Genomic DNA, 70,031 nt, shown 5'->3' with positions numbered 1-70,031 from the left:
TAGGCCTAGTTATCAAGTTCAAGTGCCAAAGGGTTTAATGAGAAATTTCAAATATTTTATGGGTTTAGTGAAAGTTATAAAATTTTGGGAGGGTTAATAAGATTTTTTTAAAATATTTGTAGGGTCTAATTAAAATCTTCAAAACTTTTGAAAGGCCTAACTAGAATTTTTTTAAATTTTAAGGGGTCCTAATTAAAAACATAAAATTGTTTGTCAAATGTATTTTAATTATTTTTTTCGTATTATACTAATTTAGGATAAAAAGATCTCTCCAGTTTCTCTTAATTTCAAATTAGTCCCTCTCAAGAAAATTGGAGCAATTTAATCCCTTTCAATTTTAAAAGTTAGCAATTAAGGACAATTAATCACGATGTTAATGTCTTTTGTCAATTGTGCATTATTTTGATTGATGTAATAACAAATTTAACCCTCGATGTTTACATATATTGTTAATTTGGTCTTGACTCTAAAAAATTCAACAGATTTAGCCTCAATATTTTCACATTTACAAAAAATATACTGGGCTAAATTTGTTAAATCATGACCAAATTAATAAAATGTGTAAATTATGAGAGCTAATTTTATAATTATACTAGTCAAATTTATGTGAAATTGACAAAAAAAACATTAACGCTGTGATTGATTGTCTTTAGTTGCTCACTTTTGAAATTAACAGAGATTAAATTGCTCTGATTTTTTTTAGAGGGACCAATTTACTCATCATCAAAATTGAGAAGGATTAGAAAGGTCTTTCTACCATTAATTTAGTTTGTCAAATAAAGTTCAGCACCATATACAGGCATTGCCGGCCACAAATTGTCCTTCCACATAAGTCAAAAGACAATTTTCATGGTTAACTTTTATAATCCTATTAGGACATAAATTTATAATTTATCCTCGTCTGAAAAACTTTTTTATGTAAATATTTATGTTTAATTTTTTTAATTTTTATATTATTTTATTTGTTCATTGCTTATACGAATTTAATCCAAATAAAATTGATTCAACTAATTTATAACTCTTTTTTTTCAACAAAATTTTTAATAAAAAACTCTCGAGAAAAAAGGTGCCTACAAAATGTAGCATCACAATGAGTAGCCCCACTAGATTTATAGATTGGTGGATCACTATATCCAGCATACTATATATATATATATGTGTGTGTCCATTGACAAGCTTGTTTGAATCTTCCATGTATCCCATGGGACTATTTTTACATCCGACATCGACCACATTTGTGTTGAGCCACTAATGGTAATGATCTGATGGACACACAGCTTCCAAATCCTTGGTGGGTGCAGTCCACCATCCACCAACCAATGAGGCACCCACTGGTTTAATCCGTACAGGCACCTTTGTGCCCATGGTTTAGGTTCATCAATGACTTAGTTGTGGTTGATATTGAAAGGAAGGTATATAATCGGTTAATTTAATCAATTCAAGTGTTTGAAAAATTCACTTGATAATTTTTTTTTAAAAAACAAAAAAATAGATAATTAAATTGAGTTAAATGTAATTTTTAAAAATCGAATTAGTGGTGTCGATTGAATTTTAACTCGATTGGCATTCCTATTGTTGCCAATGTAGGAGGACGTGGGTTCAAGTCTGCTCAAGTACATTATTCTCCTATTTATAGGTTGGGGAGGGGATATGGGTAGTTTTAAGTTAAAAAAAACTTATATGATCAGAATTTGTATTGAGATTATTCAAAAAAAATCGAACTAGTGGTTCAACATGTTATTATAATTTGAGTTTGGAATTTTAGTTGGCTTTTGAGTTTTAAATAATGGAAATATTTATTTGGGTTTAGAGATTAATCTAATGATTTGGGTTCAGGAAATATATTTTAGGATAAATTACTTTTAACGTTATAAAATTATCAGTAAGTTTATATTTTGGTCATTTAATTTTAAAAAGTTATTGGTATGGTCTTTTTCATTTGCACCATCTTCAATAATCGAAAGCTCTTCTTCTCATTCTTTTCTATAGTTCAATTTGTTTTTTTATGAAACAACTTTGAAAGTCATAAACGTGCAAAGTAAAATCCAAACAATTTTCTTTTTTGATCTCTGACACTAACTGTCTGATCAATTTAGATCTAAGGTATATTTTTTTACTCATCGATGTGTAGTGATCCATCGTACCAATTGTTAAATTGTTGCTTGGAACACGCTTGCCAAATTAAAAAAAATCTCAATTACTCAAATAAAAACTTCTCAATAGTTTAATGACTTAAATGAAAACCTTTAAATAGTTCATTGTTCATTTTGTAACTTTTTGAAGTTAAGTAACTAAAATGTAAACTTACTAATAATTTAATGACCTTAAATGTAATTTACACTATATTTAAAAGTACATAAATTTTAATATATTTTATAAACTTATATAAAAATTGATAATTCGTCGACTTAATATGTTCTACTATGCGTGCAATTGTAGATTTGATTCATATTTTCCAATTAGATCATTCTAAATCCCTAAACGTTTTGAATTTTGAAGTTTCAGTCTTGTCGCAAGCCACGATCGCTAATCCATTAATTGGAATTTTAGTGTGTAATATGTGAAACAACAATAAGTTGACATAATGTGTAATATATGTTTTGTGCATCAAATTTTAGAAAACAATAGAACCTAACTTAATGAATTTAATAGTTATTAATCGGTAAGGATTGAAATTTTAAAATTGAAAAAATACAGAAAGTACAAATAACCAAATAAAGTACGAGAATTAAATCCCGAGATTTTACAAAGTATAGAAACTAGTAATAAGATTTAACCTTAAAGAACACATTTCCAATATTCCGAAAACATCAATGCATGACAATACTTTTGAAGTCAATGTTATTCCTTTTCTTGCAATTACAACTAATCAATTATTATAGATACTGAACCGAAAGAGTCGATATCTTAAAATTTCAAACTTATAACACTATCAATACTTAATAATGGGACTTTTTTTTTATTTACTTTCTTTCATACGAATATAGCATCACAATTCTTAATCTTTATTTTTTGATACAATACTTAGAATTACCCATAGCCCTTTCCCTAAGCTTGTTTTTGACAGTTTTGGCCCATAGGCGAAACAATAAATTAGGGCCCTTTTAAAAAATTTATAAAATGTAATACAATAAAATAAAAAACATATACTAATAATTTCATTAAAATAATATGTTTTTATTACATTAAGCCAATAAGATATTTTCCAACAAAGTTTAAAAAAAATATTTTTCAAAATAAATTAGGCCTATTCCAGCCTTGGGTCTTGGGCGGTCGCACTCTCAGACTACCCCCAGGGCCGGATCTACCCTTCTCAACCTTTAAATAAAAAGATAATGCACTTCAACGCACTCAAACTCATGTCCTTCTGCAATAACAACAATACTTATGCTAACCGAATTAAAACTCAATCAATAATTTTAAATATATTATTCAAATGAAATTTCAATATAAATATCAACAAGATATTTCAATATCCACTTTAATTTAGATAAGAGATGCCATATTGAATGGAGGGGTTATTAAATACATATTATAAAGATGGTATTTCAATATCCACATGCCTTTAAAAAAGTTCATTTTGTCTCCATCAATATTTATATATTTACTATTTTGTCTTCACTTTCATTGTTCTTTTTAAATAGTTAATTTAAGTTTTTATATTCTTTTTTTTTCTAATAATTTAGTTTTTATATTTTTTATATTTAAAATTTGGGTCCGATTATTAATACAATTAATTTATTTTTCTTCTTTTTTTTAAATCTGTTGGAGTGACATTTTGAAATATATATACATATAACTTCACTCGGTAGCCATGTAACTAAAAAATGACGTTGTAATGAACTTGAATCTAACAAAATAATTTTAATAGTGTTAACAGTTCAATCAAAATTTTGAAATCTAAAAAATAGAGAAACTAAATTCCAATTTTACGAATAGTACCTAGATTTATGGCATATTTTTAAAAAAAATATTTGATTTAAACAATATCGAAATATATTTTATCTATTTAATTATTTTTTCCCTATAATTTTCAATCTTGGTACCAAATAAGGGTGTCATTGAATCGAGTCTTAATATCGTCAAGCTCAACTTTAATCGAATATCTGTTTTTAAGCTCAAACTTGACTCAAGATTTAATCAAGCTACTCAAACTCGAGCTAGATTAAGCTCATTTATCAATTTTTGTACTCAAGCTCAGCTCAATAATTAAGTTTAGGGTTACTAATATTTATATATTAAGGGCAATAATATAATTTAATAATATAAAAATATGAAAAGCTCGATTAGGCTTATGAATTATTCGAATCAAGTTTAATAAACTCGAATTTAACTCAATCGAAAGCTCAAACTCGACTCAATAATTACTTAATCGAGTTCAATTTTTTTTAACTGAAACTAGAATATTTTACGAGGACCAACATCTTATATAAACCCTATCATCTAACCGAAGAGTCACCAACCAAGTTAAAGAATAAAAACCATCGACAAACAGAATCATAAAACATGGGCTGAGTATATATGTATGTATAGGATATGATATGATAATTAAAGTGAATAATTTTGAAAATCAGCACCATAAATATTAAAAAATAAAAGAATAAACCTTTTCTTAATTGATTTTGGGATAATATAAAATTTACCTCTAAACTTGGCAATTAGGTCAGTCCATATTGGTATCTATATTTTTTTTGGGTCCATTTTAGTCATTGAACTTAGCAATTAGACCCTTTTTGGTCCCTGATCTATTAAGATTTGATGATGTGAATAGTGTTATTGGAATAAGACTCAGTTGAATGGATTAAGAATTGATCAATATAATGGTCTGAACAAAAAGGTTGAATCGATTAACTCGAAAACCGCTTGAATTTGATAAAAATAGAAAATCGAGATAAAAATCAATAGTTGGATAAGTTGAAATGGTTTAATAAATTTTTATTTTTAATTATTTTACAATTTTTACAATTATTTATTTAATTATTGTTGGTCTGGTAGTCAAACAAATCAAACTAGTTGAATCAATAACCGATGATTTGACTGGTTCAACCATCGGTTAACACTCTGATATTGTACTATATTGATTTTTAAGTGATTATGTGGCACAACCTCATAGTGCCATATTATTAAACTTTTATAATTTTCAAGTTCAGGGACTAAATTGGACCTAGTTATTAAATTCAAATGCCAAAGTGGACAATAAAAGTACAAGTACCAAAAAGAACCTAGTTGCCAAGATTAGGGCCGATTATCTCAATAAAAAAACAAAGCCTGAAACAACAAAAATGAAGATGCCACGAAGCTTAATTAAAATTTTCAAAAAAAAATTTGAGGGTCTAATTAAAATGTTAAAAATTTTAAGGGTTTAATGAGAATTTTCAAATATTTTATAGGGTTTAGTGAAAGTTATAAAATTTTGAGAGGATTGATAAGATTCTTTTTAAATATTTGTAGGGTCTAATTAAAATCTTCAAAACTTTTGAAAGGCTTAATTAGAATTTTTAAAAAATTAAAGTTCCTAATTAAAAACATAAAACTGTTTGTCAAATATACTTTAATTATTTTTTCGTATTATATTAATTTAGGATAAAAAGATCTCTACAATCTATCTTAATTTCGAATTAATCCCACTAAAAAAAGTTAGAGCAATTTAATCCTTTAAAATTTAAAAGTTAGCATTAAGGACAATTAATCATGCTGGTAATTTCTTTCGTCAATTGTGCATAATTTCAATTGATATGAAAATAAATTTAACCCTCGATGTTTACATATATCATTCATTTGGTCTTGACTCTAAAAAATTCAACAGATTTAGCCTCAATATTTACAAATTTACAAAAAAAATATAGTGGGCTAAATTTGTTAAATCATGACCAAATTGATAGAATGCGTAAATTATGAGAGCTAAATTTGTTATTGTACTAGTCAAATTTATGTAAAATTGAAAAAAAAATATTAACATTGTGATTGATTGTCCTGAGCTGCTCACTTTCGAAATTAACAGTGATTAAATTGCTCCGATTTTTTTTGAGAGGGACCAATTTGCTCAATATCAAAATTGAGAGGGATTGAAAAGTTGTTTCTACAATTAATTTAGTTTGTCAAATAAAGTTCAGCACCATATACAGGCATTGCCGGCCACAAAATGTCCTTCCACACAAGTCAAAAGACAATTTTCATGGGTAATTTTTATAATTTATCCGATCAGGACATAAATATATATATATATATTGATACAAGTAGGTGATGGGGTTAATATTAAAAAAAAGCTTAAAATTGACTAAATATTTTGTATTTTTTTTAAATTAAAAAGAAGTGATGAATTAATTAATCAAACTGTAGTAATTATAAAGTATTTGCATTTTTCCCCTCTAATAAAAAATTGAGTAAATTAGCCCCTATACTTTAGATCATTCTATTAAAAATTTTATTTATTTCTATAATTAAAAATCAGTCCATGTATGTTAACCATGTGACAATCCACATGTAACTATATGGTTATTTCGTCAGTCGCACTAATTTTTATCAATATAAATGGATAAAAAAATTTAACAGAAAAGATAAGTTTACTTTTTGATCTAATATATAGAGACTAATTTGTTTATTTTTTAGTAAAAAGAACAAAACACAATTTAACTCTTACCTTGTTTAGCTCGACATTTTATGGTATGTCGTGAACGTATTCTTTTCTTTTTTACCATAAATGGTGTTTTAGATTTTGGTCAAATTTACTATCAGTCCATGTCCTATGAGAATGTTATAGATTTAATCCATGTGTTTTAATTTAATTATTTTAATCCTATAATTTAAAATTTTTGAAATTTTAGTGTTGACTTTAAATCACAAAGATGCCAACAAAACCTACCTACCACATTTGCAAAAGATTAAATTCTGATATTAGTACCTATATTTTGCGAAAATTATGGATTTAGTCCATATATTTTAATTTGATCATTTTTTATTTTTGTAAATTTTCATATTTTAAAATTTAGTCGTCACCAAACGATAATTGTTGAATTCATCAAGTTCTACTAATTTCAAATTTTGATTCACCAAAAATATTATCAAGTTCTACTAATTTCAAAATTTGATGCACCAAAGATTATATATAGGTTAGAGTACTTGGGAGGTCCCTCTATTATAGGGACTGGATCAACTTATTTCATATACTATTAAAAAAATTAAATAAGTCTAAATTATAATAGTTAATATTTATTTGTATAACAAATGTCTTGAAAATTATTTTCCAAACAAAATATTTCATTCATAGATCTATAAAAAAATTAAAAAAATTAACTTTATTAAACAATAATGATATTTTTTTAAAAGTAAATATTAACTAAATTCTAATTTGGCCGTATTTAATTTTTTAAATAATACATGGATTAAATTGATCCACGAGACTAATTTAATCAAGTGTCTATAAAAGAGGGATCTATAAGGAAAATTCACCATTATATATACATGATTTTTATACTCTTCAACCAAAAAAATACAACTAAATATAATTATTCATTTCAATATAAATATTTAAGTTTTTTCAACATATTTTCAAAGCCTTTCATTTACAATCCCAATTTCCACCATGGGAGAAGAGCTTCATTTCCTTTTAATACCATTAATGTCCCCCGGCCACCTTTTACCGATGGTCGATATGGCTCGTCTCTTAGCAACTCACGGCGTCACCGTTTCAATCATCACCACACCTCTCAACGCCCTCCGTTTCACTTCCGTCGTCGATCGCGCCGTTGCGTCCGGGCTCCGCATCCAAGTGCATCACCTCCCTTTCCCGGCGAAAGAGTTCGGCTTACCGGAAAATTGCGAGAACATGGACCAACTCCCTTCTCGAGACTTGATCATGAACTTCTTAATGGCAGCTAACGAGTTACAACAAAGATTCGAAGAGCTTTTTAACAAGTTGAAACCCAAACCAAGTTGTATGGTCTCTGGCAAGAACTTGCCGTGGACGGTGAAAACGGCGAAATTCAATGTTCCCCGAATTGTTTTTGACGGCATGGGTTGTTTTTCGTTCGTATGTACACATAAAATAGAGCTTTCAAAGGTTCATGAAATGGTATCCGAGTTTGAATCTTTTAAAATTCCTGGTTTACTCCATGAAATTGAGCTTAAAAAAGCTCAATTGCCGGAAAATTTGAATCCAGTTTCAAATGATTTGATTAATATTCGAGATATTCGACAAGCAGAGCTTGTTTGTGATGGGATCGTCGTTAATACATTCGAAGAACTGGAAAAAGAGTATGTTAAAGAGTTTAAAACCGTTAAAGGCAGTGATAAAGTATGGTGTATCGGCCTGCTCTCCGCCATCAACAAGCTGAGCTCCGATAAAGCCGAGAGAGGACAAAAACAGTGTCATTTCGAAACCTTGCAGCCATGGCTCGACTCGAAAGAACCTGGCTCAGTGATTTACGCTTGTCTCGGTAGTATATCAGGGTTAACAAAATGGCAACTTATAGAGCTTGGCTTAGGTTTAGAATCATCTGGAAAACCATTTATTTGGGTTATCAGAGAAAACCCAAAATCAAATGAAATAGAAAAATGGATTTTGGATGAAAAATTTGAAGATCGTGTTAAAGATCGAGGGATTATAATCCATGGTTGGTCACCACAGTTATGGGTTTTATCTCATCCTGCCATTGGAGCTTTTTTAACTCATTGTGGATGGAACTCAACGATGGAAGCTGTTTCCGCCGGTGTGCCAGTGATAACGTGTCCTCTGTTTGCCGAACAGTTTATTAATGAGAAACTCGTCGTCGACGTGCTTGGGATCGGCGTTAGTGCCGGCGTAGAATCGGCGGTGACGTGGGGATTGGAAGATAAATTCGGGTTGTTGATGAAACGGGAACGGGTTAAAAACGCCATTGATGAAGTGATGGAGAAAAGTGAAGCTGGTGAAGAACGAAGAAGAAAGGCTAAACAAATTGGGGAAACTGCAAATAAGGCCATTGAAAAAGGTGGATCTTCGCATCAGGAGATGGAGATGTTGATTCAGTTTGTTCTTCAACGAACTAAAGAGGTAGCTCAAACTAGTTCTTAATGGGTAAATTTCTGATATTAGTCTCTGTAATATGTGCGAATTTTGGATTTAATCCATGTACTATAATTTGGTCGATTTCAGTAGGTTAAAATGTGCCTCAGGTTCCTATACTCCTTCTAAATTTGAAATTTAGTTCCTGTATTTTTTTTTCAGGAATTCAATCCCTCTACTTTCTAAATTTTGAAATTGAAGTCCAATTGTTAATATTGTTATTTTTTTTGTTAAATTTGTTGGTGTGGCAATTTGAAATGAAAAAAAAACACACTTGGTAGTAATGTAACTAAAAAAATATGTTGTAATAAGTCTAAATTTAACAAAAATAGAGGGACTAAATTTCTAAAAATAAAAGTACATGGACTAAATTTCAAATTTACAATAAATATAGAGACTTTATTTATTTTAAAGTACAAGGGGTATACTTTTTGAATTTTGAAATTTCAATAATTACCAAATTTGTAATAGTTAAATCAGATAAATCAAATTTTCCTAAAAGTTTCGTACTATATTTAAGTTATAGATTTAGTCCCTCTTTTGCGATTTGATAATTTTTAATTCATATAATTTTTGAATTTTTGGAATTTCAATTTGAACTTAAACAATAATTGCTAAATTTATTAACTAAAATGACATGAATCTTTGTGCTGGAAATGTCGATTTAGTTTGTTCTTCAACGAACTTAAGAGGTAGCCAAAAATAGTTAAATTCTACTATTAGTTCTTATATTATGTGTAAAATGTGGATTTAGCCCATATACCATAATTTAGTCAATTTTAATTTTTATATTTTTTAAAATTTAAAATTTCAATCCTAACTCAAACCATAGCAATTAATTCCGTTAAGTTGAATTTTGCTATTAGTTTCACATTGTGCTTAAGTTATAGATTTAGTCCCTATTATCTAATTCAATTGTTTTTTAGTCCTTATATTTTTGGATTTTAAATTTTCAATCCAAACTCAAACAATGGTTTTTAAGTCCATTAACTAAAATCATTTGAATTTTTCTGCAAGTATTATGTGAAAATAGTAAGTTGACACGACATTACACAGGATAATACAATTGTCACATAAGATTTTGGAAGTAGGATTACTGTTTGATTTAAGACTGAAATTTCAAATTTTAAAAAATACAGACTAAAAATATAAATTAAAGTATAATAATTAAATCTGTAACTTACGAATACTAAAAAGACTAACGATAGAATTTTACCTTCTTAATTCAGTAGAAAAATATAAAAATAAAAATAAAAATTCAAGTTGAAGTTGAAGTTGAAGTTGTTTATAAATGCTATAGAAAAGTTAAATTTTACTATTAGTCCATTTATTATCCGTAAGTTATAAATTTAGTCATTGTATTTTAAAACGATTTTTTAATTTCTTTATTTTTAAAATTTTAAAATTTTAATCTTATCTAGAAGGTAACTATTAATACTTTTAAGTTAAACTCCGTTATTTTTAAAATTTTATATGGCAAATATATTATCAAATTTTTAATCACATGTCAGCTTGTAAATTTACAAATTTGCTTACAAAGGAGACGGGTTCATGGATTGAACCGAAATCCATTTCTAAAAAACTTTCAAGTCTAAACCCAAAAAAGTATAAACCCAAAATACCTCAACTTGAAATAATTAAAAAAAAATCCAAATTTATCTAATTCTGACTTACCCAATCTAAAATATCCTTAACAATTTACGATTCTAATTAAAACTACTTGTTTTACTGTTTAAAAAATAAATATTTGATTTTATTTAAATTTAAATAGAAAAACACAAATATTAATATAATATTAGTTTTATATATTATTATTTATAAACATTAAAACAAAACCAATTCAAAATTAAGAAGGGTCAAGTTAGGGTTTAGGAAAGCTTTATTTCATTTTTTTTAGGATTGGGCTTGAACCCACAAGGTTTTTTTTTTTTTAGGTTTTGATTGGGATATTTTCGTAAGCCTGTTTCCTTATTTGCTTCCTTATGTTTTTACCGGGCTTGGACTAAATTTTAATAAAAATCCTGTCAAAAAAAATTAGGAAGGGTAAATTATACCTAAGGCTACTAAATTATTAATAAGTTTACGTTTTGACTACTCAACTTCAAAAAATTACAAAATAGTTATCAAACTACTCGTAAGTTTTCATTTAAGTCATTGGGTTGTTAAAATCATTCTTTTATGGCCTTCTTTGTTCGCAACGCCTGCAACAATAAAAGGTTACCTTTCATCTTATCTTTTATAGTTCAGTTTTCTTTTCATGAAAAAACTTTAAATATTACGAATTTGTTAACTAAGTTTCAAACAACTTTCTTCTTTAATCTCCAACACTGACAATCAAATTAACTTGTATCTAAGATAGGTTATTTTACTCATCAATGGATATTGATCCACCTTACTAATCACTGAATTGTTACTTAAAGCTCACTAGCTGAACTTTAAAAAAAAACTTAACAACCTAGTGACTTAAAATGAAAAGTTTCGAATAATTCAATGAACATTTTGTAATTTTTTGAAGTCAAATAATTAAAATATAAACTTATTGATAAAAACTTTTGTAACACCCCTAATTCGAGCTCTTACTTAAACCCGAGCAAGGAATGCTACAATTAAGGGTAAACACATTACTCTAGAGCCCATTTTGTTTTTCAAATTTTACTCATCTTTTATGCCTTTTAATGGTCATTTAATTGTACCAATTCTAGGCTTTCTCTGAAGTCTTATTGCATTTAGGGTTCGTTTGAGTCTCTTTCGGATAAAAAATAACAAGGTAGAGGAAAACAAGATGAATGTCACGACATCATGGGACCAATATCACGACACTAAATTCTCCGATACTCATGTTGTGACATCTTGAGGCTAGTGTCGCAACCCTGAATCCTCTTATGGTAAACAAGTCAAAACTTCTATATATTAGTATTAAGATCAATACCACATAATCCAGTACATGTACCAATCAATTTAAACTCATACAATACTTCAATTTATCAACAAATGCTTCTTAATTTATCAGATAATAATTATTCACTTAATATCCTAACAATTTCATTTAAATTTCTTTTACGTATTAGCAATTCCATCACTTATATCAACTTATTAGCATACAACTCTTTTATTATTATTTTTTCCTCTTTTCCATTTCACATCCTATATGTACATGTATGTATATATATATAAGAATCTTTGGCTTTTAGTATAATAGCCTATATGTAATATTAATTATTCTTTCACTCATTACACATATACTCTTAACAATGTTGTCTACTTAAGTAGTTGTCATTAAATTATTTATATCTTGGCCTACATAATTTGAAATTAAAATCAGCTTGTTGTTTGCAAAACTAGACTTAATGAAATTTTTACCATATAAATTTCTGAATTTTCACATAAGTCGATTAGTATAGTTTGTTTCTTCATTTCTTCCATTGTTCTGCTGCTAGGCAACACCATTTCTTCTATACGAAACTAGATTCAATAGGCTTTAATTTCATATTTGGTTTAACCTATAACTCAGTTTTTACGATTTTTGGTTAATTTGTAAAGTTGAGCTACTGTTGCTGTCTAGAAACTGTTTTAGTGGAAATATTTACTTTTCCAAGATTCTTTGCATTAACTTTCAATTGGATGTATATAATCATTATAATTTTTATTATTATTCAATTTAGTCCTATGCATTCATATGTTATTAACATATTCATTTATTTATCTTAACATTTCTCATGATACAAATCATATCTCTTTTTCTAGTAAAAACTTAATGTCTTCATATATCATTCATTCTAAAAATACTTTCCATCTTTACTATTTTGATTAAATTTACACATCATACATTCCAATCACGACATATCTAACTCAATTATTTGAAATACATCTAAAGTTAACACGAAAACTTATCTCTTTTATCAACAATTTCCTCCCCTTTGCTTCTCTTCCCTTTTCTTAACTTTATGACTTTCCTTCTCTTTTCTTTTAATTTTCTTCACTTCCATCTACTAGTTTCTTGCTTTTAACTTGATGGACATACTCTCTAGAGCCTCTACTTCATTTCTCCTCTTTAGTGCCTATGAAAATTTCCAAGAAATTTAGTAGAAATAGGGAGATTACATGATAAGGGACCAAATTGTAACAAAATAAAAATCTCCTCTTCTTATATAATATAGTAACGTGAGAAGCATGGAAAGATGAAAGAAATTTCTAAATTTTTCCATGAAAATATCTCATTAATTTAATAAATTAAAATATTAAAATATTTTATAATAAAATAACATTAAAATAATAGTAAAATATTTATTGATTCATCGATCTTATACCTTATTTCACTAAGAATCTATCACATACTATTTACGACTAAGGGGTTTTTGGGATGTTACAACTTTCGAACAATTAAATGACTTAAATGAAAATTTTTGAATAATTCAATAATCATTTTGTAACTTTTTGAAATCGAGTAACCAAAACTTAAATATACTAATAGTTTAGTGACTTTGGGTGCAATTCTCCCTTACAAATAGAAATTTGAGTTTCCTTTTTAAAATTCTTAGCTGTTATATCGGATATGTTTTTTTTTTTTTTAACCACAAACCAGACATCCTCATTATTGAACCAAAAAAAAAAAAAACAGACACCTTCATTTCTGTTAGTTAGCAGCCATGGCGAAGGACACTGAAACCAGACACAACTGAACTTCGACAACAATTCATCCTAAGAAAAAAAACACATTTTAAAAAAAACCCCATCATGCAATCTTATCTTGCTCCTAGCTCTTTCACTTTCCCTTCATTTCCTTCACAAAAACCCATTAATAAAACTATCCCGTTTCAATCTTTCACAATCAAATCCTCCATTGATAAGAATCCCACCACTAAACCCAAACCAACAACCCCATCAAAAACAACATCTTGGGTTAGTCCCAATTGGCTCACTTCATTGACTAAGTCCTTAACATTGGGCTCCAAAGATGATTCGGGTATACCCATAGCTAGTGCTCAATTAGAGGATGTCTCTGAACTTCTTGGTGGTGCTTTGTTCTTGCCTTTGTTTAAGTGGATGAATGAGTATGGGCCTATATATCGGTTAGCTGCTGGTCCTAGGAACTTTGTGGTGGTTAGTAACCCCGCCATTGCTAAGCATGTGTTGAGAAACTATGGTAAATATGCTAAAGGACTTGTCTCTGAGGTCTCTGAGTTTCTTTTCGGGTCGGGTTTCGCCATTGCTGAAGGTTCTCTTTGGACGGTAATCATTGGTTTCCTTTTATCGTATTGCATAGAATTGGCTATTTGATAAGTATAATACTCGGATTTGGGTGGAAGCGTCGGATATTGATATGTGCCCACCAGGTGTATGTTAAAATTTTTCTATGTTTGGACTTTGTGTATTATTGATAACGGATAAGAGCATTTACACGGTTCTTTTGCTTGATATATTTATAGTGCTCGATAACAATGTTACTCGGGTTTGTGTGTAAGTGTTGATATTTTTTTGTGCCTGTTTTCCCAATTTTTTCTATTTATATTTGGAGAGAACATTTACATGGTTTTTTTTAGCTTGATTTATAATATCTAGTACTTGATATCGCTATGTTCCTTGGACTTGGATTATTAAGTGTTAGGAAACCCGTGTTTGAATATGCTTCGGAGTTCGGACAATGGTACTTCATGAAAAATAAAGAGTCGGAGCAAGCTATGATATTAATTATTGGCTGAGTAGTGATTTTGTAAGGAAAAGGAGAGAAATCCCTTCTAGGTTGATTGCTTGGCCTAGTTGTTATGAATCTAGTGCTTGATATCTCTATGTTTCTTGGACTCGGGTTATAAGTGTTAAGATACTCATGTTTGAATATGCTTCGGACAATAGTGCTTCGTGAAGAAGAATAAAGAGTTGGAGCTAGCTATGACATTAATTATAGGATTTCTAGGTTGATTGCTTGGCCTAGTTGTTTCGAATCTAGTGTTTGATATCTATATTGCTTGTATTTGGGTCTAAGTGTTAGATACTCGTGTTCTAATATGTAAAGGACAAGTGTATTTCATAAAAACCGAAGAATTGGAGCTATCTATGATGTTAACTATAGGGTGAGTTGTGATTACTAAGGAAAAGGAATGAAATCCATTCTAGGTTGATTGCTTGGCCTAGTTGCCATGAATCTTGTGCTTGATATCTATATTGCTCGGATTTGGGTCTAAGTTTTAGATACCTGTGTTTGAATTTGTATAGGACAAATGTATTTCATGAAAATCAAAGAGTCGGAGCAATCTTTGATATTAACAATAGGTTGAGTAGTGATTACTAAGGAAAAGGAGTGAAATCCCTTCTAGGTTGATTGCTTTGCCTAGTTGCTATGAATCTAGTGCTTGATATCTATGTTGCTCGGACTTGGGTCTAAGCGTTAGATACCCGTGTTCAAATATGTTTCGGACAAATGTATTTCATTAAAAGTGAAGACTCGATGACCTGGTTAACATTTACGAACAATCGATCTATGACTCTGAATGTTAGAAACTGGCTGTGGTATTGTACTTTAGTTGAATCTTATGTCTTCCATTTCAAGTTTCAAGCATGAAAAAATTGATTTTTGGATAGGTGAGACGGAGGGCTGTAGTTCCATCTCTTCACAAGAAGTATTTGTCTGTTATGGTTGATCGGGTATTTTGCAAATGTGCCGGGAGATTGGTAGAGAAGCTGCAACCTTTTGCATTAGATGGCACCGCCGTGAACATGGAAGAAAATTTTTCTCAACTGACTCTTGATGTTATCGGTCTCTCGGTATTTAATTATAACTTCGATTCGTTGACAACCGATAGCCCTGTCATTGATGCAGTTTATACTGCTTTGAAAGAAGCAGAGTTACGGTCCACGGACATTTTACCCTATTGGAAGGCAAGTTCTTCCTCATGTTCCCTTATTTGGCTTTTCTTGCTTTGATCTTTCGATGATGAATCAGTCGTTGATTTTCGTTTGTAGATTAGTGCTTTGTGCAAGATAGTTCCGAGACAAATAAAGGCCGAAAAAGCAGTTACAGTCATTCGGAAAGCCGTTGAAGAACTTATTGTAAATTGCAAAGAGATTGTTGAAAAAGAAGGTGAAAGGATCAACAAGGAGGAATATGTAAATGATGCTGATCCAAGTATCCTTCGATTCTTGCTTGCAAGCAGGGAAGAGGTGCGCAACTGGTCTTTACTTCTTCGTGTATGATTTCATTGTTTGAAGTGTGAACACTTTGCTTCTTGTTCTTATTATGATGGCTCAATCTGTTACAGGTTTCAAGCTTGCAGTTACGAGATGACCTTTTATCAATGTTAGTTGCAGGTCATGAGACTACTGGTTCGGTATTGACATGGACGTTGTATCTTCTAAGCAAGGTATTTTCTTTTCTATCTGCATTATATGTTGTTCAATATGCTACCAAATTGTCAGGTTGCATGTCAAAACTCTGCCGGTTTCAATGTGAAAGTAATTCTGGTTTTTCCCGGATTTAGGTCACACTGGTCAATCTAGGCACTGTCTCATGCATTACATGACTAAGGATTTGTTTTCATTTCGGGTCATTCAATCTAACATTGACGGAAAATTACTTTTAACACAAGGCACTCAAGGTCCATCAATATTCTTTCCTTCCCAATTTTTATTTTTTCGATTTTAACATTCTGGATTTGCTAGATAAACAAGTTTAGAAAAACGAGATTGTGAGTGACTTCGCTTTATTCCTCCATTTTCTAATGCAGGATCCCTCGGCATTGCTAAAAGCACAACAAGAAGTCGACAGAGTCTTAGAGGGACGGAACCCTACCTATGAAGACATAAAGGATCTCAAGTTCCTAACTCGATGCATAACTGAGTCATTGCGTCTATATCCACATCCTCCTGTAAGTTGCAACCTTTCTAGTAGACAACGAAGACAAACCTAGTAACTTCTCGCATATTTTCTCGATTAATTGACCTGTGTTTTATACTTTCTGGCTTCCTGTACTCGTAGGTCTTGATAAGGAGAGCTCAAGTTGATGATGTTCTTCCCGGAGACTATAAAGTTAAGGCTGGTCAAGACATAATGATTTCAGTATATAATATACATCATTCCTCACAGGTGCTTGCTTATTTTCATCATACTCGTAATTTTTTTTCTTTGAATTTTTTCCTGGTTATTACTCCTATGTTGTTCCGTTTCTTCATTTTTCTTAAAATGCCTGTGTTTGATACCTTTGTCCGATGTATATAACCTAAAAGACCCCGCCAAATATATGGGAATACTTAGAAAAAATTTTGAAAATATCCAAATCCTCTGTGAAATACCTCATTTTCTGTTGTTCGCAGCCTACGTATCAAATTGTACATGCACTATCTCTATGCTGAATTTGCTGACTGCATAACCGATCAACGTTTGGTTTCCTTCAAATAGAATATTCTAAGTTTGAAAATAGGGAGTTTTACGATTCCTACCATTTGTTTTCTTGGACAGCAATAAGCGATATTCCGTCTTTTTCTTCTTTCCAGGTCTGGGAAAGAGCTGAAGAGTTTGTGCCCGAGAGGTTCGACTTGGAAAGCTCAGTCCCTAAGGAATCAAATACAGATTACAGGTACGAAAAACAACCGTGTTTTACTAGTTTTCTCCCTGTCCCTGATATCCTTCCCACATTTGCATTACATACTCTTCATCATATTAATACGGTAGAACATCTTCAGGTTCATTCCGTTCAGCGGGGGTCCTCGTAAATGTGTTGGTGATCAATTTGCTTTACTAGAGGCCATTGTTGCACTTGCAATGTTCCTTCAACGCTTGAATTTTGAGCTGGTTCCGGATCAAAACATTAGTATGACCACCGGAGCTACGATACATACAACAAACGTAATTTCTCTTCGTAACGTTACCTCTTTTCGTTAACCATAAGATCTCTCATCAGGCACAGGTTGTTGACAATGTGCTTTTATTGCAGGGTTTGTACATGAAGCTCAGCCAACGCATGCCCAATATTGGTTCGTCAACTTCCAAGTAAATCGAAAATTATTTACCGTATCAAATCGTTTCATGTTTATAGTCATAACTCATAATGCACCATATTTGAACGCTGAACCATAACGAGTTTTTGCCATTTACGGTCTCGTGAATTACATAGGCAATAGGCGGAAGAGTAGGCCATGTTCTTGTTTTCTTTTCGCAGTTGATACACTTTGATGTATTACTAATTCAAATTTGTGTAACGGGTCTAGACTTTAGTATTTTGGCTGTTAAGGGAACGGACTCTGACATTTGCAGCTGGATATAGAACAGGTTAAATTTTATTATTAGTTCCTGTACTTAGCAAAAGTTGTGAATTTAATCATCATACTTTCATTTGATCATTTTTGGTTTTTTTTTTTACTTTTTAAAATTTAAAATTTCAATCCTAACCAAATAATAATTATTAAATTTTGTTAAGTAAAGTTCTTCTATTTTCAAAATATGATGTAGGAAAAATAAATCCAATTAATATTACCAATTATCATTTGCGTTAAGATTGAAATTTTGAAATTTAAAAAAATTAAGGACTTAAATGATCTAATTTGAAAAAATGAATTAAATTTATAATTGCACGCATAGTACATAACCAGTAATTAAATTTAACCAAATAAATTTAACTGGTAATGTTTGGATCAAGACTAAAATTTTAAAATAAGACTAAAATTGATCTAATAAAAATATAGAAATTAAATTCACAACTTTCGTTAATTACAGAGACTGAAATTGCAGAATTAACCTACTAAACACAATCAAACTACAAAACTTGTATTTATTGGAAAAAGTTTGAAAGGTTCAAAATATATGATTTCATAAGCCAAGCAAGAACAAGCAACAATCTGTCGATATCAAGTTTATACAGATACAATCAAATATCAATCTCCGTTTCATCCGATAGGAGATGTTTTAGCAGCGAGATGAATGAGAGCTCGCCGGTGGTAACTAGTCCGAAGCTTCTTGTACTTTTGTACAAAGGTACCCAGATCTATTTCCCTGTCAAGAAGTTGCCTGTTCACAATTTCTGATTCTTCTTCCGTCACATTCATTGCATCTACAAAGAAGAACCGTCTTTTATTTCTTATGTATCGAAGCCTTACCGAGCTTATTATAGCAAATATGCTATGTAACCATACCCATGTCAAACATATACCCCATTCAAACACTCATATCTGAGTCCAAGTAGGTGATATTATTAATACGTACCTTGAACCCTATGCATAAATGATGCAGGGGAGTAGAACTTCAAAGTTTCTTCTTTCTGTCTATCAAGCTCGTTTAGTTTTTCCTGAGCAGCAGCCAATTCGGTTGTGCGGATAATCCTGCACTGATCACACAAAAGAGAGAGAGAAAAAGGGTTTTAGTATCTATATTACATGCATTAAATCGGTGATGTAAAACCGAAAATATGTTCAGAGAACCTCACCTGGTTTCTTAGCTCCATTATTTGTGGTTCTTTATCCAAATTGTTCCCTGTTTTCAAGAACATGTTAATGGGAATTTCTATGTATGAAAATTTATGGCATTATCAAAATATTCATGGAACAAGAACTCACTAGCAAGCTGCAAAGTCTCGTTTCGGAGTTCATCTCGTATCTGGAAAAACATTAAATCTCAAATGAGTAAGAAACTGATGAAATACAAAGTAACAACAAACACGGTTGTATCGTCGCATGCATGTGCAGTTCAAATAAAGTGTATCGCCAAATAGCTAAAATGCAACTGGGTTATGATGCCAACAAGGAATAGGAACGATCTGTGCGGTTTATGTTGAAATAGAACACCAAGGTGAACTGAATAACAGAATTTGGTATACTAACCACTATAGGTTTACTCATAATTAACTTTGAACATAAGACAATCTCCGAGACCAATACAACCATGAGATCATCTTTGCCTCGGTATTTCAAGTTGAGTTACTGAATAATCCCTTATAAAAGGGAACGTAGTCCACTAAATTCTGAAACATTAGAACTTTATGAAACCTTATTTCCTTACGGTAATATACCTTCGGGCTACTGACAACTACTTATCTTCATAAACAGCATTTCGACATTCGAAATGGCAACAGCAGCACAAAAAAACTAGCAATATGAATCGACAATCTGTAATAGAAACAGACTATCAATCTTGCCAAAAACCACTGGTTAACTGATACCCTTTTTTATGTTATGGTTTAAAAGCCGAGCCAATCTTTGAGACTAGAAAAGTGGACTAAAAACCGAGAACATGATGCATGGTGCATGGTGCAAAAGGACAAAACAACATGCAAATACAAAAGTGATATATTGTTACTTACATTGTTTTGAATTTTAACTTGATCAACTGATAGTAAGAACTGATTGTATGCATCCTTATCAGACAAAAGCTTCCGTAACTCATCAACACTGAGAAAAATACGAAAGTAATTAGGATTTCGACAAACATTATTTAAGAGTAACCAAGATTACTCTGCCAATACCGAGACAGAATGCACAAACCAAACCCCTTACCTTTTGTCTTTTAAAAGAGCAATGACTCCAGCAGCTTCAGTAGGTGAAACCGGCGACAGTGAATGCGACCATTCTGCAGGCGTTTGCGAGTTGAAGCTGTTAGAAGCACTGCTACTCGGTGTTGCGGGTCGGGATGAATTAGTGGAGCCAACTACGGAAGGTGGATACCACGAACAGGAAGAACCCTCTTGTGGATGTGGCTGAGCTTGTTGCTCGTGTGAATTCCTGCAACATGATCAAGCTTTCAGTGAAACCAGTATACATATATATAAGCACACGCGAGCAAATACATCACAAAAAGATCATAATTGTGTGAGTTTCAACTATATCATACAACTACAACCTTGACAGTCAACACAACTTCGTATAACCACACGACTTTCAGAAAATTCTCGAGATTTTGACAGTGTTGCCCCCCATTGAAAAACCAACATAAGGTAATAGCACAAAAAAGAATACTTTGAAACATGTCCACATTTGTGAATTGTACATTAAAATGTTAAGCAATTAAGAGAAGCTCATCCTTATATCAAACTCCAAGAAGACAAATATGTTATAAGGCTCCGTTTACGAACTATTTTCCATGAAACAAACATATTTTGAAGTACCATGAAGACCCTGTACCAGAAGTCAGATTGCATTTTGCCCCCTCTATAAAAGATGGGCAAATTAGTCCACCATACTTTAGATTAAAGAGTAAGTTGATAATTTTTATCAAAAATTTCATTCATTTGTATTGTTAAAAACTGTTATGAGTGAATAGAATAATATGACTGAATAGAATAACCCAACAATGACATGTGTATTGACCTACATGAAACGATTTTTACCAATAGAATAATATGACTGAATAGAATAACCTAACAATGACATGTGTATTGACCTAAATGAAACGATTTTTACCAATAAAAATGAATGAAATTTTTAACAGTATCTAGTTAGTTCTTTAATTTAATGAAAATAACTAATTTATCTATTTTTTTTTTGTAGAAGAACAAAATGTAATCTGACTCCTAGTGATTGATCTCTATGCTTCTAATTTACCTTTTTCGTTAAAAAAACACCAATGCAACAAAAATTCCCCAAATTATTCCAACTAAAAACATTTTTTATACTATAAATGAAAATAACCCAATTGTTCAAATTTTAATCCCTGATCATGGAAGAGACCAATAAACAAAAGGTAAATGATGATTCTAAATATACAATTTACATTAAAAATGCAAGGAAATGAGATTAACTAACATGATAAACCCTAAAAACAAAACAAACTCAGATATAATTTCACGTAAATTATAATTTAAGTCAAAATCACAGCCAATTGAAAATTAAATAAGAAAAAAAATTAAAGAATTAAAAAAGAAGAGCACCAGAACTTGAACATAGCTCGAGCAGGGAGGCTCCTTTGTCGTCGGATAATCAAAAAATGAACCCAATCGATAGAATAAAAAAAGAAGGAAACAAATGCTTTTGATTGAGTTGAATCTTCCACGAAGAAGAAGAAAAGGTACACGACTACACTCTTTTGTTTTTATATAGTTTTAAGATTTTTTTTTTTTGGGTTAAATGTAAAAGGGCCAAAACTCTTAGGCCTGTTTTCCAAATTTTGGAAGCCCGTCTAGTTAGGGACGGATTGCATTTCAGCCCTCTATCAAAAAAATAGAAAATTAATCATTATACATTTTGAGATATGCAAATTAATCCTTCTTTTAAATAATGGTGTGGAAAATACTAAAAATTAATTTTTATGGGTAAATTATAAAATGGTCATTCAATTATGCCTTTCATTCTATTTTGGTCACTCAACTATTATTATTTATTTAGTCACTAAACTTTCCGAAATTAAATATTTTAAGGGTAAATTACACCAACAATCACTCAACTTTGGGGTAGCTGACAAAACAGTCACTCAGGTTTCAATTCAGTCACTCAATTTTTGAAAAATAACAAAACAGTCACCACTAACCATTTTTCGTTATAAGCATAACGGAGCCACCGTTTTCCGTTACAGACTTAATGGACCTGCCATTTTCCATCCCCTATCACTGCTCTCCAATCCCTCTCCCTCTTCCCCACCATCCGCTTGACCTCTATTGCCAAAAAGTTCTCTTCCCAAATTGGATGTTTCAACAGCAAGAACAAGAAGAGCAGTCTCACCACAAAAGAATAAGGTGAGGAACAGGAGCCTGAAAGGACGGCGAAGATTGAGGAATCAAACATTGTTGTTAGAATTGGATTAGAGGACGTTGGTGGGAGTTCGCCTGAGATTTTGGTTGATGGTAAGTTATTCCCGAATCTTCCAGGTGTTCAGCCAGATTTATGAAAAGTCCCAAGTGGGATGTTCTCGGCTTCCTTGTTTAGTATTTGTTGGCTTTTGGCATCGTTTTCACGGTATATCTCAAATCTCTTTATCTTTGTCTTTTTTTTCCATTGTTTAGTTTTGTTGTGTTGATGCCTAAAATGATTGATGTTTGAATTCATATAAACCTATGAAGGATTAGGATTATGGGTTTAAATCAAAGTTACAAAATTTAACAATATGATAACTTCTACATACTAGTAAAGGGAAAAAAATCTACCTTGAATCCAAATAGTGGTTAAAACTTGGACTTGGGTTTAGAGATTTTAGTTGCAAAGTTCAAATGAAAATTTATGGGCCAGGGATGTGCCGTAGGAAAAGAATGAAATTCTGCCTATGTAAGAGTCCAAAGCTCCATTGTGGGGTTACAAGGAAAAGGACTAAGAAAGAATGTTTATACTTGAGAGATTTTTTGTAGATTACATTTCCTCTAAAGAGGGATAAGGGAATGAATTAAAAAGTTCAAATAAACACTAAATATGCACCCATGAAATTTGGAGAATTATGGGAGACTAATCTGACATTTTATTCGAATTTGGTGGCTGCAACAAGGTAGCCTGGATTATTTTTTGAGATTTTATTTTCTTGGGTTTGTGATGGGAATTAAGGAAGGTGAACAATATGAAACACCCAAACTTGCTAGGCTTGATTTTGTGCTTACCAAATGTGAAGATGTGGTTCCCTAGTTTGGTGCAACATGGTGGGGAAGAGGGGGGAGGGAGAGAGAATCAAAGTAGGGGGGTGGTGGGAAAGAGGGAGAGGGATGGGAGAGCAGTGATAGGGGATGAAAAATGGCAGCTCCGTTAACAGAAAACGGTAGCTCCGTTACATTTGTAACGGAAAAGGTTAGTGGTGACTGTTTTGTTATTTTTCGAAAGTTGAGTGACTGAATTGAAACCTGAGTAACTGTTTTGTCAACTACCCCAAAGTTGAGTAACTGTTGGTGTAGTTTACCCATATTTTAATCCCTTTGAGCTGACATGGGCTTTTTTTATTGGTATAGTAACAAAATTACCCTTTAATGTTTGTACATTCCATTAATTTGATCCTAAATATAAATTTTAACAAATCCAACCTTCAATGTTTACAAAATATATCATTTTAGTTCTAATTCTAAAAAAATTAATAACTTTAGCCCTTAAAATTTTAAAAATCTATCAATTTATTCCTAACTCTAAAATTTTAAAATATTTTTAAAAAGATAATCATTTTTAGTCCTTTATTAACTCCAAAGTTTTCTTTTAATTTATTTTTTTATAGAATTTATAACTTTTATCATAAATTTAGTAACATTTTTAGTTCAATTTGATAAACTAATACAAATTAGCATCTAAATTTAATTTAGTAAAAATAAAATTAAATATTTACAATATCTAAGTATAAACAGTATCTAAATATTAGTTAAGTAAAAAAAAATAAACTCAAATAATTACAATATCTAATACAAATTAAGCAATTAACTTATTGTAATATCCCGAATTAGGGCCTAATCGGAATAGTGGTTTTGTGACCACAAATCTGAGATAGAAATAATTATTTTATAATTATTTTGATGTTTATGATATGATTGCATGATTGTGTGAAAATTTCGTGATGAAATCCTATGCCTAAAGTGCTTAAATTGAAATTAGGGACTAAATCGAATAATTTGCAAAACTTGCATTCTAGGAGTTTTTAGTATGAAATTGCTTTGGAATATTAATGAGGAGGTCTTAAATACCAATTTGACCAATTTCTAAGTCTATGGACAAAAATTGGACATGGATGGAATTTTTTGAAAGTTTAGTAGTAAGGGCATTTTGGTCATTTGCATATTAAATGAAATAAAATGGGAAAAATAACACAAAATGATCATCTTCTCCATATTGTTGCTGCCGAATTTTACCTCTCCCCATATTTAGGGTTTCTTCAACTTTCAAGCTTCATAGTAAGTTATTTCATGCCCCATTTTTAATGATTTTTATGTTTTTGAAATCCCGGTAGATCGAATTAACTTATGCTAGCAATAATTCAACCTAGGGTTCATATTTGGAAAAATACCCATAGGTGAAATTTGTGTATTTTGGTGTTTTATGATAGAATATGAGGTTTTAAATTATGTTAGACAACTTGTGCTACTCGGTTTTAAGCGAAAACGAGTAAAAGGCTTAATCGGTAAAAATACCTAATAGTCATAAGTACATGTTAGAGTGTGAATTTGATGTTTCCATAGAAGGAAAAAATGATCAGCATGTCATAAGACATATGAATAAGGGATGAAGTTTAATTCCCGAGCCTAGGGGCAAAAGTGTAATTATGCAAAAGTTTAGGGGCAAAAATGTAATTTTGCCAAAGTTCGTATTAAATGCGGTTTTGATGAATGTATGTATTAAATAAGATTAATTTGGCATTATAGATCAAGAGAAACGAGATTCAAGTCGCGATCGAGAGAAAAACAAAGTTTACGAAGAATAGGCTCGATTGCTAATAATTTTGTATCAAGGTAAGTTCATGTGTAAATGTAGTAACATAATTGTCATTTTAAGCAATTTAATGTTGTTTATATGATATGATGCTTATTATTATCATGAAATGTTATGTTTTGTGGTTATTGTTGAATAATATGTAATTATGTGAATTACTTGATGAGTATGAACTATCATCGAGTATCGGTTCCGATATTCCGTGGAAGACGGCAAAGATGTGAGATCGAGGAAAAAGCCCATTTGAACCTTAGGAATAGACTAGAATACAAGTGACATGTCATTAGGATACTTGAGTTCCGAACTCATTGAGTTGAGTCCGAGTTCGTGAGTCCGAGTTCGTGAGATGTAACTAGGCATCCGAACTCGTTAAGTTGAGTCCGAGTTCACTTATGGATGCGAACGCCCGAGCTCGTTGAGTTGAATCCAAGTTCACTTATGGGCGGGTTACATGGTAGCTTGGCTACATAAGTTCCGCAGGCTATTGAGTTTGTCTAGCTGCGGGTATGGCACTTACGTTCATGAAATCCGCGTATTCGAATTATATTCCGATATGTTCAACGGGTGAATCTTAAGTGAATGAGAAGAATGCCTAAAACGAAGGTGACATATTGGTAAGTGTGGTGAATGAGAAAATTTGACAGGTATGTGCTTAAATCCTCGGGTTGAGAACTTGGTATGATGAAATCGTAGAAAGATATTAAATGCAAATGAAACATGAATGTCTTGGTGTTGTTTATACAAATGATATTTTATGTGGAATTGCATGATTATGTTACTTGCTATTTGCATGTGAACTTACTGCTTACCCCTTCTTTTCATTCATTGTAGTTGTTGACAAGTCGGCTTGAGAATCGGGATAAGTCGAAGACTCGTCCACACTATCCGAAGGCCTAAATTGGTAAAATGGCTTGTGTGTTTTGAATGTGGCATGTATGGCAAAATACTCACTTTGTGTAAATGATCTTATGATATGGCTATGGTTTGGCAAGAAAAGGGTTTGTAAATGATTAGCCATTGGAATGGTCAATCTAAGTCATATTTGATGTTATGTGTGTTTAAAATGCTATTTAGTCCATGAAAATCTATAGTAGAGTAAAATTTGCCATAAAATAGAATCTGATAGCAACAGTGATGTAAATTTGAAAAATCACTAAAAATAGTAGAAATGGAATTAAATGATGAGTAAGTTATGAAATTGAAGCTTTATGAGCCTATTTTCATATGGATGGAATAAAACAGGTATATGAGTTATATTTTGTGAGATATTTAAGTTTTGGTGGAACAGGGTCAGAGTGATCTCTGTATCCCCTGTTCTGACTTTAAAAATTCACTATAAATTGTAAAAAAACAATTAGGAGTTTTGTCTTACATGTATGAAATCCTTATTGAGTCTAGTTTTATAAGAAACAAACGCCATAGTTATTGAAACTCTGTACAGGGAGATATCTGATTCGTAATACACAGGGGTCAGAGTAGTCGAACCCTGAAACAGGGAAGACTTTAACTAATAAACTGTACTAATTGGCTCAACCAAAAATTCTAGAAAAAAATTAGTAAAAATATATATGAGTCTAGTTTTAGGAAAAATTTACGGAATTGGATTTCGAGTTTTGGAACTTGAGATATAAATTTTTAAGCGACTGTGATGCAATTGGCCAGCTTGTCTGGAAATTTTAAAAATAAATTGTTTGAGCTGTTAAATTGACGAACTAAGTTTAGTAACACCTCAAGCTCGACTCTGGTGACGGTCTCAGGCGTGAAGGGCGTTACACTTATTTTTACTTTTCTTTAAACTTTGGTGATTAAGATTATTCCAAATTTAAAACTGCATCAAATTGAAAAAGTCAAAAGCACTCCTCGCTTTTTCTTGTTGAAAGATGTTTGAGACTTCATAAGGGACGGAATCAAAAGTTGGAAGGCTTGATTTCCACATAAGACCCAACTTGACCAAATAATCTGCAATTTTATTTTCTCCAGGTATGTTTTATTTAAATACTTGACCCATCAACATTTATTTAAAATCTGAATTTGATTATTCTTCACATTAAATTTGAATTTTACTATTAGAATTCTACTTAATTAAATTATTCATTGAATATTTCAATATATTTTTTAAATAATAATAGTTGACTGAATTTATTGAGAATAAGTCATTGGAAATAGAATAAAAGTAAAATAACATTCAACAATAAAAGAAAATTTATCGAGAAATATTCATATTTAATAAATACAAAATATTTTTTAAAATAAGAAACTAGTTTTATTGCTTGTATTTAATATTCAATATATTTTTAATTTAAAGATAATAATTGATAATATTACATTTTTGAAAATTTTATTTAACTTTTTATAGTTATTCAGAATTATTTTTTTCATAAAATAATTAGTTTTCAAATTATTTAATAAAATGACGGTAAAGAGTTAATAAATTACAAATGACATAACTAACGTGTAACCTTTTTTTCGAATTTTATTAAGTAAAATTAATATAATAACGTAATTTTTTTGGGAAAATTTGCAAAAGCAAAATAGATTTAAATAAAATATCGAGGGTTAAAATTAAACCTGTTTATGGTTCGGGTCACTCACTTAGGCCCAAAGGTTCGTTTAAAATTTAGGAGGGTTTGAGTAAAAATATTATGTTAAAAAAATAGGCTTGGATAAAAATTTAAGCCTGTTTAAAATATGGATTGGGCTCGAACAATCCTACTTACCCAGTTTTAAGTTTATAATACTTTATATTATGTAATTTATAACATATTAAAAAATAAACTTATACTAAACATGTAATATTACTCTAATATAAACATTAAAATAATGTTAAGATAACTATATAAAAATTTCTAATAAATAAAAAATATATAATTATTAAATATTAAATTAAAATAATATAAAAAATATTTTTTAAATAATATGGATGAACAAAAAATGAAATTGAATAGTCTCTTATAAATATGAGTAAATTTACATAAAATTTTAGACCCATATTTCGAATTAAACTAGATTTAGGCAAATATAAAATATTTTAATATTATGCTTAAATCTCGCCCGAACCCAGCCAAACCCGACCACCCGACCATGAATACCTCTAGTATCACATTTTCTTTCAAAATATTTCAACTATGATAACTTTGGTAATTTCATTTTACTTTGGAAACTAAATATAAGTGATTTTTTACATTTACCAAAAATAAAAAGAGTCCAAAATTTTCTAACATAATTGATGGAAATACCCTCATAAAGTCAATGATGAAGAATCTTCTACTCTGCTAATTAACGCAGCTTTTTGCTCTCTTAATTCCTCAAAATTTCTATTCAAGATAGCTTTTTGCTCTTTGTTATAGCTTTTTCTCCCATAAATTGACAAACAGATAATCCAAAGTTAAAAAGTCTCTAACGGGAATACAGAGATAAAAATAATGGAGTGGGAGAATCAACATGGAGAAGAAGAGTACTTGCAGTACCAAATTCAGAATGGGGTTTGCGGGAAAGTGATGAGTGATGAACAGGTAGAGGAACTGAAGAAACAGATCGTTGCCTATTCCGCTATTTCTGAACAGCTTGCTGAGTTGCACAAATCCATGTCTGCCCCCCACGATTTTACTGGTTCTCTTCTCTTTTGTTTCTTTTGTTTCTTTCGACATGTTCCCCAGTTGAGTTCACCATTCGAATTCTTATTTGATCCGAATCGGCAATTTAGGTTTTACAGAAGCAAAAGTGAAAAAAAAAAAGCTTTCATTGAAGGTTGCAGTCTTCTCTTTGAGAAGATGAAGATTTTAAAGAAAGGCCACGTTTTTTTAGATGTTGGATTTTTAATTTATTCATTTATTTATTTTTAATATAATTTGGTTTTTTTTAAGAAGCAAATGTTGCTGGAAATTTTCATTAATTTCTAAAACCATTGTGTTCAAAAAATAAATATCAAGCAGTTTCTAGAATAAATTTTATATAAATATTATTTATAGTATTTTACAAACATTTTAAAAATATTGTTATGTTGGGTTTTTTAAATTATTTTATATGTAGATGGTATATTTATATTCTTTTAATTAATTTAAAATATATATATTGTATTATATCTAAAACTGGTCATGGGATTGTTTATCTAATTTGAAAACTCGTTTGAAAAGTGTAAGGATTTAGTTAGAAATATAAACTCAAAAATTAAGATGTATAAAAAAAAAGTCCGTTTTTTAAATGGGTTGGGTATTAAGTGGTTTTTTTTTTGTTTTGGCTTGGCTTAAATCAGTTGTTTTGTTATCATTTTGTTATTATATTATTGTTATTGTTTTGATATTATATAACTCTTGTTTTATTATTAATTTTGTTATTATTTTAGACATTTTTGCTTGATAAGATGCAACTATTTTAGTGTTATTCAAATTAATTTAATAAGAATAGGTCGGGATGGATTTGAGTTTAGTATTTTTAATAGGCTAAGCTTAGATAGAATTTTAGATTCATTTTCTGAGTTGAATCTGAAATTAAAATCTTGCATCTGACTGACCCATGATAAGATAATGCTTACCAAATAAATAACAGATTTTGCTTCCGATTGTGTTACTCGTACTGCATCTCGTCCAAGTACCATAGAGTTAAAAGCTTAGAGAAAATCGTTGTCTGGCTGCCTTAGTCCTATCATCAATTGCTGTTTTGGTTTCAGGCATAAGGTTGGGAAATCTATACAGTGATCCAATATCAGCTTCTGTCGGGCAGAAGATCACTGCTAGACAGCGATGGACTCCAACGCCATTACAACTTCAAATTCTTGAGAATATATATGAGCAAGGAACCGGGACACCAAGCAAGCAGAAAATCAAAGAGATAGCATCTGAACTAGCCCAACATGGTTGAATTTCTGAAACAAATGTATATAATTGGTTTCAGAACCGTCGTGCTCGTTCAAAAAGAAAATTTCAGGTCTCTACAGGTTCAGTCAATGCTGAATTTGAACCAGATGTGAGCACAAAAGATAAAAAGACCAAACCAGTAGGTCTGGACTTCATTGATAACTTCTCACACGGGGTTGAAAGCTTCTATTTCCAAGGTTCTGAATCAGGTACTAAAATGTAGCATTTGGTCTTGCGTCAAAATCACAACTTTCCTTTTTTTCTTTTTTTTTTAAAGTTCTTTTTGCAGGGATTGATCAGTTGATTGGTAAAGAGGAATCTTCACGAGGCTATGATCCTTACAATAATTTAGTTGAACAATTTGGGTTATTAGGATGATGTCTTGCGTTTTTGTGTTAGGGCCGAACACGTTGGATTCATTTCTGTATTTTTTTATTTAATAAAAAATAACTTAGTTAAGGAATTTTTTTTTACTATAAAATAGTTTACTCTTTTAAAAAGCATAAATCATTTCTTAAAAAAAATATGTTTATGAATGGTTTTATTTTTATATAAAAATTAACAAATCAAATTTAATATTAGTATATTTATAATATATATTTATTTTAAAAAATATTTAAAATTTATAAAATATTATATTTTTGAATATTATTCAACATATTATATGTAATTATCTATATCTAATCATATAATAAAGAATTAATATAATTTTTTATTTTAATAATCTATTTAATATTTTAATTTTATTTTAATAATAATTTTAAATAATATTCTTTATTGAAAATTATTCAATAATAATTTTTTAATAATAAATATTTATTACAATTATAACTATATTAATAATAAATGTTTTTTAATATAAAGGTTAAATTATGGCATAAGTCTATATATTCTTTACCAATTTAGAATTTAATATCTATATTTTTATTTTCAAGAATTTAGTCCCTTTACTTTTTAGATTTGAAAATTAAGTTCAATTATTAACATTGTTTTTTTTTATTGATGTCACATTTTTAAATAAAAAAACTCGATATTCATGTAACTAAAAAATGTCGTTATAATGAACATGAATTTAACAAAATATTTTTAATAATGCTAACAATTGAACTTGATTTTTGATATCTAAAAGTAGCACTAACCCAAAATTATAGGACATGGACTAAATTTCAAATTTACGAAGAGTACAATGACTTATGACATATTTTAACCTAGTATAAAAATATGATATTTTAATTATATAAATATGAGTATTTTTTAAATAATGCTTTATAACTCTAATGTGTCAATATGTAGTCTGATATATGTAATATATGTAATTCAAATTAAGTTTTAATTAAGAAATATTTATTATTATGTTTATATATGACATTAATTATTACAAAATATTTTTTTATAATAAAATTTTCGATTGTTTAAAGGAAATTGCACTCTAATATCTAATAACAAATATATTTATGCCGTGTTTATTTTATGAAGAATAATGTAAAATATAAATTTATAGATATAAAATAAACTCAATTAAACAATGAAAAGATAAGAAAATCTCATATGTATATTTGTTTCATTAAAAACAACTTTTATAAAATATTTTGAGGAAATCTACCAAACAACAGAAAATATTTTACACAGATTTATCCAAACACTAGAAAATATTAACTTTTCAGAAATCATTTTGTCGGAAGTCATTTTCAATGAAACAAACAGATTAGGATTTTGAAATTGTAGTCTTAATGTAAACAATAATCATTAAATATACTAACTGTTTTTTTTGTGTGTGTGTGAGAGTAATACGTAAAAATGGTAAGGTGACAAGTATTACACATGCAATAATATATTTGATGTATCAAAATTTGAAAATAATAGAACAACTTAATGAATTTAATGCCATTTGGTCAGGACTGAAAATAATTAAATTAAAATACAAATATTAAACCCACAATATATTCAAAGTATAGGATCTAATAGTAGAATTTGACTTTTTTTTCATCTATGATTGTTATTATTATTATTTATTTTACAAAATCCATTCTTTATTTATATGGCCATAATAGAAAGTGGGTGATTAATGGGGTCCATGTTTATCATCTACACCCACCACTAAGGGTGATAATAAATAAGAAAAGAAGGGTGACAAAGAGGAGCAGCGAATATGCTAAGTTGATGGTAGAGAAATGCTCAGTCCCTCCACCATCGCTTTTCTTTAATCATTTGCATTCTCGCCTCACTTTTATGGGTAAATTATACCATTAGTCACTAAATTATAAGTAAATATTTTATTTTAGTCACTTAATTAAAAACATTACAATTTAGTTATTAAACTATTCAAAAATTTTTATTAAAGTCACTGAACTATTCAAAAGCTTTTACTTAAGTCACTAAACTGTTAAGTTATTTATTTATTTATTTAAGTTCCACCAATACTCTCCAAGCGATGATTCGACTATCAGTATGATAGATTAATACCCATCGACAAGTAGATTTTAGATCCAAGTTTGAATTTTTGTTCGTAAATTCATAACGTCCAAAGTAATTTCATAAAAAAATTGAATTGTAGAAGAGAAGTGGAAAGAAAGCTTTCGATTGGTGTAGGCAATGCAAACAGAGAAAGTCATATATCGTTTTTAATTTCCCATTGACTTAAATTAAAACTTTTGAATTGTTCAATGATCAATTTGTAATTTTTTTAAGTTAAGTGATCAAAATGAAAACTTTCTTATAATTTAGTGACTAATGGTATAATTTAGCCACTTCTTATTTATTCATTTGTCGTTTCCTAAAAAGTTATTATATTATATCTCTTCTCCACATCATTTAAATTATAGTTTGGAATTGTACCTAAACCCTAATGGCCCCATGATTTATATCTCGTCCAGGTTGAAACTTAGAATATACCCATATTTAAATTATTGTTTTTATTCTCAAATAGTTTTACCTAATTAAAATAATAATAATTTATTCAATTCTCACATCAACACAAAATTAATTTAATTTTTCAAGGAAGACGGCGACAATATTTTCTGTCTCTTTTATAGTCTTTTAACACGAATCTTTGTGGGGCTCATAATTGTTTCCCAATATTATGATTGTTAGGACTACAATTTGAGTTTGTATTGAGAGTCCAAAAAAAAAGATAAACTATGCATATAGTCACTCAACTATAAAATATTTTCATTTTAGGCACCTACGTTACATAGCAATGTCAATTGGGCGGGGTGAGTGCGGGGGTTTCATCCCTATCCCCGCCTTGCAATCCACTGCAGGTACAAAATTCAAAACCATCATTGTCCCACCACCCACGTTGGTCCTCAAACACACCTAATCCCCGCTATACTCGCCCAGCAACCCACTTCATACGATATATCTATAAGTATCAGTTAAATAAATATAAATTAATTTTTTTAAGAAATAGACTATCACCACATATGTGACATTATTCCAACTGTCAGCATTTAAAAAAAAGTCATCACGACCCTTTAATTGGTTAAAAAAAATATAACTTCAACACTAGTTTAAAAATCTCAGAAAATAAAGTCATTACATAATATGCAAATACAAATAATATCTCAAATACATCATAAATGTCTTCAAATGCAACGCAAGTGCAAAAATAGCAGTGAATGTGAGTTGAATACTATTATCAAAATTAATTTTTTATTTTTTAAATATGCTTATTATATTGCGGGTCTAATTTTGTCCTCATCCCTACCCCACTACTTGTGAAACCTATACCTATCCTCGTCTAATTGAGTGCGAAGTGAGGCGAGACCCCACGAAACCCATCTCACTGACACCCTTAACGTTACATAATTTGTTCATTTTTAAAAATATCATGTTAGATTTCTATTTGAGATTTTAATGTAATGACTAAAATAAACGAATCATGTAATCTGAATATTTAAATTGCAAACTTTTATTAATAGAATGATTATATGTGCACCTTACCCAAAGGAAAGCCCTTAAATATTTTACTCTTTTCTAAACTAGTTGTTTAAGTGAAAACAAAATAAAACATCCACCATGTGATGGATGTACCAACTCAAGTATTATTAAAACACATGGCCTTATTTAAATCATTAAAGGGGTTGGGCACATTGGAGGGTCCTGATTCATGATCTAGAAAATCAAGATTTTATGGTAGATATTGAACTTCAGTAAGACATGATGTAGCTTTCAGTGAGTCCTTGTAAAGCACTGGTTAATTTGTACTATATATGAACCATAGCATTCCTTTAGTTATCTTTTCTTATATTCCATTTTTCCTCTTCTTCATTTAGGATTCAACGATTCTCTTCCCTTTCATGACCACGAGTATGTCTCGTAGCTGCTCTCACTGTGGAAACAACGGCCACAACTCTCGCACGTGCGGTGAAGTTGTTGCCGGTGATGCAAGCAATGGCAGCGGTGGAAGTGGAGAAGGAGGAGAGAAGGGTATCATGTTATTCGGTGTTCGAGTCATGGAAGGGTCGTTCAGGAAAAGTGTTAGCATGAATAATCTTTCTCAGTTCGATCAACCTCATGTTTCTAATGCCGATGCTGGCTATGCTTCTGATGACGTTCTTCATGGATCTGGAATAGGAAGAAGCCGTGAACGCAAGAGAGGTATAATAATTCAAATATTCATGATCGAATTATATATTAATGAATAGATTAATGTTGATTTTTTAGTTTTTATTTTGAAAATTTGATTTTGTTTATAGGTGTACCATGGACCGAAGAGGAACATAAATTATTTTTATTGGGGTTGCAAAAAGTAGGGAAAGGGGATTGGAGAGGAATTTCAAGAAATTTTGTGAAGACACGTACACCTACCCAAGTGGCTAGTCATGCTCAAAAGTATTTTCTTAGGAGAAATAACTTGAATAGGAGGCGTCGTAGATCTAGTCTTTTTGATATAACAACTGATTCGGTAAGCATCTATAAATATTTATTTAAATTTGGTTTTCATTATTAATTCTAAACTTGTCCATGAGTCGGGTCAAGCCCTAACAAAATTTTAGATTCATTTGATAGGTCCAGGCTTGAACAAAAAATGGGCCTAAACTTTTGCCAAAACTCAATTCGGATTATAAATGTTAAACTCGAGCACGACTTAACCTGTATTCGAGCCCAAAAACCTTACGACTTAGCTCGTATTCAGACCCTAACAAAAATAGTGGGAAAACAACAGTAAAATAGCAAGTTTTTTTTTACCAATTCGGGCCGAACTCTAATCAAAAAATCCTACCCGAGGCTTAACTCATTTTCTGAACTGGTCTTATTTTTTGCTCAAGCTCATTTTTCGAGTTTATATTTTTATCTAAACCCTCCTATTTTTTAGGCGGATTTTCAACCCGACCCATGGATAGGTATCATATTCAATCCTACGGTTCATAAATTTTAATATATTTGATTTTCGTGATGAATCCTGCAGTTCATAAATTCGACCATATTGGAAGAAGATGAAGTCGTCCATCAAGAAAACGTTTCGTCACCACAGATGAATGGATTTTCTATGCCGACAACGTTTCCGGCAACTCTAAGTTTGACTGATTTATCAGTAACAGAAAATAATAACTCGACGGAGAATCGCATATCAAGGCCGCCGAGCCCCAAAGTAAACACCTCTTCTTATCTTATCCGTCCAATACCGGTTCTTCCCGTTCCTCCATCATCGAAAATGGCTGATCTTAATTTAAACCAGAAAGCCGAAGAAGACCGTTTACCTCTATCGCTAAAACTCTCGACACCATCCGCCGATGAGCAATCAACAGCAGCGGCACACTCGTCTACTCTCGTCGTCATGTCAAATGGGGATAACAATAGCATCATCAGCGTTGCTTGAAAATTAGATGAAGTAAATAATTAGGTGAAAAAATTATTGGACTATTTGGTAATTAGGTGAAATTCCTTGTTTTGTACAGCATAATTATTACTGAGATTGCATTAGATTGAAAAAAATTATTAGACTGTTGGGTAATTAGGTGAAATTCCTTGTTTAGTACATCATAATTAGTGCAGCAGGAGTCTAAATTAAAGAAAAGTGGGTTGTCTTCTCTTTAATTTTGTGTGTTGTATGTAAATTTCATCATTGGTCGGGTTGGGTCGGTTTAAAATTTTAGGTATATTTTTTAGGTTTATGTTCGGTTCAAAAAATAGGTTTAAAATTTTACTTAAGCTTGACTTGGCCCACCCTTATTAATTATTTTATATTATTTTTTTATCTAAAATCAAATGCACTATAAACATCAAAATAAATGTTTTTCAACAATTTGAGAATACATTACAAAGAATATTTATATTTAAATAATATTAAAATAATTGCAACTTAGCAAACCAATATCTCTAAAATAGTAACAAAATTAATAATAAAATAATAATTATATAATATCCAAACAATAACAATAGCGAAATGGTAACAAAGCATCAACGAAATAACAGCAAAACAACTTATTTAGGCTGAGCTTGGGCTAAAAAATCCTATTCAAAGCTTGACCCGTTAAGAAAACGAGCATTATTTTTTTTGTCCAAACTCATTTTTTCTGTTTATATTTTTGTCAAAACTCTTCCACTTTCAAATCTAAATAGATGACCCGACCCATAATCAATATGGTCTGTTTGGTTCCCTTTGTGGGTGAAATCTCTTCGTTTGAGTTTGATGGGGTTTAGGAATTTTTACAAATTAAAAATAAAAATATGTAACTCGATATTCTTGTATTTACGTGATTGCCATTTTAATAAATACCCATTTTTTTAGACTATTTGATCATAAATCCAAGGGAGGAGTCAGAAAATTTGTTTAGGGGGTCGAAATTAAAGTGTAATTTTTACGATACAAAAAATACACTTTCACCGTTTTAATAGCCTCTATCTTTATAATTTTTAAATGATTAAATTAATTTTTTTTATCATTTTTAAGGGGAAAAATATAAATTTACCTTTATTAATTTAAAATTTTAAAAATTTCAAAAGATTTAAATGAAAAATTTTTCATTTTAGGAGATAAGATCTTGCCAACACTCCCAGTTTCACCCCTGCATAATCACTAAGTAAATCAAAGCTATATACACAAATCTTACTTATTATATATATTTTAAAAACACTTTTTTTTCATTTATTGAAAATTTTAAAATTAATTATAAAAATATATTATTTATTATATATTTAAAAAGTCATTTCAAGAGTCATATACTTAATAACATGTAGTATTTTTAAAAACATTTATAACATTTATTATTTTAGTTTTACTTTTTAAAAAACTCAATTTTTTTTTGTATTTAAGGATTGTTTTGAAGGTATTAATTTCGATTATCAAGAGTTGAAATTCTAAACAATTGTTCTTTTGCTAACGTTTGACAATTTTTTTTAAATACTGACTTTAGAGTAATTCATAAGTTGATTTAGAATTAAATATGTTTATAAGTAAAATCGAATCGAATCAAAATAGATTTAAGGATAATATTAAACAATTTTATTTATCTAATTTGAAATATGATTATTATTTTTGTTCAAGTTAGACTCGTATGAATTTATATCATCCAATGCCGGATTTAGTCTTCTCAAATTATTTTTCCTTATTTTCTAGTCTTCTTTTAATATATATTTGTTTTATGGTTGTTGTTTGAAATAAATGAAAATTTTAAAAGATATAAAAACTAAAAAACAACATTTAAGAAAAACTTTTTAAAAAAAATAAAAAGTATTATTATTAATAAATAGTATAAATTTAGGGTGGGTTTTGTAAACTAGAAATTTAAGTGTTGGAAAATTAAATGCTGAATTTTTATTGATAAATTTTATAAGTGTTGAACTTATTTTAAAAAATTGTTTGATTTTTGGAAAATATTTGTTTTTAATTTTAATCTTATTAATATAATATTTTATATTGTTTTGGATAGTTTTGAAAAAAAATTGCATATGCTAATATTTCATTTAAAAAAAGATATTTTATTTTTTTAATAAAATAAAACTAATTTAGGTCATGTTTGGCAATTGGCTAATTGCTGATTGTTGATTGCAGTGACTGGTTTGACCAATTGATTTGCCCAACTGATTCTATTAACTATTTATTTAAAAGTGTTTGATAAAACTTAGTTGATAATTAAAAACTATTATGTGTAAACTTACAAATAAGGGCATGACATATTTTATTGTTAAATATTTATTTGTTTATAATACTTTAATTGGGTGAAATTATTGAAATAAATCACTATTACCAAGGAATTAAAAAATCTATTACAAAAATTTATTAGTGAATTTTTTGAAAATTTAAATAAAAAGATTTCTTAAATTCCTTATTTGCAAATTTCTTAAGTTGCATAAGTAATCATTTTACATGAGTAAATTGAAAATAAATTAAAAGTACATATATTAATTAGTGAATATTTTTTAGAATGGAGACTAATGATATCTTGGTACCCCTATTAGATCTGGGAGCATATAGCAAAGTGAGTAATTTTTTAGTAACGATGGTCAGATATGTCATTCCAATATCTCATTCTCAATCAGCTTTGAAAAAAGTTATTCATTCCTACGATTTTTGTTTTGGAGGTTTTAGCGCAACAAGTTATTGCAAACCTTCATTCACCAAATACTACAATTAGAGGGTTTGACTACTTAATCCTTCATTTGTGCCCAAATCAATTAAAAAATGCCTAAAACTCTGTTTACCAAGGATCATCTTAATATTTTGTATATTAAGTAATAAGTAGATACTAATTAACAGTTTTTTATTTAAAATTTTACATTAAATTAATTTATCTTATCTACTTAATATTTTCATTTATTAATAGTTAATTTTTTTTGTTTATAATGTGAACTTTGTGTTTATAATTTAAAAAATTACTTTTTTTTTCTTTTAACTCTTATAACTCATTTATGTTATTATAATAATTATTTTAGAATTTTATTTTTATTTTTTAATAAATTCATTTTTTTAAACTTTTATTATTTTTCATTTATTAAGATTTTAAAATTAATTAAAAATATAAAATATATTATATTATTATATATTTAAAAAATTATTTAAGAAATTATATACTTAATACTCGTTAAAATGCTTAATTAACAAGAGATATCTTTAAAAATTATTATTTTTAGTTTTATTTTTTTAATTTCAATTTTTTTATATTTAAGGATTGTTTTAAAAGGAATAATTTTGCTAGGTTTTGATTTATTATATTTAAGGATTTTTTTTAAGTATTGCTTTAAGAAACACATTTAAAAATATTATCTAAACTATTGTTTACACGACGTTTGTTTAGTTTTTTTGTTGACACATATAATTTTTTTTGGACATTTATTTTATGGTAATCCATATATTTTAAAAATTGTTTACACGACACATGTTTAGTTATTTTGTTGAGATGTGTCGTTTTTCAAAATATTAATTTTATAATAATTTATAAGTTAAATATTGTTCATAAGTGGCTTTTGGATCAAACTAAATTCAAGTAAAACAATTTTTTACTCATAAATTTAAAAAGAACATAATACGAGTCTAAAGAGAAGCGTTAAAATGACAAAATTTGTGAATAATAAAGGGTTTAAATTGTCATTACACCAATAAAAAAATCACATCAGAACTTTTGTTAAGTCAAATTTTGAACAACTGCTAACATTCAATGATCAAAAAATTTGATTTTGAATAGTTTAGTAACTAAAATAAATAAAAAAAATTAAAAGTTCGGTGACCAAAATAGAACACAAACAATACTTTAGTTACAATTTTTGTACTTTACCCTAAAAAGAACATGAAATTCATGAATTGGTTCAAATAAGAAAAATAAACAAACATAAAATTACTCATAGTTATTTACAATATGTTCCCTATGGTAATTGGGTTCATGAATTATAGCCAGCAAACAGTTCGAACAACAAGGTACGTTGCCAAGGTTTTATGATTATCTTATCGCACACAAATTGTTTACTATCCAATGTTCTTATGAAAGATTAATTATATCAGAGTGTTTCCATTTTGAATTTGATAAATGCATTGATTGTAAAGTATGTGTTCGTGTATGCCCTATAAATCTACCTAATGTTCATTGAAAAATTGATATTGATATTAAAAAAATAAACAACTGTTTAATTACAATGTTGATTTCAAATTACAAAAACTAAAATCACTACAAAGCGAATTTCTTTTCCCTTTTCAGAATCGAATCATAATATTTTGATCTAAATTTTTTATTTGAAAAGGATTTTGTTGAAATTGCCGAAACATTTAAACACTAATGTTGAAATTATAAAAGAAGAAGAAAAAAGCATTTGTTGACAAAGGAAGAACAAAACATAAGAAATATTGAATGATCTTTTGTGTCACTTAGCAACCATCTTGGCAATGAAATCATCGTATTTGAGCTTCCCATCGGAGCCAACATCGACTCCCTTGATCCAATCATCGAACTCTGTGGGCTCCAGCTTCTCCCCGACGCTGGTCAAAATGTGTTTAAGATCCGACACCAAGACAAAGCCGGTCGCCTCCTTATCCAGCACCTTGAACGCATCGCGCAACTGCTGTTCGAACGGCTCCGTTTTTAAGTGCTTCTCCATTAGCCCCAAAAAGCGTGAGAAATCGAAGGGTGCAGTTAACTTCTCTTGAGCCACGATTTCTTTGAGTTTAGCTTGAGTGGGGTTACCGCCCAGAGATCTCATTAAGACCCCGAGCTCCGTTGGAGCTATCTTGCCATCGCTGTCAGTGTCAAAGAGAGTGAAAGCCTCTTTCATAGCGTTTTTCTGATCTTCGGTGAGACCCATTTAGTCCAATAAGAAAGACAACGAATTTTTGTTTCAGAATTTTGGTTAGAATGTTAGAGAATTGAATTGTTGGGCATAGCACATTAACTGTCTTTTAACTTGTAAAATGGTGAAAATGATAAAGTGGATGAAGAAGAAAGGATAGTGAAAGAGGCCGAGGGAAACTCTTTACATTTTGACTATTTCCTTCCTATTTTTCTGATCGCCATCACCCTCCTTCACTCCTTAATTTTACATTTTAACTACTCACCCTATTTTTTCTTTATATATATATTTTCGTATTTTGTAATGTATTTCCTATGAAAATTAAAAATATAATATTATAATTTTTAATTAATTATGTATGTTTATATCTTTTATAGAAAAACTACGTAAAATTATTAAACATCAAATAAAAACAATTTAAGAAACACATCTTAATATTATTTACTTTAATATATATTTTGAAGAAAATACGTATTATCTAATTAAAATAAATAAATTTGTGAAATTTTAAAAAGTAAAAACTCTAAAAAAAACATGTAATGTAACTGAATTTACATCGCTTATAGTTCAACATCCCATGCAAAAAAAGAAAAAAGAAATTTAAAATACTCTACTCTTTATTATCATCTTTGAATTTAAAATTCTAATTTTTTTTTCTCTTCATTAATCACTCACCAAATAAAAAGGTAAAAAAAATCAAATCCAGAATTGGAACCCCATTTATCTTTTTATTTTATTTTTAATTTCAAACTTTTTATATTTAAGGATTGTTTTAAAAGGAATAATTTCTATTTGCTTTAAGAAACACATTTAAATATATTTTGTAAACTATTGTTTACATGACATGTGTTTAGTTTTTTTGTTGACACATGAAATTTTCTGACCATTGATTTTATGTTAATTCATATATTTTAAAAAATTATTTACATGACACATGTTTAATTTTTTTTTACATTTGATATTTTTAAATATTAATTTTATAATAATTCATAAGTAAAATTTGACTAATTCAAAGTTTTTTGACTCGACTTGACTCAATTCAACTTGATTTAATCGAATGCTCACCCCTAATGGCGTGCATTGTGTATAATTTTATTTTCAAATATTATAATAAAAATTTTCAAATATTAATTAAAGCATTTTTAACCTATATACATTACTATGTTTCATGATTAAAGCTCTATTCAAGTGATAACTTCATTTTAAAATGGGTACAATTTTTTAATTAATAATTATAATTTAAATTTAAATTTAAATTATCTTTAAATACGTAATTATCATAAATTTATGTTAACTTATATTTATTTTTAAATATATAATTACCACAAATTTTATTTCATTTTAACTCTTTTAATTAATAATTTTAAGTTAAATATTATAATTATTTTTAAATATTAATTTAATGATATGATAAAAAAATAAAAATATTTCCGTTGAATTTTTATATATATTATAGATTATAGAGATTATATTTCAAATAGTTGATCAAAAAAATTGATTTAAAATATGTGTCTAACATTTAAAGAAGCAAAGTAAAAAAATATTTTATTATATATTTTAATTTTAATTTTAAATATATTGATTAAAATAAAATAATTATTATAATATAAAAAATTAAATAAAAAATTATTAAATTATTACAAAATTTTAAATCCGATGAGAAATAATTTTAGTGAGTGGATATAAATAAGCTATAGATGACATGTGTATGCAAATGAAAGCCTAATGAGCAATTGTTTCCCTAAAATAACAGTGAGATTTTACCTTTTATAGGTTTAAACTTTAATTTTTTTCATTTTTGAAGCATTCTTTTAGGGTAACTCACTTTTTGCATTTTTTACATTTATTTATACCTTTGAACTTTTATTTTCACAAATGTAAATCCTTTTCCAAAATAAAAATATAGTATTTACTCACCTGTTACTATTAATTTTTTAAAAAATAAAATAAAATACAATATTTTATCATTTCTGATAAATTTCTATAATAATAATTATTTAATATTTCAAAATTTTCAATTTTGATAGATAATTTTTTAAATGCACTCATAATTATCAAATATATTATTTATTTTTAAATATATTTAACGGAAAATCTATATTATCTAATTAAAAAAATAAATTTGTGAAATTGTAAAAAATTAAAAAAATACAGAAAAAGCGCATAATGTAACGGATCTTACATTCCTTACAGTTGAAACTCCCATGCAAAAAAAGGAAAAAAAAATAATGTAGTCTTTATTATCTCTTTGAATACAAAATCCAAAATTTTTTTCTTCATTAATCATTCACTAAATAAAAAAGGAAAGAAGAATTAAATCCAAAACTGAAACCCCATTTCTCAAAAGTTTCCATTGAAAAATTGATTTGATTTTTGAGTGAAATCGTTTTTGCGATATTGGTATATAAGATCAATGGCGGTTCCATCGGCGGTGACGTTACCGGCGTCGACGGTTTCATTATATGTCGGAGATTTGCATCCCGATATCACCGATGGCACTCTCTTCGACGCTTTTAATGAGTTTAAGGGAATATCGTCTGTTCGTGTTTGTAGAGATTCGTCGACGGGAAGGTCTCTTTGTTATGGCTACGTTAATTTCAGTTCTCTTCAGGATGGTATGATTTGTTGTTAATTTTAAACTATCTAATGTTTTCATTTGGATTTTGATTTATATATGACATTTTTTCACTAATTTTATCTTCTAAGAATTTTCTGTTCTGATTGATTTTTAAATTTCTGTTTAGATATATATTTTTAATTCAATTAGTATTAAAAATTATGTTATTTGATATGTATATTGTTGAATGAAGTTTTCAAAGAAATTTTTGAAGTGATATTTATCAAGAGTCAATTAATTCTTCAATGAATTTTTATTATTTGGGAATGAGCCTGAGTTTTGCTTAATAATTTTATAAAAAGTTAAGTGCTTGAAAAGATTATCTAAAATATAGGTTTATAGAGCCAATATATTATTGGAGTCAAGATCATGTACCTACCAAAATGAAATGGTGATCATTTGCCATTGGTAAGCTTTGACTTTGGACCTCGGTCAATTTTTAGGGAACTGGATCAAGTGGGACTACGCTTCCCCATAATGACCTATATGCTATACAGGTTGGGGGCGTATACAGTCTATTTCAATAAATGTTTTTGTTTTAGGAATCCGCAGTTGAAACAATATCTACTCTACAAGCAGGTATTAGACAAAATCCTGAATTAACTTGGGGACAAATTTTTGTTATTATAATGTTTTAAAACCATCTATCCTTGAGTATTATTTTGCTATAATAAACTACTTTAGAGTAAATGCATTAGTGAAAATTTCCCACTATCATCCAAAAAAATAAAAATTATTTAATAATTAAATTTAAAATTAATGTTAATTAAATCATAGCTCAATTGACATGATTAATACATTTCTCCAAATAAAAAAAAATTGTCAATGAGTTAACCTGTTTCATATTTTTCCTGTTTTGATATGGCTTAGCACATTTTGCAATGGAGAAAATGAATCACAGCACGCTTAATGGGAAAATGATAAGGGTGACATGGTCACTTAGAGATCCTGATGCAAGAAAAAGTGGAGTTGGAAATGTGTTTGTTAAGGTACAAAATCTTTTTATGTTCTTCATTTAACTATATATGTATTTAGATGATTGATTTCTTATGAAGAAGTCTTCAAAGTGCCATTCATCATATAGCTGTATTAGAATAGTCGTGTACAGTACTCCCTAGTCTTGCAGGTATCTATCTCCACCAACCGAGGAACCATGGAGATAAAATCCCTACATGGAGATAACACCATCGGATGTTGAAAACCGAATTAACTGCCCGACTGACGACACTTCGAAAACTTTTTCCGAATGAGCTGATCCCCTCAACTATACTTACTTTTACTTTCATTAGTGGAAAATTTGAATGTGGATTTGTTGGTATTTATTCAGAATCTAAGTGAATCAATCGATAGTGTGGGGTTACAAGAGTTATATCAAAAGTTTGGGAATGTAATATCTTGCAAAGTTGCCACATTTGAAGATGGTAAAAGCATGGGATATGGATTTGTTCAATTTGAATCAGAGGAATCTGCAAATGCTGCAATTGAAAAGCTTGATAATACCATGATTGGTGATAAGGAAATGTAATGTGAATTTCCCTTTCTCTTTAATTGTTATTTATCTCTTCTTGAAATGAATGTTTAATTCTTGTTTTTTGGGAACAGATATGTCGGGAAATTTATGAAAAAGTGTGATAGGGTTCTACCAAGTCCTGATGTTAAATATACAAATTTGTATGTGAAGAACTTGGATCCAGATATCAATGAAGAGGTTTTACAAGAGAAATTTTCCGAGTTTGGGAAAATTGCTTGCTTGGTTGTAGCAAGGGATGAAAATGGAACCTCGAGAGGTTTTGGTTTTCTGAATTTCGAATGTCCTGATGACGCTAAGAAGGCAATGGAATCGATGAACGGATCACAACTCGGTACATTCTTATATCCGACACTTAAAGCGAGCGACGCTTAATACGGTTTACTTTATGTTGATGCATGGTTGTATTCTTAGGTTCAAAAGTTCTATATGTAGCAAGGGCACAAAAGAAAGTGGAACGGGAGCAAATATTGCGGAATCAGTTTGAGGAACGACGAAAGGAGCAGATTATGAAATATAAAGTAAGCTAAGTTTTTCTCTACATGATGCAATTCATGATCACCATTGTTTACCATTTTCGAAATTTCAGGCTTCGAATGTTTATGTGAAGAACATTGATGATGATGTCACCGATGATGAGCTGAGAGACCTTTTCAGTCTATGTGGTACGATTACGTCTGCAAAACTTATGCGAGATGACAAAGGAATAAACAAAGGTTTCGGATTTGTCTGTTTCTCTGCTCCGGAGGAGGCCGCTAAAGCTGTCGGCACGTTCCATGGTAAAGATAAACGAGTCTTCATATCTTTAATGAGCTACCTTTAGTGATTGAAATCGAAATGGAGAGCATCTAGGAAGTTATTCATATGTTACTTGCTTCTTAAGTTTCATCCCTGCATTTCCATATGTTAAAGGATATATGGTAAGTTAAACCGAGCTGTCAGCACATTTCATGGTAAAGCTAAATGAGTCTTTATAACTTTTACGAGCTACCTTTAGTGATTAAAATCGAAATGGAGAGCATTTAGGAAGTTATACACACGTTACTTGCTTCTTAAGTTTCATTGCCTTATTGTTTTTGTCAATTATATCTCATCCCTACATTCCATAGGATACATGTTTCACCGCAAGCCATTGTACGTCGCGATAGCTCAAAGGAAAGAGGATAGACAAGCACAATTGCAACTTCAGTATGCTCAACGTATGCCAGGATTAGCAGGGCCTTCAACAGTTGTTCTCCCGGGAGGATACCCTCCGCTTTACTACGCATCTCCAACTGGCTTTGTTTCACAAGTACCCCTAAGGCCCGGGATGATGCACCAACCTTTAGGTTTAAGGCCAGGATGGAGAGCTAATGGCTTTGCACCACCAACCAGACCAGTCTTTCAATACTCATCACTTCCCCTGGTATGTGTATTTATATACAAGTACGTTAGCGGTTCGAACTGTACGAATATGAGTACTTACTATACCATGTGATAGTTCCCTACTGCTCCAAGACAAACCAGGCCAAACCGTGGTCAGATGAACGGCAACACTTTTGGAGGTTCTCATTCCGTTACATATGTGCCGCAATTGCAACAACAGAATCAAACAGTGACTTCCTCAAAAGATCAAAGTAACCAACAGGTTGTTTTTTCATTCTTTTTCCTCTCCTTTTTATATGTTTTCGGGTCTACATTGCTCCGACATTTCATTTTGGATAGCTCCTACATTGCTCCGACATTTTCGGGTCTACTATACGAATATGAGTACTTACTATACCATGTGATAGTTCCCTACTGCTCCAAGACAAACCAGGCCAAACCGTGGTCAGATGAACGGCAACACTTTTGGAGGTTCTCATTCCGTTACATATGTGCCGCAATTGCAACAACAGAATCAAACAGTGACTTCCTCAAAAGATCAAAGTAACCAACAGGTTGTTTTTTCATTCTTTTTCCTCTCCTTTTTATATGTTTTCGGGTCTACATTGCTCCGACATTTCATTTTGCAGCAGACTGGACAAGCTAAATCTGTACCGAATGGTCAAGCTCGAGAAATGAACAAAGGGTCCGGTGGTGGTGCTGCAGCAGCAGCTTTGACACAAGGGACTGAGATACTGAGTAGTATGCTTGCTGCTGCTTCACCTGAACAGCAAAAAACAATACTTGGTGAAAGACTTTATCCACTTGTTCAAAAGCACCAGGTAATTAATTTCTACACCCTATAATACTAGACCGTGTTACTTGATTCTTTAATGAGCTTCTAATACGGGTATATGTCGAACACGATTGTCTGAATATATTTAATATTATATTTGTTTTTTTCAATACTTGAGTGATCATATCCTCGCATAATATATCAAATAAAGCTATTGCAGATGGTTTGTTGTAGAACAAGAAAAAGTAGTACTTATTGGAAAATTTTAATGTTTTTAGGACCGGACCGGTGGATGAATCGGTTAAGCCACCAATTCTCCGATTCGATCACTACGATTAAAAAATTATAAAAAATTTCGGTTCAATCAATTCAATTAATTCGTACCGATTAATAGTTCAATCGATTTGATACTATTTTTTGAGAGAATATATCAGATTGGTTCATGATCTAACTGGTCCAGTCTTGATCAAACATCACTGCAAAAATATAGGTAGCTCTGAACTCATCCCCCAACTTTTACGTCCCTCCCAATTTATAAAATTGGACGAATTGAGCCTTGGCCGTCCAAATTTTTTGGGTTAAGCCTTTTAGGCCCCTCTTGATTTTGAAATTGGATAAATGGAGCCTTGGCCCCCTCAAAATCTTTTTTGGTTTTAATGCCTCTTAGGTTCCTGCCAGTATCAAAATTAGACAAATTAAGCCCTATTTTCCAATTTTTCTAGTTTAACCTATCTCTTCAGTTCTTAACTATTTCAAAATTGAGCATGTGGAGGGAGTCGGCTCTCTTTCGAGAGAAGTCTTTGAAGTGTCGTCCGTTAAGTAGTTGATCAGACCCTTAAACAGTAGAGTTATTATGTTTGTGGGATATCTATGATTAGTTTTAATCCCGAGTTTTGTCTCTCAATTTTGAAGAGAGCCCAAACAAATCCATAGAGTTTAGGGAGTGCCTTACCACCAAGAAAATGTTTAGTGTTTGGCCTTAGTGAGGTTCAAACCATGCCCTCGTATGGTATTAGTGGTATTGGTTCGAACCCCACCAAGGCTAAATATTAAACATTTCCTTGGTGGCAAAGTGCTCCCTGAACTTTATAAACCTATTTGGAGGACTTTCCTCGAACTTGAGAAACAAAATGAGGGGCTAAAACTGAGCATAGACAAAATGCGGGGCTAAAACCTCTATTCGTGAATATAGACACCTCATATGTCATAAGTTATTTTACTCCTTAAAAATTTAGAATTTAATTTCTGTATTTTTATTTCCAAGAATTTAGCTCCTCTAATTTTTAGATTTCGAAATTCATGTCCAATTGTTAAAAGTATAGAAATTTATGACATTTTTTTACCAAGCAAAACATATTTGTGTTTAACGCATACTCATATTCAACACTCACTCTTGTGTCCGTATAATGTACACCCAAATCATTATCCCTTGTTTTGTATTAAACACGAATACTTCCTATACTAACACATTTTTCTCTTATTTTGCTTTGTTTTTACAGCCTGATTTGGTTCCAAAGATCACAGGGATTCTATTAGAACTGTTGCTCAATTCAGAACTGTTGCTTTTATTAGAATCACCAGAATCATTAGCAGCTAAAGTGGAAGAAGCTGTTGGGGTTCTTAAGCTTTCAAATGCTAAAGTGACAGGCCAAGATGCCCTTCATCCCAATTTCCTTTCAGCTGGTGTTGCTGTCAATTGAATCACAACAAATATATGCCTGTCACAAGCATTTCAATGATAGACTCCATGGATGTTCAGCTCTTGTTTTTTTTTTTTTTTTCGTTTTAATATCCAAGTGTAGTTGACTTTCAAAAGTATGTCAACAGTACTCTTTTTTTTTTTTTTAGTTTTTTCTTCTTAGGATTATTTATATTATTTGTTAAAAGTATATTTTTTTTATTGGTATATATAATTTTTGGACTTTGAAAAAAAATATGGATGGTGCAAGACAACTCCAACTGGGGCTTGCTACAGCAGGGGCATTATATGCGATCATAATGGAGATTGGAAACCTGGTTTTACCCACAATTTCGGTATTTGCACTATTGTTGAGACCAAATTATGGGAAATTTATGATGGGTTGATGCAAGTTTAGAATACGGGTACGCGGAGGATCACTTTGGGATCAGACAACCTAGTGGCTGCCCAGCTAATTAATGAACAGATCAGGAGTGATGGTAGCAATGCGATATTGCAGGATATTTGGAAGCTGCTGCACCGGGACTGGTTGTTAAGGGTATATCTCATGTTCACTGTGAAGGCAACAGGGCAGTAGGCAGAATGGCTTCGTTGGCTTTTCTACAAGGGATTGGCATCTATGTCCATAATCAACCACCGAGTGAGGTGGAAGACTTAGAAGACCGTACATTGATTAGGATGGTGTAAACTCGAGTTTTAGTATTCAAAATTCTAGTTGGACTCATTTTCAAGTTTATTTTTTTAACTTAAATTTATTTTTTTTCTCCTATTCTTTTATTTATTTGTATTTTATATTATATAAAATTAAATATATTATATTACACTATAAATATTAAAAAATGTTAAATTATTTATAATTAAAAATTTAATAGAAAGAAATATAATAGTAGTAAAAATATATAATTATTAAATATTTAATAGAAATGACATATTTTTAAGTATATTTCATTTTATTTAACAACTAAATTAGAATGACGGAAAGATCTGGCAGACACTTGAAAGACTCAATTAAAGCTCTATGAAGTTTAGGGACTAATTTAAAATTCAAGCAATAGTTTGGAGGCGTTAAGTGAAATTAACCCAAATAACAAATAAAATTACGGGCTATCTATGCTACTCAGCCATGATTTTTACGGGCCGAAGTACTCTATAAGGCCCATTCATTGATTGGGTAATTTCGTAATTTAATAAACAAGTTTTTGTTCGCAACTCTTTATCTATATATAAATAACAACGTTGCTAGGGTTTCTAGGGTTTGCATAGTAAAAAGAAAACAGGTAACAGAGAGTAGCAGCGATGGTTCTCAAGTACGCTTCTCCCTTCTTCTATTCCTTCGATTTCAATTAAATTTCTTTATATATACCATGAATTTAATGATCTGTTCTTGAAATATTGTTTCTTTAGTTTCGTTTTTTTTGGGGAAAAATGGATCTGCCTTTTATTTCATTACATTTCGGCCTGCAATCTGAAAACCTGATTAATTTTTTGGTTTTTTAGGTTGTATTTACTTGTTAATTTCAATGTTTACCGGTTTTGTATTTAAATTTCGTCCTTGAAATTTTACTTTTTTCAATCGATCATGTACGTAGGATTTGATCAATGAAGCTAATAGTTGTGAATTAACGAAAGGAAAATGTTTTAATGCCTGTTGTAATTTGATTGATTGGAACACTATATGGTGTTTAAGGCAATCGATTAGTTTCATTGTGAAAATATATATCTGTTTGTCTGTTTTAGCTTATTGGATAGTAGCTTTATAAATAATATTTTTTGTCGGCTATGTTGCTGCTGATGAATGGTGGATATGGGTTCGAGTTTTCTCATTTAAGTTTTACATATATTTGGTGGTAATGTTAATTGGACTCGGGTGTTTGTGTAAGATATGTATATGTATGCTTCATAAGAGTGTTTTTTCATGTATTTGGGAATCTTTGGAGTATATTAATGTCATATCCATGCCCAAGAATCTGTTGAACATTGCTTGAAATACAAGTTTCTAATACGGGTATTTTTGGAAAAATGAAGAGTACTAGAGCAGCTTACAAGTTGGAAATGGGAAATTAACTTGCTCCCGCTTCATACTATGGTCAATAAGATGGATATTATGTTTTTGCAATCAAGAGCTAGTGTAAGGGGTAATTGTATGTAGAATTCTGTTTATGTTAATGGTGATTGTTTTTCGAAATAAGCTCGAAACTCAGAAGTAGGGATGCATAAGATTTGGTTTAAAATTGCATTGCCGAAATTTGCATTATGTTTAAACTTTCTTGTATTATGCCAAATTTTGGATTTTGAATTTCTCAAACCCTACACTTATTTTTTTATATGTTGGCATGTTAGGACGGAGCTTTGTCGGTTTAGTGGGGCCAAGATATACCCAGGAAAAGGCATCAGATTTATCCGTTCTGATTCTCAGGTAAATTTCCATCCAATTCTATATTGAAGTGGTTGATATTCCGATATTCTTGCTGATTATTAACTGCCTTTTGCATGGACTTGTTAAGGTTTTCCTTTTTTCAAACTCAAAATGCAAGAGGTACTTCCACAACCGTTTGAAGCCATCAAAACTTACATGGACAGCCATGTATAGGAAGCAGCATAAGAAGGTGAGTGTCAGCTTTGTGAACCCACTTTCATTTTGGTTTCAGAATTGCATCTTGGTTGCAAGTAAATTTATTTTTTACTCAATAGTTGGCTTTTATTACTATCATGAACCTCATTTTATTCCAATCATTTATCGGATAAAAGTTTTATTGGTTTTAATAATAGTGACCATACGTACATGTAGGACATCGCTCAAGAGGCTGTTAAGAAGAGGAGACGTGCCACAAAGAAGCCGTACTCCAGATCCATTGTCGGTGCCACCTTAGAGGTTATCCAAAAGAAGAGGAGTGAGAAACCTGAAGTTCGTGACGCTGCTCGGGAAGCTGCACTCCGGTGTGTGGTTTCTTCCTCTGATGTATCACTTTCATTTGTTCTTTCATCTTTCTCGTTGCTGAATTTTGACGTTTATAACACCACCTATTGTGCAGAGAAATCAAGGAAAGGATCAAGAAAACCAAGGATGAAAAGAAAGCAAAGAAAGCCGAAGTAGCGGCGAAGCAACAAAAGACGCAGGGCAAAGGTAACATTCCTAAGGGTGGTGCACCGAAAGGTGCCAAGCTCGGCGGTGGCGGTGGAAAGCGCTGAGTGGCTAGTTTATCTTCCCCTTTTTCCCTTCCCTGAGAAAATAGGTAGTATTTTCAAATTTAATGAAAGCATTGTATGGTATGAATTGGCTTTTTGGTCATGTTGTTTTTTATTTTATGCTTATTATATACCATGACCTCATGTTGAATTCAAGTTATCAAGTAATTTTATGGATTTTTTTTTGTTTTATGCTTTTATTATGTACCGTGACCTCATGTTGAATTCAAGTTATCAAGTAATTTTATGGATTTTTTTTAATTTAAAGAAGTTATGTTGTTGATTTATGAATTCGAATTAATTAAATTGATATTTAATTTAAAATATTTATAAGCTTGAGTACGAGTATGAAGGATATTTTAAATCTAAAAATAAAACATAAAGCCCTGATCTATTTTATTATCCGTAAATTATGTTTTGTATGAGGTGTAAATTAACAGAACGTTTGACGAAGTTAGTGAATTTTTTGCTTATGTTCGTTTATTAAGTTAAATAAATAAGTATGAACAATTTTTTTATGTTTGTTTAATAAACGAATGAACATGAATAGAGGTGTTTTTTTGTTCGTTTATATTTATAAACAAGCTCGTTATGGCTCGTTTATTTGTTGATGATTTTTTTTATAAAAATATTAAAATAATATTTGTTTGTACGTATTTATTTGTTGTTTATTTGTTTATTATTCATTAACATTATTCATGAAAATGTTCAATTATATTTCATGAACATATTTGTTTAATGTTCGATTAAGTTAAATGAATATGTTTGTAAACATAAATTTGTATAATTATAAATAAACGAACATGAACAAAAATTTGAAATTCTTACCAAATACAAATTGAATATGAATAAGTTATTAATGAGCATGAACAGAGGTTTGTTTGCGCAAGCTTGGTTCATTTAAAGTCGTATGTTTCGGTCATTGAATTTTAAAAAGTTGTAAAATAATTATTTAACTATTTAAAAGTTTTCACTTGAGTTATTAAGTTATTCAAAAGAATTTATCTAAGTTAATAGGTTGTTAATTTTTTTTTAAATTTAGCAAGTGAACTCCAAGTGATGATTTAATGATCAACATTGTTGGACTAGAATATATTTTAGATTCAGGTCAATCTGTTAATTAGTGTCAAAGATGAGTGAACAGAAAGGAGAGAAGAATCTTCGATTGGTGCAAGCCATACAATAACAATCTTAACAGCTTGGTGATTTAAATAAAAACCTTTGAATGATGTAGTGACCATTTTATAACTTTGCTAAGTAAAGTAATTAAAACATAATTTATTAATAGTTTAATAACCTTAGATGGAATTTGCCCTTATAAATTTTTTGCCTGGGTAAAAACTTCTATGAGAGGCCCATAATGAACCCAATTTTGTCGGCTGTCTCCAAAAAGGCCCAAATTTGTCAAATCGAATCTAACCCGACCCATACCTACACGGGTCCCACACACGTGCCCGATCCATTTTCCTTCTTTCCCTCAGTACTTAACGGAACCGTCACGGCCCATCATGTTCCGTCAAAACCATCAACCCCCCTACTCTCACCTCTCCTTCCTCCTCTAACGTCTTCCGTCCGTAACGTCCGCCTATGGCCTCTTCCGTTGACGACGAGTTTTCTCTCATCGACGACCCCGAAACTAACCCTAGCCACCACCACGTTCTCCACCACCACCATTCTTACGCGCAGGTCCAGGCGCCGCCACCCGATAACCACAACGGCGATGATGACTCTGATTCTGCTTTCCGCGGAGCCAACTTCGTTAACAACAACAGTAGTAACGCAACGTCCTCCGATGTACGGATCGAGAAGAGGAGGGACCAAGAAGAGATAAACGATGGAGTTTTGAAGAGATCGAAGCAATCGGCGACGACTGAGTACCGGAAAGACAGGGAAGAATGGAGCGATGCCGCGATCGGGTGTTTGTTGGAGGCGTATATGGAGAAGTTAACGCAGCTGAACAGGGGGAATCTTAGAGGAAGGGATTGGGAAGAGGTGGCGGCGGCAGTTAGCGAGCGGTGCGAGAAGCAGAGCAAGAGTGTGGAGCAGTGCAAGAACAAGGTTGATAATCTGAAGAAACGGTATAAGCTTGAGAGGCATAGGATGAGTGATGGTGGCATCACGGCGAGTCATTGGCCTTGGTTTAAGAAAATGGAAGAGATTGTTGGTAATTCTCTGCCTGCAAAGGCGGTGGTTGAAGAAGAAAAGGGTAGCGCTTCTCCGGGAACCGTTGTTAGACAATCCAAAAGGTATAATTTTGATTCCATTTCCTTTTATGGTTATTATTTTGCTAGTGTTTCTCAAGGTTAGGGAGTAAATTTAGACAAACGGTTGTTCAGGATATTCAAATCGCAAAAAAAGTAAAGCAAATTCGAATAATGAAATTTGGGTTTCTTAATCCGTTGTCCATATAAGTAATGTAGATTTCGAGACATTCATAGATTCATATCTGCTTCCACTTAGAATCTGTTGCTAATATTTGCCAGCAACTGCTAGACTGTTAATAATAGTTATCAACAATCAAACTTGTTGTGGGGTTGGACTCTCAACAAGTCTGGTATTGTCTCCAATCGGGGTTTTATCTTGCAACACCACGAAGAGCTTTGGCAGGCTCACAAATGAGTGTTTTGGAGTGCCTAAACAGGTGAACCGTGAAAACTGAGGAGTATGTGTTTTAGGTCATGGGGTCGAGTTCAATCGTGCGCAAAATTTTCAGTTTCCACAATTTGCTTGTTCAGACGCTTTGAGGCACTCTGATGTTGGTTTTAATAGTCTCAGTTTCACTCTTTTATGGAGTTACATTTGAAAATGATGCTATTTTCGAGTTGTTTCAATGAAATTTGAGTCTCTATTGATTTTATTGCTTCATTGTAGTAAATTTGTATTTGAAGGGTTCTATCTTTTGATATTGTTCTTGACTATGGCTTGTAATGAAAATGTTGATGCCCTAGTTTGTGATTAAAGATCTTGTCTTGTATATTTGTTCTTTTCATAACGATAGAGACGCATTCATGGTTGTTTGATCAGCAGATATACTTCAGCTGCACCAAACCCTGTAGGTCAGATGATTACCATGAAATCAAAAAGTCCTAAATGGCGCAGAGTGGTATTCAAAATTAGTGGCGCCGCTCTTGCTTGCACCGGTCCTCCCAATATCGACCCCAAGGTTCACCATGAGTTTCTTATATAAAGTTTGGAATTGTGATAATATGGTTGTGAATTTGCATTCTCTAATATGCTGTTTTTTTCTCATTATCAGGTGGCAATGCTGATTGCTAGGGAAGTTGCAATTGCTTGCCGCCTCGGTGTAGAGGTAATTGTTACTGCCTTTTTATCTCTTATAATTGCTGATATTTGCAATTCTTTTAAAATGCAATTCTTTTGGGTGATATTCAAGGTAGCAATTGTTGTTGGAGGTCGCAATTTCTTTTGCGGAGACACGTGGGTTGCAGCTACCGGTTTAGATAGAAGTACTGCATATCAAATTGGGTAATGTCTGCAAACCAACTTTTGTTTAATGTTGAATATAAATTGAGTCTAATGCTTAAACCTATAATGAGGCTGTAAAACTAGGCTTGCTTGATATATAGGTGTCGTTGATAGTTTTATAGTTCTTTGGGTTATGATTATAAGCCAATACTTCTCAGTTGTTTCCAGAAATGATTTTAGTTGGGTGTTTTACATAATATGTATGCTTGTAAGCTTGTTGTATGTTATACTATATTACTTGGGTTCGGGTTTAAGTGTTGGATATGGATACGTGTTTACACGAGTATGCTTACTGTTTTCATGTTTTTTTATGTATTTGGAGGGAGGATCATATCCCCATACTCATGTTTGAATATGTTTCGGGTATGGATACCTTAGGAAAAATGAAGAGTTGGAGAAACGTAGGCATGTTATATCGAATAAACATTGAAAATGATGGGGTGGGTCAAAAGAAAAAACCAGAGCTAATGAATCCGTTTGTTATCTGGACTTTCAATCTTAATGGGCTAACGATATCAGAAGTAGTTCCTTGAAGTGTACTATGGTGGTCATGTTGCTTCCAAATAAATTTGTTTATGCACTTGCGTGTTCATATTGTGTTATGAAACTAATCAAAGCCACGATTCTGCAATATACTGCAGCATGATGGCATCCGTGATGAATTCTATACTACTGCAATCGTTGTTGGAGAAGATGGGTGTTCAGGCCTGCGTGCAAACGGCATTTTCTGTGCAAGAGGCAGAACCGTACAGCCGGGTAAGGGCCATACGTCATCTTGAAAAAGGTAGAGTTGTAATATTTGGTGGCATTGGTGCTGGCACTGGAAACCCACTCTTTTCTACTGATACAGCTGCAGCGCTTCGAGCTTCAGAAAGTATGCCCGTCTCTTTCTGTTTTCTTTCAATTCAATTTCTTGAACTATAATGGCACTCTCTTTTTGATCCCTTTACATCTCTGACACGGAACACTTGTGCACATGCGAACACATTTTTCCTTCATTTTTCTTGGGGCTCTCAACATTTGACATGTCTACTTCTACTACTACTACTACTTTCTCTTCAGTTCATGCCGAGGCAGTTGTTAAAGGTACGAATGTCGATGGTGTTTATGACTGTCATTCCCAGGACAACAATGCTACATTTGAACACATCTCCTTTCGAGATCTAGTCTCAAGAGGTGCCACAACCATGGACATGATGTCATTGACCTTCTGTGAAGAAAATGGCATTCCAGGTTGGTATTCTTGTCAAACCATGCTTCATGTTTGTATTCCATGTTCCTGAATTTTTATGAATAGCTACCGATGTAAGTTTCTAAATCCAAGGTTACATCTAAGACCATCTCATACGAACTAAATCAATTTACTTTGGTACAGTTGTGGTCTTTAATCTTCTTCAGCCTGGAAACATCTCGAAAGCATTATGCGGAGACCAAGTTGGTACGTTGATCGATCAAACTGGAAGGATAAGCTGATCCAATGCATTCCCAGTTGTTGTGACCATCGATATAAGTCCAGCTTGCCAACTTTATCGTAAATCCATAATTCTTATGGCGTCAATATCTAGTGTATTTAAATGCATTAGAAATAGTATCAACTTATTGAATCATCACCTATTGAAGATGGTTGCTGCAATGTACCATTACTGATTTACAAAAAAGACATCTGTGAGATTTCTAGTTCACTGATAATACTCATAGATTAGAATTAGAAGTAAGTAGGAAGTTGTCTTAAATGAAACTTATTATTGTCAACAATGTATCATAAATTTTATTATTTGCAAATTTATAGATCCATTTCTTGAATTGCTGACAATTTCGATTATTGTTTATCTCGAGATTGTGATAATTAGAAGGGTGAGAACCTAGGTTATTCGCACATGGGTGTTAGTGTTTATATGGGAATGTTCTGTTGTTCATGTATTTAGAGAGATATCCTAGTACTCGTGTTCGGATATATGTCAAACATGGATTGTTAAAGAAAAATGAAGACTCAGAGCAACATAGGTGAGAACTCCAACCCAATGCTATGAAACATATCTTACAATACTTCCATTTCTATTTAGTATGAAGCGTGTGTATGACAAATCTAATAAAAGCTCATTGGATCCTCATTTACATTAGTTCTTATGTATTGATCTGATGGTTTCGAGAACACAGAACCATTGATGGAGCCTCTGTTCTTGTTAAGAGGTTCGGAAATGGTGGAATTCAATGCGGATTGTGAAGGATGGTGTAGAAGGGTGAGAACCTGTTTTACTTGCGGTCAGGTGTTAGTATATATGGGTATGTTTTGGTGTTCATGTATTTAGAGATTCATATCCTCATATTTGTGTTCAGATATATGTCAGACATGGATAGTTAAAGAAAAATGAAGGCTCGGAGCAATATAGGTGAGAACTCCGACCCGGTGCTATGAAAACATCTCTTACAGTACTTACATTTCTATTTAGTATGAAGTGTTGCATGACAAATCTAATAAAAACTCATTGGATCCTCATTTGCTTTGGTTCTTATGTATTGATAGGATGGTTTCAAGAACTCAAACCATTGATGGAGCTTGTGTTCTTGTTAGGAAGTTCGAGTGTTAGTATATATGATTATGTTTTCATATATGATTATGTTAGTATATATGATTATGTTTTCATATCCTTGTATTGGTGTTCAGATATATGTCAAACATGGATAGTTGAAGAAAAATGAAGACTCAGAGCAACATAGGTGAGAACTCTAAACCGATGCCATGAAAACATTTGTTCCAATACTTCGATTTCTATTTAGTATGAAGTGTGTGCATGACAAATCTAATAAAAGCTCATTGGATCCTCATTTACATTGGTTCTTATGTATTGATAGGATGGTTTCAAAACTCAAAACCATTGATGGAGCTTTTGTTCTTGTTAAGAGGTTGGGAAATGGTGGAATTCAATACGGATAGAAGGATGATGTAGAATACTTTTGCCTTTCAGATTACATCGGGGAATCAGCTCGGAGCAAGAAGATGGAAAACATTCGGTAAGAATCTGATGCCTTGGAAAACCCAATGGTTCCTCTACACTTTTAATGATGGAGTACACATATATATTTAATAACTAGTCTTCTAGGGTAGGCTAAATGTTCAAAATAGGACCGAATTTTTTATGAATCGCTTGGATAAGGATTAAACCTTTCAAAACAATCAAATAAGGGCTTCTCAAATATCGCTTATCAAGTCTCAATTTATGTTTTTATTTATCTTTCTTTTCTTTTCAAATAACTGCCATTTGTTTTATTCTAAACAAATCATCATTTGCCTAATTTTATACTACAAACTGGTTGAAGCGTGTGAAAAGCTCTTATTTGAGTATTCTTGAAAAGTTTAGCTTTTATCCTCTCTTTTTGAACATTTAGCCTCTAATAGTATCTAAATAGGGGGAATCTAGAAATTTTTTAGAAGGGGTCGAAATTTACTGATAATCTTTTTAGAGATTAAATTATAATTTTATCATGTATTAGTTTATGATTTTCTCATTTTTGAAAGGACTAAATAAAAAAAATTGGGGGAGGGATTTTAATTTATCATATATAAATTTATAATTTAATTATTTAAGGGCTGAACTATAATTTTGTGTTTTTGAATAGTCAGGACCCTTGCCTGTCCCATTGTATTTGCCCTTACATGTAAATGAAAATTTTTAATTATTTTTAATAAGGGGAGGGGGAGGGTGTTCATGGATGGAATTTAGGATTTGATATCAACTACTTTCTTATTGCTATTAATAAGTTTGGTTTAAAATTTTAATGTGATAAAATATTTATTTTAGACATAATGTTGTAAAGTAAATAATAGATGTTTAAATGATATTAAAATTAATTAATATTATGATATATGAAATATATCAATTTAAATTATAATACAATATAAAATTAATTTATTATAACTCATTATTAATATTTTGATACTTGAGGTTGAAATATACCATAAGTCTTTGTACTTTTAAAAAATTTAAAATTTAGTCCCTATATTTTTATTAATCTTGTTATTATTTATTTTCACATAGCACACAAATATTTTATATTCCAATAATTTATTATTATTATTATTTATTTTTATTAAAAAATTATAGGAATATGAAAGTTTTCTTTTACTGCAATTCCACAAATACAAGACAAATTTGTTTAAAGAGAAAAAAAATCTTTACCCCTTGAAGGAAGAAAGGAAAGTGTTCAGTTCAGGATTCATAGATGAAAATTAAAAAACTGTTGTTGGGGATTAGGATGGTGAAGAGGTGATCATGGGTCGCGTTCGGGTTATGGTTCAATAGAATTTTAGGTTTAGGTTCAGCTTAGCCCGAATAATGGGCTTAAAATTTTACTTAAATTCAGTCTAGATAAAAATGTTAAAATTTGAGTTTGGTCTGACCTGCCTAGATTAAAAAAAGATTAGGTAGAGTTTTAGTTGAAGAAAACTTATTTGAGGTTTGGCCTGTTTAAAAACAGGTTTGTTTTTTTGTTTATGCCCATTATTAAATTTATATTTTTGTCCAAATCTTTTCACTTTTCGAGTAAGCTTTCAAGTTGAGTCAAATGACCTGACTCATGATTAGGGTTAGGCTAGTGGATTAAATGAGGGTAAAAGAGTAATTTATTATATTAAAATTTTAAAATTTAGATAAGAGTTTTATAAATTTAAGTCTATTCGAACCGAATTTATTTAATGAAGAAATGTTTTATTTAAATTTAGTTATAAAATGATTTTTATCAAATTTTAATACTCCCCTTTTGTGGCATTAATAATTTCATCATCAAAACGATAAGTATTTGTCTACATTTGATGATGTTAATTTTTTTTTCGAGTAAACATTTGATGATGTTAATAATTCATTTACGATAAAAAATATATATTTAAATTGTAAATTATTAAGTTTTGAAATTCCATTATATATGCATGCAACTTTCAATGATTGATATCAAAATTCAAGGACCACGAACTAAGAAAAAAAAAGTCAAGGACCACGAACTGAAAATTAAATATTAGTAATTATTAGTAAAATTAAAGACCACGAATAAAATCTATGGTTTCTTTCAAAAAATAAAACTTTATTAGTTACATTACAATTCAAAAACATGTTAGATTTTATGTGGATTATGTTTAAAACATATGAAGTAAATTTTAAATATGGACAAACAATTTGCATTTGACATGTTTAAAAACAGGGGCGAATTTAGGGGGCTAGCAGGGGTCCTAGCAAGGCCCTGGCCTTACTTAAAATAGAAAATTTTCCATTTAGTTTCTTTAAAATTTTTAAAATATTAAATTAGTAAAGGTAAAATTATACTTTGACTCTCTAAAAATAATAAAATTTTGATTTAATCTTTTAAAAATTACATTTTTACTATTGTAAAAATTACAATTTAATTTTGGTCCCCTTAAAAAAATGTTTCGACTTTGCCCCTATATAAAAACAATGTCATCGAAAGTTAGAAGGAGTGTTTCTTTTTCTTTTAATACATTATATCCAAGCTATACATGCCATGGGTAAAAGATGTGTATTATAATTTGATCCGCATGTTCTAAATTGTTTCACATTAGATCCAAACTATTCAACACCCAAACTGAAAAATTAAGCTAACAGAAGGACTTGATTGATACGATATTAATATTTTACATCTCAATTATAACATTTTAAGATTTAAAGATGTCTAGTCTAATTAATCATGTATATGTAACATGATTTCTTTCAACTTTATTTTAAGATAAGAAAAAAAAGTTGATATTTAATTATATGATCAAAATCTTAAAATCTCGTTTTTTTTTTTTGCAAATAATGTTTTAAGTATGGGGACCGAAAGAAAACATACGACCAAAAGCTTATGTAAGCTCACTCAATGCATAAAATAGAACTTAATTTTATCTATTATGGAAGTATAAAATTTCATTTTTCAGGGTTGTTGAGAGTCAATTCAAATGAATATATCACCTAATATATATTTCAATAAATTATATTTGTAGTGATTTAAATATTAATAAATGTTTTTTTTTCAATTATGAAAAGTAATTAGATAGTCATAATTTATTAACATTTTCTTGTCACCCGATTATGAAAAGTTACAAAATAGTCACTTAATTATTCAATTTTTGTCTTTTTTGCTCACCAATTATCTTTAGATTTTTGGGTGTTTCCATTATTACATTAGTCGGTTGGTGACCAAAAAAGACAAATTGGGTAGTTCGGATGATTATTTTGTAACTTTTCATAGCTGGGATACTAAAAAAGAAATTTATTAATAGTTAGATGATCATTTTATAACTTTTCATAATTGGGTGACAAAAAAAATTACTAATAGTTGGGTGACTACTAGTGTAGTTTACCTTGTATATTTTTGGGTCAAAAGTTTTTAAGTTATATTCAATTTCAATTAAATTCGAAGTTGAGTTGGGTTGGACAACGAGAGAAGTGCTCTAAATGTTGTTTTCTTCTTCCACGTGATTCGAACTCGAAACCTTATTTAAAGGATATCGAATTGTGTTATAATAATTAAGTTACACGAGATGTTGAATAGCATAACGGTGGCAGTTCAAACAATATAGGGTAGGGATGAAACCAGAAAATTTTTCTAAGGGCAGAATTAAATTGTATATTTTATGATAGTTAACATGCAATTTTACTATTTTGATAACTTATATCTTTTTAATTTTTTAAAGGACTAAATCAAAATTTTATCATTCTTGGGGTTAAAATATAATTTTACTATATAATAATTTAGAAGTTCATAAATTTTAAAAGACCAAAAAAGAAAATTCTCTTTAGGGGGTCGGAGCCTCCGCAAGCCGCTCCTTTAATGTAGCCTTTATTATGAGGTGCAAAAGCTGTTAATAAAGTGATTCACACCATAAATGATCCGAAAAACCACTAAATTGATTGTTTGAGACAACTTGGTATTGAATTTCTATAAATTTCACTTTACCCATTCACTTGCCAATAAATTAAACTAAAAAATTAAAATTAAAATTTTCAAAAATTAAAACTACCATAATTTTCACAAAAAATAGAACCTAAATTTTATCAAAAAAAAAGAAGTCAATGTTAAATTCATAGAAAAAAAATCGTATTTTCATGTAAATTTATTAAAATTAAAGTTTTTATTTTTCGTTTAAATAAAATTGAAAAGAAAATTTAACAATGTGTCTCATCCAATTGAAATTTTTAATTTTTGAAACACATAAATTATTTTTTAAACTTTAACAAAGTACAATTATTGAGGACATATTTTAATGTTAATCAAAATCAGCTTTTCTTTTATAAAATTAAAATTAATTTTTTATACACACCTGTCGGCCCTTCCATTGATTTTATCAGTATGTCACTCTCAATCAATTTCATTTCTCTATTATTTTTTCTCTTATGTAATTTATTTAAAATTAATTAATTAGTTAATCTTCCTCAATTTGTAGCACAAGTCATTGTACTTTCATTTTACAATTATTTATATTAATATTGCATAATTGAATGTAAATAAAATAGATTTATTACTAAATATGGATTAAAAAAGTATTTATTGGTAAATTTAAGGACCACAAATAAATTTATATGATTTTAAAAAATAAAATTAAGGACCACAATCAAATTTATATGGTTTTTTTTTAAGTTTAAAATTAAGGACCACAAATGAATTTATATCCTTCTTTTTTAAAAAAAATTTAAAAAAACTTAAATTAATTACCTTACAGCTCTGGTCCTGAAAATAAAGCAATTTTTTTACAAAAATACGATGGTTAATTTAATTGACACCAATGGTTTATTAGGTTTAGTTTTGATTGTATCTGCTCTTTTTGACATAATGTCTAAAATTATTTATAACTCATTTTTAACTCATAAATAAAAAAATAATGTAGTACAGCGCACTCAAATCTACGTTCATTTACATTGATAATAATACGTATGCCAGTCGAGTTAATATTAAATTAATATTATTACATTTAATATTATTATTAAATTTTATCATAAAGTTGTTAAGATTTGCACCATCAGATTCGCATGTAATTTCTTTGTCAAAATATTTTAATATATTAAGGTAATGTATTTAATATTTTTAAAATTTTAACTTTATCTGAATTGATTGAATTGGAGGCACCAATAAAACAAAGTTTTTCTTTATTCCATTTTTTTATTCAGCGATAATGAACATGATTTTTGGGTGAGAATTTAATATTTTAATTTTAGTTTTAGCTCCTTTTATTATGTTAAAATTTAGAATTTAGACTGCCTATTTTTATAATTTAATAAAAGTTTAACGTTACAACTAAAAAATACTATCAAATTACAATAGTAAAAATAAATTTAAAATAGTGGAGGGACTAAAATCAAAATTAGACCAAAATTAAATTTTAGAATTTTAGAAGATATCCGTATCAAATCAAGATTATGTGTTCTTGTTTTCTTTCAACTTGGAATGTAATAAATTAATTAATTGACTCCAAAATATTATTATTATTTAAATAATTTTGCAATGAAGATTCCTCTCAAAAAGTTTCCCATCATAGGTCCCTGCATGATTTTGTCATCTAATTATATCTACAAGCTTTTATAAAGAGTGCTTACCCTAATATGAGAAACCATTGTTATATGATCTAAACAAATAAATATATATACATACATATATATACACATTTGTATATGTATAATGGAGTTTGAAATTTTAGGGTTAAGTATAGCACTTTTGCTATGGGTTGCATGGGCCATAACGACAGAGCGATGCCACCGGCGATTGGAAGAGCTAGGTCAACTTCCACCTGGACCTACATGGTGGCCCGTAGTTGGCAATATATTTCAATTAGGGCTGGCGCCACCTCATGTGTCTTTTGCCAAGTTGGCTCGTCGACATGGACCCATCATGACTTTATGGTTAGGTTCAATGAGCACCGTGGTCATCTCGTCCAACGAGGTGGCTCGTGAGATGTTCAAGAATCATGACATGGTGTTAGCTGGCAGGAAGATTTACGAAGCCATGAAAGGAGATTTCGGCCATGAGGGATCCCTTATAACATCCCAGTACGGCCCCCACTGGCGGATGCTGCGACGATTGTGCACCACAGAATTTTTCGTGACAAGCCGTCTCGATGCCATGCGAGGAGTTCGAAGACGGTGCATCGATCAAATGTTGCAATCTGTACAAGATGCAGGTGCAAATGGCACGAACCCAATTGACGTGGGGCGGTTCGTTTTCTATATGGCGTTCAACTTGATAGGAAACCTCATGTTCTCGAAAGATTTATTGGATCATAAATCGGAAAAAGGTGCGAAATTTTTTTACCATGCAGGGAAAGTGATGGAGTTAGCCGGTAAACCGAATGTCGCAGATTTTTTACCTGTTCTAAAACGGGTCGACCCGCAAGGTATAAGGAGGAAAACCCAATTTCATGTTAAAAAAGCATTTGAAATTGCCGGAGGATTCATTAAAGACAGGATGAAAAGCATTGGATATGGAGAAAATGAAGGGAAAAGAAAGGACTTCTTGGATGTTCTTTTGGAGTTTCGTGGTGATGGCTTAGAAGAACCTTCTAAATTTTCCTCTCGAACCATCAATGTTATCGTTTTTGTAAGTTAACACTAATTGACTCCTTTTAATACTATTTTTCTTTCATAATATATATGTAGAGGGGGAAGCTAGGAAATTGTTTTAGGGGCTAAAATGAATAAACTTTTTTTGGGAGGCAAAATATAATTTTATCTTAAGATAACATGTGATTTCCTAAAAATTAAAGGATTATATAAGCAATTTTTTTGGAGGGGCCAACGACGACTCCCTACCCCTCCCTTCGCATGGGACAAAACTGATGGTAGGTTAAGTTTTATATATATATGGATGTAATGAACTATGGGACAAGCAGACAGCCCACTGCGTACTAGTGTATTGGAATAATAACACTTTTAGTCCTTATCAATGTCAAATAAATCTTTTTCTTAAACAAAATTTTTCCTTTTGTCCCCTAAACTTTTTAATTTTTTTATGGTATATGCCAGGAGATGTTCACTGCAGGAACTGATACAACAACAAGCACTATAGAATGGGCAATGGCTGAACTTCTACACAATCCAAGGACATTAAAAACAGTCCAAGCTGAATTAAGGAACCATTTAGGCTACCATGGGAGGGGCCTTGAAGAAAAAGACATTGAAAACCTACCATATCTCAAAGCAATAATCAAGGAAACCCTAAGACTTCACCCACCACTTCCTTTCTTAGTCCCTCACATGGCTATGGACTCTTGTAAAATGTTGGGTTACCATATCCCTAAAGAAACCCAAGTTTTGGTGAACGTTTGGGCCATCGGACGAGACCCGAAAACGTGGGAAAACCCGTCGGAGTTCAGACCGGAACGGTTCTTGGAGCCGAATACAATGGATTATAAGGGTCATCATTTCGAGTTTATTCCATTCGGGTCCGGTCGTCGGATGTGCCCGGCGGTGCCACTCGTGTCTCGACTGCTCCCGATGGCACTCGGGTCGTTGTTGCATTGCTTTGACTGGAGTTTGGCTGACGGGGTTAAGCCTGAAGATTTGGATATGAGTGAGAGAATGGGGATAACGTTGAGGAAATCTGTTCCCTTAAAGGCCTTAGCAATACCTTGCATTGATTTCAGACACTAAAATTCGAATCGTTAAACTTGTTATGAACAACTACATCAAGTGATCGGATTTTAGAAAAATCCTATCTTCATTTTAATTTGTGCTCTTATGTGTATGTATATTTAGTTTGGGAATAATGTTTTATAATTTTTGTGAATAATAGAAAGACTTCAATTGCATTTTGTTGAGTATTTTTCTGTGTGCAATTTGGATGGTGTGGTCTGCCTATTTATACGATAAGATACTTTTCATCGATAAGACAGATTAGGTAGGCTCCATGCATATAAACATGTTTCTTACTCTAGTCTAGACAAGTGTCTTTATGGTTTCAAGCTCATGCAAATGCAATCTCGTAGTACAATGACCAAGTCTGATTCGTCAACCTGCGAACTTACCCTGCGAGTTTCATACTTGGGTCAAGCCTGTGAGCTCATTAGGATCTGACCCAAGCCCAAACTTGAGACGAGTTTGGGCCAATGATGATAATCATCTTGACACATTTTAACGTCTTTATTAAAAAATGAATAAATTAGTTCTTATACATCATATCAAAGAGCACATCGATCTTTTCTGTTAAAAACTGAAGTGACTAACGAAATAACCAAACTGTAATTTATGCTAATGCACAAGGACCAATTTTTAGCTGTAGAAATAGATGAGATTTTTAACAGAAGAACCAGTTTGCTCTTTGAATATCTAACGTAAAAAGATTAATTTACCTTTTTTTTTAGTAGAGGAAGCAAAATGCAAACAAAATCCCCTATAGTAATTTTACAATTTTATAGCATAATTTAACCTTTAAATGATTGGGGAATTTTTTAGTTATGGGTGTACATTATTAGGTTAAATTGTATTATCTGAAAGATGGATATTTGATTTAGTGGTTGGACAATATCTCAAAAATATGGCTCCAAGTTCTTCTTAGTCATCTCTTAGTCATCTCTTAATACGTCTTGGAATTATTTGAAAAACTATTGTACACTAATTTGGACGAATTTTTTGTACCTTTTTGCTCAAAACTCTTTGCATAAATTGAGGATTTAGTACAATTTGATCATTTTTTATCCTCATACTTTTAGAATTTAAAAATTTTAGTCTTGACCAAATAATAATTATTAAATTTATTAAATTAAATTCTATTATTTTCAAAATTTGATGCGTCAAATATATTATTGTGTGTAATGCTGTGTTAGCTTATTATTTCCACATATTACTATAAAAAAAATCAGTTAATAGATTCAAAGATTACAGTTTGCATTAAGCATGAAATTTCGAAATTTTAAAAAATATAGTGGCTAAGAATAATTCACTTAAAATACATGGACTAAATCTATAATTTTAGGCATAAAAAAAAGACCAATAGCATAATTTAACTAAACAGATTTAGATGCTACCATTTAGTTAGACTAAAATTTCAAAATTGAAGTATAAGTGCTAAATTCATAACTTACACAAAATACATTGTTTAATAGCAGAATTTGAACTTTAATATATATATATATATATATATACACACAATATGATTGGGTAAAAAATCTCAATTCTCAAATGTCAGTATCATTACCATCAGTTCTTGGAAACTTTCGATTTTGTAGGTACAAAATTAAGCATATAATATCTGCATGTAAATTGTGATTACGACATTCTTTGTTAACAAGGAAAAAGAACCAAAACCCTATGATATGCATGTGTATATATATATATATATAAACTTTAAATGATATATATGTATGTGAGAGAGAGATTATATATGTTTAAGATTGGTTCAGATTACATAATTCAATTATAGAGTAGAAAAATTTATGTGAATTTTAAATCAATTGGCATGATCGATATTATAACAAAAAAAAATCAAGAAAATAATAAATTTTAGTTTTTTTCGTCTTTTTTTCTTTACTTAACTGGGTTTATGTTGGTTGATTGAGTCCTCGATCTTTTAAAATAGACCTTTCAATTGACTAAATTGATCAGTTAGTTTTAGATTGAGTTAAATTTAAATCGGTTTAATTCAAAGTTTACTTTTTTTTGAGTCATTGAGGGTTTAGATTATTTCAATTTCAAGTTATTCTATATTAGGATTATTCGAGTTTACCAATCAAGATTCCAAATTGTGTCATTTAAAGTTTGTATCATTTTGAATTTGAAACTCAAGTTTGAGTAATTTCAAGTTGAGATTCAAGTAATTGTTGGTTTGGAATATTTCAAGTATGAGTGATTCAAGGTCATTTCAAGTTCAAATCATTTATTGTTGGGTTATTTTTAAGCGCGAGTTAGACAAATTTGGATTATTGACTTTTTATAGTTTAATCAAATTAGATTGAGTTAGAATTTGAATCAATAAAAAATTGAAGTAAATGCTTAATTTTCATTTTGATTACATTTTTGGGTTTAAAAAGAAAAAAAAAATTGAGCCTTAAAGATCCTTTAAAAAAACACGATCTAAGAAATTTGCTTCATTTATATTTAATTTGATACTTAAGTTTTTTTATATCTCATTTAAGTATCTATATTTTCTTACAAAAGCACAAATATCACACATTACATGATAACTTTTGGTTTAAGTATCAAATTTGAACACTATAATTAAATTTAAGTACCAAATCGAATATTAAAATTAAACTATTATAGTAAATAATATATTAACCCATTAATAAATAATTAAATATATGTACATGTGTTTGATTGGAGAAAACATCTTTTTCTCAAATGTCAGCATCATTACTAGAATTTAATGGAAGTTTTGGATTTTGTAGGTGAAAAGTAAAGCATTATAATATGGAATAGTATATGGTATTTGGTGGTGTGTTGTTTTTATAAACATTCTTAATGTGGTTTAGACGAGTATTATGGTGCTGTTTAGTTTATTTTTTGCTTTATGTTATAATATTTAATTTTATTGTTATTATTATTTTTACATTAATTGTAAGTAAACACAACACTTATCTAAACATACCTTTAAAAAAATTGTTATGTATTTTTTTTATATTTTATGAATTTTATTATTTTTTTAGAGAAAATAAATGTTAAAATAATATATAATATTTATATAAACTTATCTACATGAAGTTAAAAAAGAATATTTGACAGCTTTGTAACTTTGTTAAGGTTCAACGTAAAAGAATAATCCCAATTGTAATTTAAATAAATCTGATTAATTATAATTATAATTAATTAGTATAAAAAATAATCGGATTGAAAATAGAATATATCTAGATTTAGATCGTAATATATTTGAGTAGAATTTATGAATGATGAAACTTGAATCACAATAAATATAAAAAAAAATCATACTTAAAATTATCCATATCCCTCCTCAACTCATAAATAGGGCTCAACATACTCGAACTCACGTCCTTTTACATTGATAACAATACTTATACCAATTGAGTTAAGAATTAATCAGCATAAATTTTAAAATTAAATGTTGAATTTTTGGATCATTGATTTCATTGGTTTGAATTAAATTATTTCACTTGCATTATAAATTAAAATGTTAATACTGTTACCTTTAACTACCAGAATATATAACTTTTACCAATACCGGTACCACATTGAACTAAAAAATAATATAAGTACCAGTTTAGAAAAAAAATTTCAAACTCAGATGCCAAATAATATATTAAACCTTTTGAAATATAACCAAGAGATACGTAAATGAATTTAGCCAACCACGTTACCAACTCAATCATAAAGTTTGTATAAATTTTAAGTTGATTGATGTGAGATTTAAGACTCGATGTTATATTTATAAATCAATTTTCTATTTCTCAACAAAATATGAATTTAATAAAATAATAAAAATTATTTTATTTTTATTGCTTCATCGGATTGAGTTAATTTTGGATTAAATAAAATTA

The 70,031-nt window shown here is 30.3% G+C and overlaps 9 protein-coding genes, 1 long non-coding RNA gene and 1 pseudogene across 15 annotated transcripts; 9 read left to right on the top strand and 2 right to left on the bottom strand.

Annotated features, from left to right (window-relative positions):
• Positions 1–7,534: 7,534 nt before the first annotated feature.
• LOC121209535 (UDP-glycosyltransferase 73C3) lies at positions 7,535–9,238 on the top strand. Its single transcript, XM_041080332.1, has one exon. It carries the CDS (start codon positions 7,583–7,585, stop codon positions 9,050–9,052), a length of 1,470 nt encoding a protein of 489 aa, XP_040936266.1. The 5' UTR covers positions 7,535–7,582; the 3' UTR covers positions 9,053–9,238.
• Positions 9,239–13,586: 4,348 nt separating this feature from the next.
• LOC121209533 (carotene epsilon-monooxygenase, chloroplastic) lies at positions 13,587–18,373 on the top strand. Its single transcript, XM_041080329.1, has 9 exons — positions 13,587–14,272; positions 15,620–15,916; positions 16,001–16,198; positions 16,297–16,398; positions 16,762–16,902; positions 17,013–17,120; positions 17,528–17,610; positions 17,717–17,879; positions 17,968–18,373. The coding sequence occupies exons 1-9, from the start codon at positions 13,778–13,780 to the stop codon at positions 18,025–18,027; spliced, it is 1,647 nt and encodes a 548-aa protein (XP_040936263.1). The 5' UTR covers positions 13,587–13,777; the 3' UTR covers positions 18,028–18,373.
• Positions 18,374–18,787: 414 nt separating this feature from the next.
• Positions 18,788–22,039, bottom strand: LOC121209534 (vacuolar protein-sorting-associated protein 37 homolog 1). 2 transcript variants are annotated; one of them, XM_041080330.1, is made up of 7 exons: positions 21,889–22,039; positions 20,519–20,743; positions 20,326–20,413; positions 19,583–19,622; positions 19,453–19,499; positions 19,233–19,353; positions 18,788–19,080 (listed from the first exon to the last, which is right to left on the bottom strand). In XM_041080330.1, the coding sequence occupies exons 1-7, from the start codon at positions 21,900–21,902 to the stop codon at positions 18,917–18,919; spliced, it is 699 nt and encodes a 232-aa protein (XP_040936264.1). In that variant the 5' UTR covers positions 21,903–22,039; the 3' UTR covers positions 18,788–18,916. The 2 variants fall into 2 exon arrangements, with proteins under 2 accessions (XP_040936264.1, XP_040936265.1); XM_041080331.1 differs by having other exon boundaries at positions 21,895–22,028.
• Positions 22,040–28,554: 6,515 nt separating this feature from the next.
• On the top strand, positions 28,555–30,655 carry LOC121209532 (WUSCHEL-related homeobox 13-like; annotated as a pseudogene).
• Positions 30,656–34,290: 3,635 nt separating this feature from the next.
• On the top strand, positions 34,291–36,231 carry LOC121209531 (transcription factor MYB1R1). The gene is made up of 3 exons (XM_041080328.1): positions 34,291–34,791; positions 34,890–35,098; positions 35,603–36,231. The coding sequence occupies exons 1-3, from the start codon at positions 34,491–34,493 to the stop codon at positions 36,011–36,013; spliced, it is 921 nt and encodes a 306-aa protein (XP_040936262.1). The 5' UTR covers positions 34,291–34,490; the 3' UTR covers positions 36,014–36,231.
• A 4,088-nt stretch (positions 36,232–40,319) lies between these two features.
• On the bottom strand, positions 40,320–41,145 carry LOC121209530 (probable calcium-binding protein CML13). The gene has a single exon (XM_041080327.1). The coding sequence runs from the start codon at positions 40,924–40,926 to the stop codon at positions 40,489–40,491; it is 438 nt and encodes a 145-aa protein (XP_040936261.1). The 5' UTR covers positions 40,927–41,145; the 3' UTR covers positions 40,320–40,488.
• A 1,957-nt stretch (positions 41,146–43,102) lies between these two features.
• On the top strand, positions 43,103–49,102 carry LOC107901740 (polyadenylate-binding protein 7). Of its 4 annotated transcripts, none has more exons than XM_016827868.2 (11): positions 43,106–43,526; positions 44,399–44,517; positions 44,856–45,049; positions 45,131–45,390; positions 45,492–45,577; positions 45,646–45,835; positions 46,166–46,461; positions 46,537–46,683; positions 46,829–46,975; positions 47,051–47,242; positions 48,696–49,102. In XM_016827868.2, exons 1-11 carry the CDS (start codon positions 43,325–43,327, stop codon positions 48,894–48,896), a joined length of 2,034 nt encoding a protein of 677 aa, XP_016683357.1. In that variant the 5' UTR covers positions 43,106–43,324; the 3' UTR covers positions 48,897–49,102. The 4 variants fall into 4 exon arrangements, with proteins under 4 accessions (XP_016683362.1, XP_016683357.1, XP_016683340.1 ...); XM_016827851.2 differs by having other exon boundaries at positions 43,108–43,526; positions 45,471–45,577; XM_016827859.2 differs by having other exon boundaries at positions 43,111–43,526; positions 45,471–45,577; positions 47,054–47,242.
• A 1,008-nt stretch (positions 49,103–50,110) lies between these two features.
• LOC121209529 (60S ribosomal protein L24) lies at positions 50,111–52,271 on the top strand. Its single transcript, XM_041080326.1, has 5 exons — positions 50,111–50,202; positions 51,236–51,311; positions 51,400–51,501; positions 51,684–51,832; positions 51,928–52,271. The coding sequence occupies exons 1-5, from the start codon at positions 50,192–50,194 to the stop codon at positions 52,082–52,084; spliced, it is 495 nt and encodes a 164-aa protein (XP_040936260.1). The 5' UTR covers positions 50,111–50,191; the 3' UTR covers positions 52,085–52,271.
• A 1,074-nt stretch (positions 52,272–53,345) lies between these two features.
• LOC107944878 (uncharacterized) lies at positions 53,346–57,370 on the top strand. 2 transcript variants are annotated; one of them, XM_041080325.1, is made up of 7 exons: positions 53,346–54,327; positions 55,109–55,244; positions 55,338–55,391; positions 55,476–55,567; positions 56,209–56,441; positions 56,630–56,800; positions 56,943–57,370. In XM_041080325.1, exons 1-7 carry the CDS (start codon positions 53,669–53,671, stop codon positions 57,038–57,040), a joined length of 1,443 nt encoding a protein of 480 aa, XP_040936259.1. In that variant the 5' UTR covers positions 53,346–53,668; the 3' UTR covers positions 57,041–57,370. The 2 variants fall into 2 exon arrangements, with proteins under 2 accessions (XP_040936259.1, XP_040936258.1); XM_041080324.1 differs by having other exon boundaries at positions 55,106–55,244.
• Positions 57,371–57,577: 207 nt separating this feature from the next.
• On the top strand, positions 57,578–59,310 carry LOC121209528 (uncharacterized). The gene is made up of 5 exons (XR_005904647.1): positions 57,578–57,807; positions 57,905–57,957; positions 58,092–58,150; positions 58,233–58,285; positions 58,421–59,310. It is a non-coding gene; the product is annotated as an uncharacterized lncRNA (long non-coding RNA).
• Positions 59,311–64,187: 4,877 nt separating this feature from the next.
• On the top strand, positions 64,188–66,335 carry LOC121209527 (iridoid oxidase). The gene is made up of 2 exons (XM_041080323.1): positions 64,188–65,143; positions 65,569–66,335. The coding sequence occupies exons 1-2, from the start codon at positions 64,229–64,231 to the stop codon at positions 66,193–66,195; spliced, it is 1,542 nt and encodes a 513-aa protein (XP_040936257.1). The 5' UTR covers positions 64,188–64,228; the 3' UTR covers positions 66,196–66,335.
• The last annotated feature ends 3,696 nt before the right edge of the window (positions 66,336–70,031 follow it).

Source organism: Gossypium hirsutum, chromosome A11 (assembly GCF_007990345.1).
Source record: "Gossypium hirsutum isolate 1008001.06 chromosome A11, Gossypium_hirsutum_v2.1, whole genome shotgun sequence".
In the NCBI taxonomy this organism is placed as follows: Eukaryota; Viridiplantae; Streptophyta; class Magnoliopsida; order Malvales; family Malvaceae; genus Gossypium; species Gossypium hirsutum.
This window is presented reverse-complemented; position numbering and strand designations above follow the sequence as displayed.

Excerpts from the sequence above, each read along its gene's own strand:
- LOC121209535 (XM_041080332.1), top strand. The coding sequence starts at position 7,583 with ATGGGAGAAGAGCTTCATTTCCTTTTAATACCATTAATGTCCCCCGGC.
- LOC121209533 (XM_041080329.1), top strand. The coding sequence starts at position 13,778 with ATGCAATCTTATCTTGCTCCTAGCTCTTTCACTTTCCCTTCATTTCCT. Across the intron at positions 16,199-16,296 it reads TGCTTGCAAGCAGGGAAGAG|GTTTCAAGCTTGCAGTTACG; the intron begins GTGCGCAACTGG and ends AATCTGTTACAG. Across the intron at positions 17,611-17,716 it reads GAATCAAATACAGATTACAG|GTTCATTCCGTTCAGCGGGG; the intron begins GTACGAAAAACA and ends GAACATCTTCAG.
- LOC121209534 (XM_041080330.1), bottom strand. Across the intron at positions 20,414-20,518 it reads GCTCTTTTAAAAGACAAAAG|TGTTGATGAGTTACGGAAGC; the intron begins GTAAGGGGTTTG and ends TATTTTTCTCAG. Across the intron at positions 19,623-20,325 it reads AAGTTAAAATTCAAAACAAT|ATACGAGATGAACTCCGAAA; the intron begins GTAAGTAACAAT and ends ATGTTTTTCCAG.
- LOC121209531 (XM_041080328.1), top strand. The coding sequence starts at position 34,491 with ATGACCACGAGTATGTCTCGTAGCTGCTCTCACTGTGGAAACAACGGC. Across the intron at positions 34,792-34,889 it reads AAGCCGTGAACGCAAGAGAG|GTGTACCATGGACCGAAGAG; the intron begins GTATAATAATTC and ends TTTTGTTTATAG. Across the intron at positions 35,099-35,602 it reads TTGATATAACAACTGATTCG|TTCATAAATTCGACCATATT; the intron begins GTAAGCATCTAT and ends TGAATCCTGCAG.
- LOC121209530 (XM_041080327.1), bottom strand. The coding sequence starts at position 40,926 with ATGGGTCTCACCGAAGATCAGAAAAACGCTATGAAAGAGGCTTTCACT.
- LOC107901740 (XM_016827851.2), top strand. The coding sequence starts at position 43,325 with ATGGCGGTTCCATCGGCGGTGACGTTACCGGCGTCGACGGTTTCATTA. Across the intron at positions 45,391-45,470 it reads GATGAACGGATCACAACTCG|GTTCAAAAGTTCTATATGTA; the intron begins GTACATTCTTAT and ends TTGTATTCTTAG. Across the intron at positions 46,976-47,050 it reads AAGATCAAAGTAACCAACAG|CAGACTGGACAAGCTAAATC; the intron begins GTTGTTTTTTCA and ends TTCATTTTGCAG.
- LOC121209529 (XM_041080326.1), top strand. Across the intron at positions 51,502-51,683 it reads ATAGGAAGCAGCATAAGAAG|GACATCGCTCAAGAGGCTGT; the intron begins GTGAGTGTCAGC and ends ACGTACATGTAG. Across the intron at positions 51,833-51,927 it reads GCTCGGGAAGCTGCACTCCG|AGAAATCAAGGAAAGGATCA; the intron begins GTGTGTGGTTTC and ends CCTATTGTGCAG.
- LOC107944878 (XM_041080324.1), top strand. The coding sequence starts at position 53,669 with ATGGCCTCTTCCGTTGACGACGAGTTTTCTCTCATCGACGACCCCGAA. Across the intron at positions 55,392-55,475 it reads CTTGCCGCCTCGGTGTAGAG|GTAGCAATTGTTGTTGGAGG; the intron begins GTAATTGTTACT and ends GTGATATTCAAG. Across the intron at positions 55,568-56,208 it reads AGTACTGCATATCAAATTGG|CATGATGGCATCCGTGATGA; the intron begins GTAATGTCTGCA and ends AATATACTGCAG.
- LOC121209527 (XM_041080323.1), top strand. The coding sequence starts at position 64,229 with ATGGAGTTTGAAATTTTAGGGTTAAGTATAGCACTTTTGCTATGGGTT. Across the intron at positions 65,144-65,568 it reads CCATCAATGTTATCGTTTTT|GAGATGTTCACTGCAGGAAC; the intron begins GTAAGTTAACAC and ends GGTATATGCCAG.